This window comes from Salvelinus namaycush, chromosome 25 (genome assembly GCF_016432855.1).
Source record: "Salvelinus namaycush isolate Seneca chromosome 25, SaNama_1.0, whole genome shotgun sequence".
NCBI classification, from domain to species: Eukaryota; Metazoa; Chordata; class Actinopteri; order Salmoniformes; family Salmonidae; genus Salvelinus; species Salvelinus namaycush.
This window is the reverse complement of record NC_052331.1, coordinates 1,452,951-1,524,483: the sequence shown is the minus strand read 5'-3', so window position 1 is coordinate 1,524,483 and position 71,533 is coordinate 1,452,951. Positions and strand designations below refer to the sequence as shown.

At 43.6% G+C, this 71,533-nt stretch overlaps 4 protein-coding genes across 4 annotated transcripts; 2 read left to right on the top strand and 2 right to left on the bottom strand.

Moving 5' to 3' along the window:
* Nucleotides 1–20,369: 20,369 nt before the first annotated feature.
* LOC120020026 (eukaryotic translation initiation factor 3 subunit F-like) lies at nt 20,370–23,421 on the bottom strand. The gene is made up of 8 exons (XM_038963453.1): nt 23,297–23,421; nt 22,885–22,955; nt 22,702–22,781; nt 22,371–22,508; nt 21,473–21,564; nt 21,168–21,304; nt 20,809–20,922; nt 20,370–20,551 (listed from the first exon to the last, which is right to left on the bottom strand). The coding sequence occupies exons 1-8, from the start codon at nt 23,406–23,408 to the stop codon at nt 20,474–20,476; spliced, it is 822 nt and encodes a 273-aa protein (XP_038819381.1). The 5' UTR covers nt 23,409–23,421; the 3' UTR covers nt 20,370–20,473.
* A 2,641-nt stretch (nt 23,422–26,062) lies between these two features.
* Nucleotides 26,063–50,443, top strand: LOC120020509 (G protein-activated inward rectifier potassium channel 3-like). Its single transcript, XM_038964211.1, has 7 exons — nt 26,063–26,351; nt 26,769–26,979; nt 27,573–27,774; nt 33,573–33,765; nt 48,797–48,994; nt 49,573–49,703; nt 50,267–50,443. Exons 1-7 carry the CDS (start codon nt 26,063–26,065, stop codon nt 50,441–50,443), a joined length of 1,401 nt encoding a protein of 466 aa, XP_038820139.1.
* A 7,061-nt stretch (nt 50,444–57,504) lies between these two features.
* Nucleotides 57,505–63,219, bottom strand: LOC120020657 (type I phosphatidylinositol 4,5-bisphosphate 4-phosphatase-A-like). Its single transcript, XM_038964361.1, has 3 exons — nt 63,084–63,219; nt 58,285–58,478; nt 57,505–57,923 (listed from the first exon to the last, which is right to left on the bottom strand). Exons 2-3 carry the CDS (start codon nt 58,435–58,437, stop codon nt 57,813–57,815), a joined length of 264 nt encoding a protein of 87 aa, XP_038820289.1. The 5' UTR covers nt 58,438–58,478; nt 63,084–63,219; the 3' UTR covers nt 57,505–57,812.
* On the top strand, nt 62,457–70,569 carry LOC120020656 (type I phosphatidylinositol 4,5-bisphosphate 4-phosphatase-A). The gene is made up of 7 exons (XM_038964360.1): nt 62,457–62,634; nt 64,004–64,197; nt 64,572–64,678; nt 67,295–67,400; nt 68,870–68,922; nt 69,322–69,412; nt 69,648–70,569. The coding sequence occupies exons 1-7, from the start codon at nt 62,517–62,519 to the stop codon at nt 69,789–69,791; spliced, it is 813 nt and encodes a 270-aa protein (XP_038820288.1). The 5' UTR covers nt 62,457–62,516; the 3' UTR covers nt 69,792–70,569.
* The last annotated feature ends 964 nt before the right edge of the window (nt 70,570–71,533 follow it).

Genomic DNA, 71,533 nt, shown 5'->3' with positions numbered 1-71,533 from the left:
GGGATGCTGAGGCTTTCGGGCTTCTGGGCTCGTTTGGGTCTCCTGGTCCCGGTATTGGTTCCCAGGCCAGGCACCTGAGAGTTTGAGCTCCTTGTGATGGTTTATTTTGGGGGGTTTAATAGGGAGTTTTCTCACTATTTTGCTGCTTGATCTGCTGCTCGCTATGCTACCGGTTAGTGCTTGCAGCTCAGCCTCTGCTGAAGATGTGCTTTGGAAACTTTGGTTTGTTAAGTGGCCCGTTTTGTTCTCACTCGGACTGTCCACAGGGCTTGGTGGCCGGACTGGGCTTGGTGGCTTCTCGTCGTCGTTGTTGTTTTGATCACGGGACGTACCACCCGGAGTTAGAGGGATGGGAACAGACACCAAACAGAATATTGTCTCACTAAGTTGTTTTTTTACACTCTTTTTCTCATTTTTTTCTGGTTTCTCTGAGTCACTTTTTCTTGGTTTCTCTTTCTCTGTGGAGTCAGGCTCATTGACTGACATTTTCACTTGGGTTACAGTTTCTGACACACCTTGACCTTGGTCCACATGCCTGATCAGTTGCTGAGGAGGTCTAATGTGAAAAGCTGTTGGATAGTTACCACAGCTCTGATCAGGAGCTACACTGTCTTCACTTCCTTTGTTTATTAAACCCCTGTTGCACCATCTAGTACTACTACCACCATCGTTGTCATTGAGAGATGTCTTGCGGCAGGCGTTACTTAGAGAGACCCCCTGTGGGGGGGGAAAGGCACTATCATGTGTAGATTGTCCTAAAACCTTAGCGCAGGGAGTCTCTTTCTTCATGTTTCGGATAAACTTGTCAGTGTCAGTAAGAGAATTTCCGCCAGGCCCTCCTGAGACATGTCTCACTCGCGGATCATCAAAGGGTAAATAGTGAACATGACCCAGATGCTCCTCGGTGTATCCAGGGTTAAGGTTTGGGTTAGCGTTAACCTGTTTCCTGTAGGGTATACCTCGATCCCCGTAGTGTTCCAGCCACGACCCTCCTGTCTGTCCGGAAAACCACTTTCCCACCTCTGAGCTCATAGGCATGTGCATCTGTATCTTCATCTCCCCCCTCCACTTATAGTTTGCCACTTCGTTGCGGTTGATTGGTCCTCCCCTAATTGGGGGCAGGGCTCTCTTATAAGACGGGGGCGGGATATAACCGGGGGGCTCCATGCCAAAGATAGCAGAGTGTTGTGCGAAATAGTCTTGTCTTTGCAATTCTCCACCCCGTGGGTAATAGACAGGCCTGGTGTCTTTCGGTTGTTTGGACCCTCCCTGCTGATCTACTACAGCTACAGCGAGCATCTCTTGGCTACCCCTAGTCTGCTGGTGTATTTCGTATGATGGAGGCTTGACAGGCCTGCTGAACCTGGGCTTTGGTAAAAGTGCAACATGTCCGACGCTTTGCCAACTGTTCCTGGCCCACCGGTCCCTGCTGACTGCGGCACTGTGGTAATACCGACTATAAGGCCCGGAAAATACGGTGCTGTTCACTCTCTGTCTATCAACCTGGCCTGGTCGAAGCTGGACACTGACCAAACTGGACTGTGTGTTTGTGTGTTCAGTAGCTCCATCAGGTGACAGCACTCTGGGGAGGGACTGGGACATCCCTCTGGTTCTGGGGAGGATAGAACCAGTGCTCTCTGGAGTCCTTAGGCGGTGCTGCTGCTCCTGAGCCCACCTCTCGCCTTCCCCATCCGACAGCTGCCTCCCCAGCCCCACCGCAGGCTTCCACTCCTCTGTGCCCAGGCTCTGGCACTTCCGCTCCCCAGTCACCCCAGTCACTACCCTCAACTGTCTAGGAGCCGCATCGGCCTCTCTCAGCCAGGAGATGGAGGTGTCTTCCCATCGCTGCTTCTGCTGCTTCTGCAGCTTCTCCCTCTCTCCCCTATGGTCCTCTTCGATCAGGGCCTGTGGTCGCCATGCCGCCTCAGAGGCCTTCAGAAAGCCAGCGGATGCTCTCAGCTCCCGGCCGTCTGCGTAATCCAGGAGGACGCTGAAGTCCTGGCCTCTCCTCCTCCAGTAGGAGACATCCCTCTCATCCAACTGCTCTCTTCTCTCGATCTGCTCAAAATAGGTTACGCTGGGCGCGTCATAGAACCTGGAAAGAGAAGAATGCACAATTCAGCGGTAGGGTACTGAAGTTATTAGTTCATTAATAGAAAAAATGTAATATTCACAATAAATCAAAACATATTATAAACCGCAAACATGTTGTAACACTAACAACCTGGATGTATGATTATTTGGTTCTTGCACATGAACATAAATGGCAAAACTGTGGCTAGGTTGCAGTGGTAACACCAAAAAGAATGAAACTCTCAAAGTATTTTAGGTTGCAGAAGCTTGTTTAACTGTGATGATACAATGATGACCAGCATGCCATGATTTGATGCAGTATTGATAATTGTGACATTTAAAATGCTGGTATCTCTGGCTGGTATCTCTAAGCTGATGTTTTGGCTTTGGGGGTGAAGAGGTACTGCAACCCACATGGCCCCCGATTCGCCTATATGACTCTGGTCCTAAGTAGTGCACTGTATAGGGAATAGGATGTCATTTGGGACGAATCCCAGCTTTCTGAATTAAGGTCAGCGTGTGTTTTAATATGCAGATCATATTGCAGCCGCCGTACATTTTAATGGTATCTTCAAGGGAGTTGAGAGCCTCTGACTCAAACGCTTCCATCAGATACGTGTGCTGTCTGGCTCTCCCCTCTTGGGTCGGAGATGGACAGTCTGATTCCTACGGTAATGTCCAAAATGGCACCCTATTCCCTATATAGTGCACTACTTTTCACCAAGGCCCATAAGGCTCTCTCGTTAAAAGTAGTGCACTATGTAGGGAAAAGGCACTGCCTGCCTGCCCCTGCTGCCACTGCTAAGCGCGCTTCAAGTCTGAGCAAGAAATTATTGACTTGTTTATAAATGCCAGTTCCCCATCACGTGATGTGACCATATGCAGAGTGACAGACAACTCCATATTCCTATTTCTTATCCATTCAATCCAATTCAGGAGACTTGGCTACAGTGGGGCTTGGGGACAGTGGGGTGGGGAACCCTAATCCCTATAAGTAGTGTACTATATAGGGAACAGTGTGGCATTTGGAGCACAAACTTCATTGTATCGCAGCATCTGGCAAGACAAGGCAGTGGTGCAGCAGCCTCAGTGTTCGTTCTGCAGCTCTGGAAGGAAGGAAACGGGAAGGAAAAAAACATCCTCCTGCGCAATGTAGACTGAGTCGCTTGGCTTTGCATGCAATGCCGAAGGGCCCGGCAAAACAAAAAAAGGGAGGGAAGGTATGGTGGGGGATCTCAAAAGAGAGAGAAAAATAAAAAAAACTCACCCGCTATCCGTGGCGAGAGAATCGCCCAGGGGCTGTGCTAGGCTGTCACCTAGGTTACCGCTGACAGCTTCTTTTCTCCTTTGGTTCCTTTCCCCGCCGCTCTCATTGTCACAGCTGCCGGGGTAGCCCTTCGCCAGTAGTGCCTGCCTGCTGCTGCTGAAGACGCAGGCCCCCCTGTCTCCCGCCTGTTCATTCCCGTTCAGTGATCCACCACGACCAGATCTCTGGTTCTCTGCTGCTGGGATTTCGCGGTGGCAATCGGCGGCGGCGTGGCGCTGCTTCTCGTAAGGCGCGGTGGCGGAGGAAGTTGAAGAGGGGCAGGGGATGCTTGTCTTGGGCAGTTTGTATCCGTGAGAAATGAGGAGGTCGTCCACGCTGTACATGGTGGTGTGTGTCTGTCTTGGCAGCAGGAGGGCGAAGGTGTTTATGTTGTTCCTTATGCGCAGTGCTGGTGGTAGAAACCGGAGCACAACTGCTCAGCAGAGGCCATCCCTATGGGGAGAAGATAGGTAACATTTAGCTAGCTTCAATAGCATAACTACCAATGATTGATATTTACACTAGATGTCTGACAGGGGGCGCTGTTTTGAAGCCACCGCGCTTCAAAACACTCCCCCACCATTGTGAAGCTATAGAAATGTATTTATTAGTGTCTACATTCTTTTTTGCCATGTCTATTCTATTACAGACACCTTAATGCATATTTCTTTTAGAATATTATTGCGAGCTAAACATAAAAATGTAAATATATAAACATTCTTCTTTGAAAGTAATAATGTTACAGTCCCCACTACAACAAAAACATATTTAAATACCTGCTATTTTGTACTTGAAACATTTATTAATCCTATCGAGCAGGGTTTCCCAATCTCGGTCCCGGGGCCCCCCCTGGGTGCACGTTTTGATTGCTCTACACAGCTGATTCAAACAACCAACTCATCGTCAAGCTCTGATTATTTGAATCAGCTGTGTAGTGCTAGGGCAAAAATGTGCACCCAGGGAAGGCCCCAGGACAAAGTTTGGAAAACCCTGCTATGGAGGACTGCTCCTTCTGGGTAGTGCCAATATGGCCTTCTGGTAGCTTCAAAGCCTCTCATTGGCCAATACATAGCATCAGTAGAATAGGGTTTGTATACATCATTGATAGCTACTTGCTGATGGTATGGAACACTAATGTATGTACACTACAGTGTATTTGGAATGTATTCAGACCTCACAAATTTTTCCACACTTTGTTATGTTACAGCCTTATTCTGAAATTGATTAATTTGTTTTCCCCCCTCATCAATGTACACACAATACCCCATAATGACAAAGCAAAAACAGTTTTTTTGAAATTTTGCAAATGTATTAAAAATAAAGAAGTGAAATATCAGATTTACATAAGTATTCAGACCCTTTACTCAGTACTTTGTTGAAACACCTTTGGCAGCGATTACAGCCTTGAGTCTTCTTGAGTATGACGCTACAAGCTTGGCACACCTGTATTTGGGGAGTTTTTCCCATTCTTCTCTGCAGATCCTCTCAAGCTCTGTCGGGTTGGATAGGGAGCGTTGCTGCACAGCTATTTTCAGGTTTCTCCAGAGATGTTCGATAGGGTTCAAGTCCGGGCTCTGTCTGGGCCACTCAAGGACATTCTGAGACTTCTCCCGAACTGTTATTTTTTATTTAACTAGGCAAGTCAGTTAAGAACAAATTCTTATTTACAATGACGGCCTACCCCGGCCAAACCCGGACGACGCTGGGCCAATTGTGTGCCGCACTATGGGACTCCCAATCACGGCCGGATATGATACAGCCTGGATTCATACCAGGGACTGTAGTGATGCCTCTTGCACTGAGATACAGTGCCTTAGACCGCTGCGCCACTCCTGCGTTGTCTTGGCTGTGTGCTTAGGATTGTTGTCCTGTTGGAAGGTGAACCTTCGCCCCAGTCTGAAGTCCTGAGCGCTCTGGAGCAGGTTTTCATCAAGGATCTGTACTTTGTACTTTGTTCCGTTCATCTTTCCCTCGACCCTGATTAGTCTCCCAGTCCCTGCAGCTGAAAAAGATCCCCACAGCATGATGCTGCCACCACCAGGCTTCACCATAGGGATGGCATTGGCCAGGTGATGAGCAGTGCCTGGTTTCCTCCAGACATGATGCTTGGCATTCAGGTCAAAGAATTCAATCTTGGTTTCATCAGACCAGAGAATCTTGTTTCTCATGGTCTGAGAGTCCTTTAGGTGCCTTTCGGCAAACTCCAAGTGGGCTGTCATGTGCCTTTTACCATAAATGCCTGATTGGTAGAGTGCTACAGAGGTGGTTGTCTTCTGGAAGGTTCTCCCATCTCCACAGAGTGACTCTGGAGCTCTGTCATAGTGACCATCGGGTTCATGGTCACCTCCCTGACCAAGGCCCTTCTCGCCGGCCTGCTCAGCTTCTTCCATTTAAGAATGATGGAGGCCACTGTGTTCTTGGGGACCTTCAACGCTGCAGAAATGTCTTAGTACCCAGATCTGTGTCTTGACACAATCCCATCTCGGAGCTCTACGGACAATTCCTTCGACTTCATGACTTGGTTTTTGCTCTGACATGCACTGTGAACTGTGGGACCTGTATATAGACAGGTGTGTCTCTTTCCAAATCATGTCCAATCAATTGAATGTACCCCAGGTGGACTCCAATCAAGTTGTAGAAACATCTCAAGAATGATCAATGGAAACAGGATGCACCTGAGCTCAATTTCGAGTCTCATAGCAAAGGGTCTGAATACTGTAAGGTATTTCCGTTTTTAATATATTTGCAAACTTTTCTAAAAACCTGTTTTTGCTTCGCCATTATGGGGTATTGTGTGTAGATTGATGAAGAAAAACATGAATTTAATCCATTTTAGAATAAGGTTGTAACCTAACAAAATGTGGAAAAAGTGAAGGGGTCTGAATACTATCCAAATGCACTGTATATGTAGGGGAGAACAAACAGGGGAGAGAGACAGGAACCAGGTAACATTCTGTCAAGACTGTCCCAAACGGTCCAACCTTTCGGTTACTGGCCCAACACTTTAACCGCTAGGCTACCTGCCGCCCACTACTTAGAGAATAGGGTGCAATTTGGTTATGGCATAGGGTGTCATTTGGGACACACAGTTTCAGAGCTTATGTCTGATTAGGTCACTGGAGGGCGGACAGTAGACTATTTGTATTTTGTACATGTTCCTGTTACGGCCAAGTTACACCAGGCACTACCTCTAGCGATCAAACTACCGGAGGTCAGTAATTTTCTTGAACCTAAAAGTAATTTTCTTCTAAAAAATATAATTAGTATATTATGTGAAAATGTATTTCCTATAATAGATTGAGCACTGAATAGAATGAATAGTAGTTTAGTGTGTTTCCAGTGTGTTGTTTCCAAAATGGCACCCTATTCTCTACATACTGCACTACTTTAACCAGAGACTATGGGTTCTCATCAAAAGTAGTGCACTAAATAAGGAATAGGGCGCCATTTGAGACGCAAACCTGTAACACATTCCTTTCAGTATTTATTGAATGGCTGTGTATTTTTTCTCTGTCTCTGACTGACTCAGCCAAAATCAATCTGTTTCCAGATTAGCACAGCAGGGGTTGCTATAAACAGATGCCGTTCAAAAACAAAGTTTTAAAATATATTTTATGATTTGAATACTTGTTGCTCTTCTTTCTGACAATAATTGTAGTGCCAGTCATTTTAATAATATTAAATTGTCTTGCCAGATAAAAGAAATGCCTCAATGTTTGACATGAAAGAAATGTATCAACTGAAAAGTGGGTTTTGTACAGTAAGAAACCTTTTGAATTACATCCCAAAACATTGTGTTTGTCCTGGTTGAGTGACTTGCAACATTGCTCGGGAGCAGTGTTCGGGAAGCTACTCTGAAAATATAGTTGACCAATTAGAAGTGAAGCTACGCTAAAGCTCCCCTTAAGAAAAATATAGTTTAATTAACTAAAGTAACTTGAAAAAGTAGTTCACTACATCCAAACTATGATCATATCTAAATATCAAATGTCATAGCATACAAATTGCAAGAACAGATCACTTTGGAGTCTGATTTTAACAGAATGTGTAATATAGTCTAGTAAACACAAACTATTTATTTTATTTTTTGTTTTTTTACCCCCTTTTTCTCCCTAATTTCGAACTTGTCTCATCGCTCCATCTCCCCAACGGGCTCCAGTCACCAGACGACTGAGGTCAGCCTATTGGCGCCCGTCCTGCCACAAGGAGTCGCTAGCGCGCAATGAGCCAAGTAAAGCCCCCCAGGCCAAACCCTCCTCTAACCCAGACGACGCTGGGCCAATTGTGCACCGCCCCTATGGGACTCCCGATCACGGCCAGTTGTGATACAGCCCGGGATCAAACCCAGGTCTGTAGTGACGCCTCTAGCACTGCGATGCAGTGCCTTAGACCGCTGCGCCACTCGGGAGTCCCCAAAAACAATGTTTCAAGTGAGAATTAGGCAGGTCGTGCCTACCCATATTTTCTTTTTACAAAGTAGTGTGTGTGTGTGTGTGTGTGTGTGTGTGTGTGTGTGTGTGTGTGTGTGTGTGTGTGTGTGTGTGTGTGTGTGTGTGTGTGTGTGTGTGTGTGTGTGTGTGTGTGTGTCTCTATAAACAGTAGGGAGGGCAAACCCGTTTTGGTGATTACTGGTAGATCATCAAAATAAATCAATCCCGACACATTTCTGGACCGATTCGGCAGTTTTGACCTCATTAGGTACAATACCGTTGGAAATGTATGTTGAAAGTTACATTTATATTCCTGAAACAGAAGTTTAAAATGATACTGTCGCTGCTTCCTGTTGACAAAACATATTAATGAATAGTCCAATGTCGAGACAAAAGTCTTGAGTGTCCTAATCCATAACCAATACGCAGAAACAGTTTGTGATATATTGAGAACATAAAATGTACCATCTACACGTACATGTGCAAACAATAGTAATCATATTACTTTGTATTTTTTTAAACGAGCACCTTAGAAACTGTACATGCACCCAAAAGCCTGTTTTGTCAAGTGGCAATAAATCACTCATCGAAAATGATAGCTGCTCTCTAGTGCTGTGACCCCCAGCGCGATGACAAAATCAACAGTACAAAACCAATTGCTTTTAAAGCAGATATTGATCTGCTTGACGCAATCGATCTTGTGTCATCGTGTTGACTATAAACTTTTATACTAACACCCCCAATCTGAGGTAAAAAGGATGTGCAATTCTACCCCAATTTGATGTGGTCAAAATGTCAGCTTGTGTAATGTAGTAACACATACTGTCCACATCATGGAAAGTGGCGCAATAAACATTAATTAGATATGGCAAAATAATTCAACATCTTAATTTGGGATGATAGCAAATTAAGCAAACTCACAGCTTTTTTTAAGAATCACATATTTTCTAACTAGTTTACCCATTTAGACATAAAAAAAAACTGCTCATGAGCACAATTTCACCAGGCGCTCTAGACGAGAGCATCCACGGGGTCTGTGCAGCAGGTTGAATGTTTGACGTCCCTACAAACAGCCTCGTTTGTCTGATGAATTAATTAGTGCATGTCGCAGACTCAGCCAGCCTGGAGATGTCAGTGGCATGGCTTATAAAGCAAAAAATGCTGTGATCCGGTTTAGATGTAAATGGTGGCTTGCCATTCAGTTTTCATGAAAAAGTCAGTACTCAAGGGACAAATTTCAAGTCAAAAGCAATATGAGTGCTTGGACAGGCCAATAATTACAATCCACTTTGAATCTATCCCATAGGGCTCTGGATCAAAAGTAGTGCACTAAATAAAGTATAGGGTGCACTTTGGGATGCACACTAGGTAAACTCTTTGCCAGCGACTCTCCAGGCTGACAGAATAGTTTCTAGGTACCCAGAAGATTAAAAGAGTTGCACTGTTGCGCTGTGATTACTACTGACAACATTGATGCTAAATGTTGTTACTGGTGTAATTACATTATTGCTACACATGTATAAGTGCAACTTAAAGGGGTAGTTCACACAAATTACAAAATGGTTGCCTGGCAGGTAGGAGCGTTGGGCCAGTAACCGAAAGGTTGAAACCGAAAGGTTGCTGTATCGAATCCCCAAGCTGACAAGGTAAAAATATGTTGTTCTGCCCCTGAGCAAGGCAGTTTACCCACTGTTCCCTGGCGCCGATGACGTGGATGTCCCTTAAGGCAGACCCCCCCCCCCCCCCCCGCACCTCTCTGATTCAGAGGGGTTGGGTTAAATTCGGAAGACACATTTCAAATAATGAATGCATTCAGTTGACAACTGACTAGGTATCCCCCATTCACTTTAAGTTAGCCTTCGAAGACAGTCTCCAGGTAAACTAAACCAAATCATGGATTGCTGTCTTACCCTGTCCATAGACTGCTTACAGGAAAACATGTTCTTTTTTTAGTTTCGGTGACCAACATTTTGATAACTAAGTTGAACTGTCCCTTTAACAGGACTACACACCATTTTTCAATGACAGCAACATGAAAGGATATTTTAACCGGTCCTACATGGCAACAGGTAACTGAACCTTATTCTGTGTTCCTCAATACAGGGTAGCACATTTACTGACTAAGACACCTGATTCAACTAATACGGGTTCGGTGATTACCCCAATCAGGTGTGTTGGTTCAGGGCTGGAGCAGAAATGTGCACACCCTGTGGGCCCCACGGGAATGGATTGAGAAACACTTTTCTAACAAGATCAACACTGCAAAGCCATCAGGGATGCAAACAAAAAACAAAGTGCACACCCTGCCACTTTTTTGGTTGAAAGATAAGGGATGGCGCTGGAGAAATGTATCAACGTAGCGATTCCAGATTGCTCGTTTTAAACTGTGTGTTCGAAAACAGATGGAAGCTGCTTGTTCGAAACAGATGGCTTCGGCCATAAACAAATGCACACAATTTCAAACCCAAAGCAGTGGAGAAGTCAGCAACAGATGTCCGTGTAGCACTTTTGGTAGGGCATCAAAACAACTCAAAGCTTCCATCCCAAATGGCACCCTATTCCCTATACACTACACTACTTTGACCAGAGACCTATGGGTCCTTCCCCTGGTCAAAAGTAGTGCACTATATAAGGAAAAGGGTGCCAGTTGGGACACAAATAAAGTCTAGTTGCTCATTATAAACAAGACTCTAGTTAGGTGGCGTAGTTGGTGGGGGGAAAAGGTAGCCACGGTGTGGGTTTAGTGTTTCATAATATAGTCATAGAATGGAGAAACATTTAACCTTCAAACTGTGGTTAGCAGGGCTGATTCATATCTGCATTTTCCTGATACAAGTTATTACAATTATTTATTATGCAGGAATAAATCTGTGGATACATCCCTAATGGCACCTTATTCCCCATATAGCATACTACTTTTGACAAGACCGCTATAGGCCCTGGTCAAAAGTAGTGCACTATAAAGGGAATGGGATGCCATTTGGGATGCACCCTTTCACTTTATCTTCATCTTGAACCAGAGGGACCACTAAGGGTCATATCACTGTACATTTTATGTACATCCACATAATTTCTCACTTGCCATGCACTATTTACATTACGTTTTTTCAGTTTCAGTCTACTTATAATTCCGGCAAATGTTCATGACCTCGAATTGACCTTGGCACATTCATAATTTAAAAAACATTGTATATGTCCCAAATGGCACCTTATTCCCTACCCTTTACAGAAAAAAACACATGCATTCATGCGATCACATGTGAAGTTAATGTAACATGTAAAGCAACGTGTGATGACGTGAAACTACATGTGAAAGCGTGACGACGTGAGGTGTTCCAAAAACACCTGTTTTGCACATTTTCCACATGTGAAATCATGTATTTTTTCTGTAAAGCAGTGGTCACCAACCGGTCGTTTGCGATCGACTGTTCAATCATCTCGGCATTCCTAGTCAGTCACCAAACATTTATGCAGACAAGCCAACGATAAAGGCTTGCTCTTTTACCGGGAGGGAACACTTGATTCAGAAACCCTGCGCAACGGGTAGGCAAAGTGTTCGCATTCTGAACCATTTAATTTGTCTGAAGGGACAAAACTCCGCCTACCTGGCGGACCAGGAGAACTGTGGCTAGATCAAACTTTTAAAACCATGATCAGAGAGAAACTGTCAAAGAATACAGCAAAGAGCTGTATGTTCAAGTTCATGCAGCACTGTCAACACTGTTTTTATAAAACGCACTTCTCCAGACTCCCGCGCTGAAGCTGCACTGGATTGGTAGCCAAGTGTATCGATTGCCCTGAATTTTTTTATGAACACTTCCTCATGTTTATTTTAATGTCAAGGAATATTTCACTTTCTCTGGTTATATGAACAACATGAATTTGTGCACGAGGCAGAAATAATGAAGTGCGACTCGAGTTTAGCCATGTTGATGATTAACTACCAGAGAGAGACCAAATCTATATGTGCTTGATATAATGAGCTAGGTATATGAATATATGTATATATGACAGCCACCAGCGGGAGGACGGTATCCCCTCTGGTCAGTCTCACCGGAGGAAAAGAGAGCAGGGACCATGAGAGGCAGACCCTCTTCTGCTCTCTCCCTCCCTCCGCTAAGACTGACCAACAGATGGCAGCTACCGTACCATTAGTCCAGTAAAATAAAATAAAAAGCTAATTATTTCAATTTATTTTCAACTATGCCTCACAAGTGATACAACAAGTGATATATTTTGTTATCAAAGCTCGAGTTTTGAAATATAATATGGTCAGAGAAGAACAATATTGGCAGGCCTAGAATATAGCCAATATGCTGTGCTAATGTATTAGCACTACTGTACAAATTTCATTCCTACAGACTGTTTTTATTAATGTTGCATAGGCTTACATTTTCCATGTTGTTGTTTTTTTATCTGAGCGGTAGAGCTCGGCTTGCTTTTTGACTGCGAAAGTGATCTTGACTCAGAAAAGGTTGGTGACCACTGCTGTGACCACTGCATATAGTGCACATAGGGCTCTGGTCAAAAGTAGTGCACTATACAGGAAACAGGGTGCCATTTTGGGACTCACTTTATGAGTCTCTAGTAAGCACCCCAAAGGTGGCACTTGAGGTAGAACTTTGAGTAAATAAATAAATAACATCTCCAACATCTAAAATAGCCTACATGCCCTTTGATGACTCCAGGCCCCTTGTGTGTGGTGTCAAAACAGCTGAAGCACCTGCTGCCTGCTTCCTTCCTGACACCCACACACTGCTTCAGCCTGCTTCTCTACAATAACACACACAATATCTCAAGGGTTTCCATTGGAAACCAGCACACACACCAGGCACAATGTAGAAGAGTAAATATGGCAAGTCTAAATTGACACAATGGAAAGTAGATGCTCAATTACTCTCTCTCTCTCTCTCTCTCTCTCTGCTGCCATGGTCAAACAAGCCAACAGACCAAACAAAGTGTAGCCTACAGAGAGAAACTAGTTTTGAGGAGCTGAAGGAGAGATGTGGCTATATTGAAACCATTCAGTAACTGCATCCCGGATGGCACCCTATTCCTTATATAGTGCACTACTTTTAACCAGGCCCTAGGGCTCTGGTCAAAAATAGTGCACTGAAATAGTGCACTAAACAGTGCCTCGTTGAGCAAGGTCACTACTGAAAGAGGAACGCCATGCAAACTCCAGCAGAAAAGGCAATGGCATATGGTACAGACTGATACCCTGACTGATTCAATGCATGCAGGGTAAAATGGCAATGCTGAGGTTGCCAGAGTTACTGTCTGCTGTTGACCTGGCACACACCTCTTCCTCCCCTCCCCTCCCCTCAGCTCACCTGGCTATGTTGAGTGAGGCCCCACTGTTGCCAGGTTTGCATCCCAGAATGGCATGGGCGCTGGTCAAAAATAGTGCACAATCTAGGTAATAGGGTGCCATTGGGGACGCAGGCCTTGCAACACCATGCATCCTAACTCTTACCTTATGATGGAAATCTACCATGCCGTTTTATTGGAGACCTAAAAGTCAAACAGGCCTGTATACCGGACCTACGGCTTAGGCGGGTTTATGAACTTTGCCATCTAAGTTGAAACCCAGTATTTATGTTTGGACCTTTTCCTAGATATTTGACTCCACATGCCTCTATGGAGGCATTATCATTTGAAACAGATAAGGCCTACTATATCCCACCACTGCCAATCAATAACAGATCCTGCTACTATGTAGACTAGGTAGATACAGTAGACTACGGTATGACCTACTCTATAGAACCTTGCTATAATGCAGTGTTAACTGATACAGCCTATACATAAAATTGACCTGTTAAGAATGATTTCTCAAGTCTGCTTTGCACTCCACAGAAAACACATTGCTTTAGACTGTAGGCTATAGGTTACTGCAGGTAGGCTATATAGGCTACTAGCGCCTATGAGAAGAAAAAAAGATCGATACTTGCAAGTTGAAAATGTGAGCGGTCGTGCATTGACGAACAGTCGTTAGCCAAAATCATAACCCCATTGCAATTGTACATGCTCCCCGAAATACACCCATCATGTTATAAAATACACATTCAGATCTCGCCATCAACCGTTGTTAAATGTTAATTCACCAAAGGGTGAACATTTTCCGAGTGCAAATTTAAAGCGCCGTTAATTTTAAGGCTTTTGCAGATGCGTCTTAGCTGACTGTGTGTGTATTTACCAAGACTCAAACAGCCACCCTGCGCTACCTTGTACGTGAAGCAAAAATAGACAGCCCCTCCCCTGAAAAAAACAACATCTGCATGGTAAATAATACTCCTAGTATACAAAAAACGCATACATATTTGCGAGATCGTTATAAACGCTTAATGGCATAGATACGCATCCTACCTGGAAGATGTTTGGCGCGGCGGTTGCATTTCCCCTGCGCCCAGCTTCAGTCGCTGAGAGCACTTCACAGCCCTTCTGCTGAGCATGCCTATAACGATAGGGGAGGACGCGTTGCCAGGGTGGAGTGTGTTCTTCTCACGCGCTAAACCAGCCGCTACACTGTGCGTTCGTTGTTCGTTAAAAAGGGATTTCAAAATGGTTTCTTCCAAACTGTGTAATAACTTTTTTGATTCTTGCCAGAGGCAGCAATAAATGTTTCCCATATCATTGTGTGTTTATATTGAAATACATTCAGGTACTGTGTATACATGAGTATACATGATGGGTATACATGGGTATGCACATACACATACAGACAGGGAGCACACCGCATACTAGCCACAGCTAGGGCACCTTGCCCATGTAACGTGCATCCCAAATGTCTGTGTCCCAAATGACACCAATTCTTACTGTCCCAAATGACATCCATTCCCTATATAGTACACTACTTTTGAACAGGTCTGGTCAAAAGTAGTGCACTATACAGTATAAAGAATAAAGTGCCATTTATGAACTATACTGCCACTGAAAAACAATACAATGCAACTTCATCTTCCAATCAGCAGTGTAAATGTGTCCTTTTGCTCTCTGATGTTATTTCCGATCGCACACCGTAAAAGTGGGGAAAATAAAGCTTTTCTTTTCTGATGACTGGATTGGAAGTCCTCCATCCCCTCCCTCTGCTATTTACTGTAGGCCTACGTTGTCTTAGCTTGCATCACAAATACCACCATATGCTCTACACAGTGCACTACTTTCGACCTACAATTTTGACCTACTATTAACGAGAGCCCTGGACAAAAGTAGTGGACTATATAAGGACTAGGGTTCCATTTGGGATCCACACTGTTTCTATCTGCCTTCAGAGCTTTACAGTAACACTTGGTTGGTCTGTAATAAAAACACATCTTTCAGAGAGCGGTGAGGCTGTCATGGCACACACGGGTTCCCTCTAAGTGCAGTATGTCACAGTTGGCACAGGAAGGAAGGTCTGAACAGAGTGCATTTAATTAACCAAGCTGTCTTGGCATTGGACGGGAGGGGGGGACACTCACTGGCGAGTCATCACCATCCGCCATGCACCACCAAGGGCATGTTTCAGCTCTCTGACTGCCATACAGTTACAAATTAGCACTGAGGGAACATGCTGCTGTGCTGTCTGTGGAAAACTGGGCTCTGATAGTACATGGTTTTTTATGAATGTTGTCAGTGGTAGTACAGTGCCAGTCAGTAGTACAGTACCAGTACTGTTCTCAGATGAGAGGAATATAATGTACTGTAGAGAGGATATGTTAGTCTCTTCTCTTACTGTAGAGGGTCCAGTAGTCTTTGTTTTTACTTTAGAGAGGGTATATTAGTCTTTTCTCTTACTGTAGAAAGGGTCTAGTAGCCTCTTTTCTTACTGTAGCGAGTGCGTATTAGTCTTTCACTTGTATATTTGGACTCATTGACTCCATGATGATGGATGTATCTGAAATGGCACCCTATTCCCTATATCATGCACTAATTTAAACCCTATGGTCCCTGGTCAAAACTAGTGCACTACAAAGAGAATCGAGTGCCATTTGGCGGTTAGGCGATGACAAGCAGCCGTATCTCCCGCCACAGGAACCACCAGGCTCCGAGTGAGTGCTGCATCATCTCTTCCAGCACTTTCAAATACTTTGAGTTTTTGCTTTGCCCTGCCTGGAGTGCCAGATAAGGTAGGGTTTACAGATTTGAAACTATTCTATTGGTTATATTGTGCCAGTAAAGCTCAAACCAGCTCAAAGTATTTGAAATGTTTTGAAATAGTATTTGAACTCAGGTCTATACTGCTAGCTAGCAGTGTTTGACTCTGTAACAGGAGCATATCATTAAAGTACAGAGGGGAAATCGTTCAGCCTTACCCGTTTCCTGCCACATGGCACAATGTCTGGCGGTCCATGGGTGCTTTAACCCTAACTGAAGCCATGTTGGGCCTATTTTAGAACAGAGGGTTGATTTACAGGGTAATAAAATCCTTTCAATGCAAAATTACCACTTCTGATTAATGGGAAGTTTATATGTTGAAACGCAAAGCCAAAAGAGCACTTGGGTCTTATGGAAGTTGTATAAGACTGGAGACACAATATGTGACCCAAAAGGCAAAAACCCAAAACACCAGTCTCAACGTCAACAGTGAAGAGGCGACTCCGGGATGCTGGCCTTCTAGGCAGAGTTCCTCTATCCAGTGTCTGTCTGTGTTCTTTTGCCCATCTTAATCTTTTCTTTTTATTGGCCAGTCTGAGATATGGCTTTTTCTTTGCAACTCTGCCTAGAAGGCCAGCATCCCGGAGTCGCCTCTTCACTCTTGACGTTGAGACTGGTGTTTTGTGGCTACTATTTAATGAAGCTGCCAGTTGAGGACTTGTGGGGCGTCCATTTCTCAAACTAGACAGTTCAGTCAGTTTGAACGATAGTATAGATTTATGATTGGATTGTTTCTCAAACTAGACACTCTAATGTACCTGTCCTCTTGCTCAGTTGTGCACCGGGGCCTCCCACTCCTCTTTCTATTCTGGTTAGAGCCAGTTTGCGCTGTTCTGTAAAGTGAGTAGTCCACAGCGTTGTACAAGATCTTCAGTTTCTTGGCAAATTCTCGCATGGAATAGTCTTCATTTCTCAGAACAAGAAAAGACTGATGAGTTTCAGAAGAAAGTTCTTTGTTTCTGGCCATTTTGAACTTGGTTGTAATCGAACCCACAAATGTTGATGCTCCAGATACTCTAGTCTAAAGGCGGCCAGTTTTATTGCTTCTTCGATCAGAACAACGGTTTTCAGCTGTGCTAACATAATTGCAATAGGGTTTTCTAATGATCAATTAGCATTTTAAAATTATAAACTTGGATTAGCTAACACAACGTGCCAGGAGTGATGGTTGCTGATAATGGGCCTCTGTACGCCTATGTAGGTATTCCATTCAAATAAAATCAGCCGGTTCCAGCTACAATAGTAATTTACAACACTTACAATGTCTACACAGTATTTCTGATAAATGTTATGTTGTTTTAAAAATGGACAAAAAAATTGCTTTTCTTTCAATAACAAGGACATTTCTAAGTGACCCCAAACTTTTGAACGGTAGTGTATCTAGAAGTAAAGGAGACTATAGAAATAGAGCTGCCATTTTGTTTTTTGCTACAAATAGTTGGTAGAGCCGTGTGGTTTATCTAGTTGATAGACAGTTTTGGACCCCGGAAAGGCTAACATTAGAAACTATCATCACATAAGTACCACATAAGTACCCCCCCCCCCCCCCCCCCCCCTTAAAAGATTTAGATGCACTATTGTAAAGTGGCTGTTCCACTGGATATCATAAGGTGAATGCACCAATTTGTAAGTCGCTCTGGATAAGAGCGTCTGCTAAATGACTTAAATGTAAATGTAAATGTACCATATAATATGGAGACCATCGTTGTCTCTCAAATGGCACCCTATTCCCTATATCATTGTTTCCCAATCCTGGTCCAAGAGTACCCCCAACAGTACACACTTTTGTTGTAACCCTGGACAAGCACACCTTATTCAACTTGTCAACTAATCATCAAGCCCTCAAAGAGCTGAACGAGGTGTGTTTATCCAGGGCTACAACAAAAATGTGTACTGTCAGGGGTACTCAAGGACCAGGGTTGGGAAACAATGCCCTATATAGTGCACTACTTTTGACCAGAGCCCTATGGACCATGGGGTCAAATCCTTCTCAAATGAGTGCTCGTTGTTACAAATGGGGATAAATGTCCCGTGCAAAATAAAGTACACTCCAGTTGCCCAAATCATGGGGAAACTACCAAAGAACTAACTTGTACTATGAAGACATAACAAAAAGACAAGGGGTTTTATTCCTTGACGTGGTAAATACTTTTGAGGACACCCACTGTCTGGTACTGTATACACGGAAGTATAACACAGTAATATATGTCATGTATTCAAGACCTTTTAAATTGTCACGACATAGTTAATCAAAGAATGAGCACTCGGGTGAGAAATGTCCCACGCATACAAACGTAATTCCATCTAGAGTACTGTACAGATCGCCACCAACCAAACAGCACCAAAGTTCTGTTACCAGTTGGAATTCTGTGACTCACTGGCATTCCTTGGAGATAAGCCATGGGAGGGGGAGATAGCAGTAGCATCCCAAATGGAAGCCTATTCCCTACATAACGCACTACTTTTGACCACAGGCCCGATGGTCCCTGTTCAGAAGTATTGCAGTGCATAGGTGCCATTTGGGTCGGGACACAGCCAGTGAGAGGTTGAAGTGTCCCCAGAAGTGATGCATTTTTCTCTCACAACCGGCACAGCTAAAGCAAAGCAAAAATCTCCCAAAATCTCAGATTCAAACAGAGACTTTCCTTACTTCATTCCACAAACAGAAGCATACATTTCCATTGCTCTTATAGCTTTGGCCTGGCAGGGTTCACACACATTGGCCTCTCATTATGAAATGTAAGTAGTGCCTGTGAATGGAAAGTATGGGGTTGTGGAGCACACAGGGGACAAATAATAGAAACCAGACTACTGGCAGATGGGCAGTATTTTTTTTAATGGAATTGGGATTGAGAGCTCTTTTTGTGGCATTATCTAAAGAGCAGAAAGACTAAAAATCATTCATGGGTACATTATGAGTCCTCACTTGTGTGATGCTTCCACTACCCTAAAAGAGGGAAAATTGCAAAGACCCAGAGTTAGGGCCTACTGTCGGTAAGATTGACTTTAGAACTGCAATATGGTTTACCAAATAAGCTTTTTTGTGGGTTTCATGAGTCTGTGCTCAAGGCTTAATGAGACAGCGACTGAGGATCCAAAATGGCACCCTTTTCCCTTTATAGTGCACTGCTTTTTACAAAGGCCCATAGAGTGCCATTTTGGATGCATACAGTATGTATAAGGAGTTTAAAGCCTTATGAAGACACATGGCCCTGGTATTCTTGTGTTAGTCCAGTTTCCTTTCAAAGCTCCACAAAAGGACAATCTCCATGGATAAATGCAGAACTCTTAGCTGTTCTGTATGTTACTTAGTGACCATAACTACACAACTCTACTGCTGCCGACTACCCTGACCATCTATCCCCTTCAAGCTCTAACTAAGGATACATTCTAAATGGCACCCTATTTCCTAGAGCCATAGGGTTCTGGTCAACAGTAGTGCACAATACAGGGAATACGCTTGGCATTTTGGACACACTCAAACTTAGTGAAACCCACTTCCTCTCATCATAATACTGTAATAGTTTATTAGATAATGACAGCAGGGTTTGCATGCCAGCTATTATAATATATTTTATTTGGCGGATGGCCTTCCGGGTACTCAAGAACATTTAAGAGGCTCAAAGTAATTTGTTAAACAGTATATGATAATTATATTACTCTTTACAACACAGCTGCATTGATCCCACTAGGATGAGAATGTAAACACTTGTTAAATGTATCCCTGTTGCCCCTCGATACTAACTGTATTCATGGTAACGACGGGGAAAGGACTGAACTGTTTGTGTACTTGACTAAACTGTTTTAAAATCAAGATTCAAAGAAATGAATGCATGCATGCATGAACGAGGTTTCATTGTTGTTGATCTCAGTCAAAGGGAGAAATCTTACGTAAAAAGGGTGGGTCTGAGGCATAAATATGATGTACATAAAATCAGACAGATACTAAAGATGACCATTATATCAAAATGTGCATCCCAAATAGTTACTGGGAATTCTGCAGACCCCTCTTTGACCATCTAGTCCTCAGAATTCATTGATCCTCTCCTCTGCCATATTCTGTCCTCTCCCTGACCATGACCCCCTGTTGCCTAGGAAACAGCGGGGACCTCACCATGCAAGGCAACAGGCCTGAGCTCTTTAGTGCCACCTTGCGGACAAGATAGATTTCATCCCAGGGACCGGTGAAGTGGCAACTAAATCGGAATACAGTATTGAGCCCTATTTGTATCTCTTGTGACAACACCCATAGGGGGAAATAGAATTCACTCAAGCAAATGTATCTGACCTCACTTTTTCCAGAAGTTAAAATGATGCTACAACTACGGATGCATTGTCCTATTCAGGACATTGTGGAATTTGTAAATAAATTGTCTTAGTTAGAAGACATTACCTAAGTTATAAAAGCAACCATAGCAATTAGGTACTGTTATAACACCTTTATTAATTTGAGCTTAAGAATATACACACGAAATTAAATACAACTCCAAAAAAAGAAAAGTAGTAAACAACCGCAATCCCTCAATGCTTAGAGTACCACGATTTTTTCGTTCAAGGCGATCTGGGCTTGAGTCAGATTCGATAGATAGGTCACCATCAACAGGTCCTGCAAATAGTAAAAGGTATACATTTACACAAACGCCATGAGGACAAGGGACAAACACAGTATGTACTAGAGCTGTTCAACTGAATCAATTCTATGTGCCGAGTGTCTCAGAGTAGGAGTGCTGATTTCAGAACAGCTCCACGCAGTCCATGTAATCGTATTCATTCATTGAAAAAGCCTAAACTGATGCTAAATCAGCACTCCTACTCGGAGACACTTGATAAATACAGGCCCAAATCCAAAGGAGGCATACTCACGTTGATGTTGGAGTTGAGCATGGTCTCAAAGTCCTCTGCTGTGATCTTAGGAACTTTGTTGACCAGATCCATCAGGTAACGTCCAACACTGTTATCTGCTGTCTGTTTACCAGACTGAAACAGCCACAGAGAGAAAAGTGTTTCAGAAAACTAAGCTATGTAATCGTTGCTGTAAACACTACCCAGAGCCATCTATAACATATCATGCAACGGGCACACAGATCACTCCAATAGCAATGCAAACAGAGACTACTGACTGAGAACCCGAGCACTACGGGCCCTAGTCAAAAGTAGTGCAGTACATAGGGAATAGGGTGCCATGTGGCATCGCCATTTATAGGCTCTGTGTATGTACTCACCAACACATCCTCTATGTAGGTCAGTACCGTGGCCAGCATGTCCTGAACCCGGCCAGCAGCCCCGCCAACCTGGCAGAGGTCAGAGGTCAGCCCATTGGTGGTGTTAGGAGCATCTCTCGTCCTCTCGAGAAGGTCAACTGGAATATAAAGACCATTATTTACCATTTATCAAGGAGTGTTACATTTCCCCCCCCCCCCCAATTAAACATATGACATAACAAATAAACAATGTCCAATAAAGGCACAAATTGGGACATAGAAAAGTTAAATGGATAGAAAACATGGCAAAGAGAGAACATTCTTACCGCCTATCCTCTCGGTGTCGTAATACTTGTATTTCACACTCAGAGGGGTGAACATCACACCGACTGTTTTTCCCAGCACACCCATCTGGGCACTGTCAGAGGAAACAAAGCAACGGAATAATTATTATAAATTTTACGTATAAAGCAGGGATTCTCAAACTTTTTTGAGGCCAGGGACCCCCTTTGTGAAAGCAAATTCACCAGGAACCCCCTCAATCAGAACAATTTGAGTGATATAAAAATATATCATAAAGGAGTTTTACTATGACTTCGTGCAGCGCATTTTTCCCCAAACTCATTTCCTGCAATTCTACACATCTTGTCACGGGCAGCGATGTTTTGTTGTTGCAGCTTTTAAAACTAATATCCAGCAATTCTACACATCTTACCATGAGGACAAGAGAAAACATTACAGTTTTAAAGCTTAAAATGGGGGAATATATTAATTATTGAGTTGAAAAATATATAATTGGTGGAGTACTGTGGATACCAATATCCTTGTGAGCCTCCCAAGCCCATGTTGCCCAGGGTTAAGAGCATAAAGTATAACATACAGTATGTTAAGAACTTATTGGATTTTATTACACCCTCTAAATTTATTCCAGAGATCCTTGGCCAAAATTTGTTATATCTGTCGTGGACCTCCTGCGGACCTATGAGAACCCATGTTATAGAACCACTTTTAACTACGTAAGGAATCTCAAAGCGAGAGGAAAAAAAGCAAACTAACGAAACAGCAAATGCAAACGTAGCAAAAAACAAAAAAACAAAGACGAGGGCAGGAAGTCAAGAGTTTAAGAAATCCTTTGCGTCAGCAATAGCTTCTCGGTGGACAAACAAGTAATGAGACAGAAGTGCGACTGGTTGAAGTGAAAGGTTGCGAGGGGAAGTCACTGACCTGAGGTAGGCGCGGATGTTCATCTTGCCACTCTGCAGGGCGGTGTCCACGGTCAGGTGAATGGGGTTTGTGGCCTCTCGGCTGTAGTACTCATGGATCAACACAGAGTGCTCAGTGATCTCAAAGCCAGTGGCATACCTGACGAAGGAGAATGAATTCACTTTAGAGCAGAGTTTTATCTCCAGCATAGGCTTTTGGTCACAACACCACTTTTTTTTTTTTTAGGGAATGTACCTATCCCATTAGATTGAATATCGGGTCATTCGTTGTTAGTACTGGCATGAGACAAAAGCTTTACTGGATGGGAATAGGAAAACATTGGCCTACTCACCATCCAACGATGACCTCGCTGGGTGACACCCTCTTATGGAGCTCATACATGTTCTTGGCAAACTCCATGTCAACAGCAACCTGTCGCCGTCACAAAGACTAGTGTCACTTCTGGTTTCACATGTGCCAACTTCACTCATTTCTACGTTACAGAGGTCGATAGGTGGCATCAGTTTCTACTTACCTCATCTTCAGACTCATTGTGGGGGACAGAGAAACAGTTGGTGACCTCAACAGAGTGCTTGTCAATGGTACCTTAGGAACACAAGAATGCAACAAGTTGTCATACTATTGTGCTTATGGGGACAAATAAGTTCAACTTATTAAAAACCATTCGTAGCGTAGATAAGCTAAAACGTTAGAATACTTGGTAAAGTCGTAAGTTAAATCAGCGCTTTTGGTAGCTAGTTAAGTAGCTATGATTGTCAAGATGTGAGATTGACAAGCACCCAACGAAGTGATGCTAGCTAGCTAACTAGCAACTAGCTAGCGAGACATACCGCTGTAGCTAGCAATTAGCTAGCGAGACATGCCGGATTCACTGCGCTTCGAATACATTTTCTTTACAGCTACTTTTCGGAGTAAATTTAAAGTACCAAGCAAGGTTCCGATCACACGACTCGCTCCCTCATTTCTCCGTTCGTATGAGTCCCCGATGGAGGCGAGAACGACAGGGTGAATTTTCACCACAGGTCCGTACACTGACATCTTGAGAAATAAAATAAAATATTACGCTTACGGTAGTTTTATATTGCAAGTATTAAAAGGTGCGTCACCTGCTGCATTGGAGGTCGCATTGCACACAGAGGCGACGCTATATTAAAAAACACTTATAATTACAGTAGTAGACTATAATACATGTGATTAACAATTAAATGCATCGGAAGACCAAATCATTTAGAAAATATTATCGATTCGTTTATTTTAAATGATGTTAGGCAATGTGGCTGTCCAGGAGAAAAACATTGTTTGTTTCACATGAAATTGATATGAATTAATTCATTCCAAAACGTCATCCTCCACAACACGAATACCCGTATAGCCTACTGCAAGCCTAATGAAGAATAGTGACGGTGATGACGACAGCATCCCCTCGACCGTGACGTCCATGATCTAACACCTGCACAACTTAAGTGATTCATACAACTCTATCGGACGCGGATCGGTGGTGCTGCTTGCACTGTCTGTACCCAATGATCTGTACAGCTGAACTGCCACCATCTTAAACTCTTTGAAAACAAAGTAGGAAAATACAATAATATGCTATTTGTCAATACTAAAGGGCTTTTTTCTATAATTAGCCCGCTTCCCATTGAGGATAACGTCTAAAAAAACAACAACAGTCGTTTGGTTGGGGTTGCCTTTGTTTACTGGTGAGAGAGGAGAGACTGAACTGATGCTTCGTCGAACACTCACCCGATCATCAGAGCTGATGGTAAACATAAAAAATGGGTAGGATTGAACCTAAGCGGACGATCTCCGAGGCTCACTGTTGGACCATCGACTCATCTATCTGTAAGGTCCTTATAAATAAAGTGATGGGATAAAATATATTAGGATAACCTTAAAGGTAGCGCTTTAGGCATCCATTTTAACATGAAACACGATGATTATTCATATTAGAATGACATTTGCCTGATTGCTGTTTTGTGTTCTTATAGCTATGTATTACAGAATACATTAAAAGTGACATTGTACATTTTCTGAGTAAGAATAGCCTTCTTACTCCGTTAAAATATTCCTGTAATTCATTGTGTCCCATAACAGACAGACAGACAGACAGACAGACAGACATCTATGACACACACACACACACATACACACACACACACACACACACACTCCCCTCCCCCATTATATTATTAGCTATTCCATAAATATAGATTATTAGACTAAAAGTAATGGGATGGGTTGAGTAGATAACGTTCAGTCAAGGACAGACATCCCAGTATGCAAAATGACGTTGAAAATACATATTTTCCAGACATAGAAGTTACGGTCATTTTAGGTTCTGAATGGAAGGTGAAAAAACGTATTTTCTGGATGTTGAAATAAGGTTCATTTTTGGTTTAGAATGAAAGTTTAAAAGGCGTAATTTACAGACATTGAAAATACTTATTTTTTGATCATTGATTCTATGGCCAAATTTCAACAGCACACACATTCTCAATGAAGTAAACATTATAGCCCAATAAGAATGTTTAAATCCATGACGAAAGAGGAGCCAATTGAAGATTGTAACATAAAATATGAATTATTGCTCCCATTTGCCACATGCACTCACATGCACATATGTTAGCTTATTCAAAAGCTTTAAAACTTGCCACGATTGTGTTCAAAGGAGTCTGACTTAACGAATAAACCAACAGACCACGGACTAACAACATTCTGAGTAACGGTTAACAAAAAAATATTGCTATGACTGTGATATGTTGTTAGTTCAATGCACTGACTGTAAGTCGCTCTGGAGTGTCTGCTGAATGACGAATATCAATGTGAAAACAGAAAAAATCTGTCCTAATCATAAACATCTAGTGTTTCACAAGTTTGAACAGCACAGTACAGTACGGCACAGTTCAGTACAGTAGAGCACAGTGCGGTACAGGAAAGTAGAGTTGTATCCAGTATAGTAGAGTACAGTACAGCAGGACAGTAGAGTTTAATTCAGTACAGTACAGTAGAGTTTAATTCAGTAGAGTATAGTACAGTACAGTTTAGTTCAGAAGAGTACATTCGACTAAAGTAGTGTACAATACAGCACATTATACCGTACTATACTCTACTGTACTGAGCACAGTAGAGTAGACGTCTATGATTGGTTCATATTTTGTCCGGTGCGGATCAAAAAATCCACGTCCATGGACTTTGAACCGCACCAACAACAAAAAACATTTTTAAAAAGACGGCCGGTCTGGACAGGACCAGAAAAAGATGCCCAAAAGACATCGGCGTTGGTCAGTACTTATGGGTTGGGTATTGAGGACAATTTAGTGAGGGACATATTCTGTTCCCCAAACGGCACCCTGGTTACTATAGTGTGCACTACTTTTTACCCTGGCTCATAGGGAATAGGGTGCCATTTGGGATACAGTTCATCAGTATAGTGAAGGACATCAGTTCTGCTCAACACTAGCCCCACAGTCCCCTTAGAAAATATTTACTGAAAGCAGAGCACTTTAAATACCCCACTATTCTATGATCTCACAATAATAATTGGAATCAATTTCCCCATCCTTGTTTTGTTTCCCAGGACCTTGATGGACAGAACCCAATTAAACAGTCAATAACCATCGGACAGAGTCTGCCATAGGAATAAATCGAGGACCCAGGAACACGAACACACACACACACCATCATCCCTGATGGCGCTTGAGAACTCTGTTTTCACCTTGAGGCCAGAGTCCCTCTCTCTCCCCGTGGTGGAGAAAGGGAAGGTGCTGGTGGAAGAGGCTACCGAGGTGATGGTGTCCACCGGAGTGTTTCATGTGTCCGAGGAACTGGGCCATGTGGTTACGACAGATACCGCCCAGCCCTCCGCTAACAGATCGTGGAAGTCCAAGCTGGCAGAGAGGCAGGCAAATGCAGCATCTGATGAGTATGTTAAGAAGCTGCCTCGGGTGATGGAGAAGGAGAGGGGCAGATTTGGCTGGGGTGAGTAGTAGTGCTGTTAACTTTAAGTGTGTCCCAAATGGCACCCTATTGGCATCCCATAGGGCTCTGGTCAAAAGTAGTGCACTATATAGGGAATACGGTGCCACAGTAGTCTGCAGATAGGGGGTTATTGACTATGCACTCTACTATTTTCTCTCCCTCCCCCCTCCACACTCACGCATTGCTTATTGGCAAAACATGTGTACTTTCTCCCTCCCTCTTCTCCTTCCACAGTTTCACCTCCTCCTCCAGCATCTCTTCCTCCTACTCCTGTGTAAAATGGCTGTTCCGTTGGTTTCTCCCTCAGTGATTTGGATATTCTCACAACAACCCCTCTGTCTTCCTATTACTAAGTCCCTTTAGTTCTGCTGTCGATATGTCAATGTAGTCTCTCTCTCTCTCTCTCTCTCTCTCCAGCTAAGAGACGTAAGAGGCAGCGCTATGTGGAGAAGAATGGCAGATGTAACGTGTCGCATGGCAACATGAGGGAAACGTACCGTTATCTGACAGATATCTTCACCACCCTGGTGGACCTCAACTGGCGCTGCTCTCTCTTCGTCTTCGTTATGGCCTACGCCATCACCTGGCTCTTCTTTGGAGCCATCTGGTACCTGATAGCGTACCTCAGGTGAGAGAGACAGAAAGCAGGCCAGGACAGCACTCATACAGAGCATGACAGGGGACACTTGGTGTGCGTCCCAAATGACACCTTATTCCCTATTATCCGCTCAGTCCCGTGCACTTTTTAGGATGGGTCCCAAATGGCACCCTATTCTCTAAACACCCTATTCCCCTATGGGCCCTGATCAAAAGTAGGGCACTAGGGAGGAGGGTGCCATTTCAGACACATCCATGGTATCACTGTCTGAGAGAATCGCTCTAGATCAGGGGTCCCCAATTACATTCAGCTTGTGGGCTGAGGATTTCAAAACTTGATTACATTGGGATACAATCACATACTGTATGCATTTAGGCATACAGTCTTTTATGTCCAACAATGAAAATTATGAAAAATAATAAATACATTTTGCTCTGAAAACTTGGGGGCCAAATAAAATCACTGCCTATTGGGGAACCCTGCTCTAGATTATGTAATTTCTTCTCTGTAAAGCAAGTGGAAGTATATTAGTCAATGGATAGTTTTTTCACATCCTACATTTTTGTCGCCTCTTTGCTTCGCTCCCTCTTTCCCCTTCACTCTCCCTCCTGCCTCCCACCCAGAGGGGATCTAGATCATCTGGAGGATGAGACATGGACACCGTGCGTCAACAACGTGAACGGATTCATCTCGGCCTTCCTCTTCTCCATTGAGACAGAGACCACCATCGGTTACGGCTACCGTGTCATCACTGACCAGTGTCCAGTGGGCACCATGCTGCTCCTGCTCCAGGCCATACTGGGATCTATGGTCAACGCCTTCATGGTGAGACTCATGAACTGCATCTCAAATGGCACCCTATTCCCTATATTTTGACCAGAGCCCTATATAGTACAATAATTTTGACCAGAGCCCTATGTAGTGCACTACTTTTGACCAGATCCCTGTATAGCAGTGGCTATTCGTGGATGTCAATGGAAGCCAGGCTTCCCCTCAAAACATTTGAAGAAAAATAGAAACAATTATTTATGTATCGTTTCTCTTTGTTTCATGATTTTCCTTCAATTCACAAGAGGCTGAATGTATCTCATCGGATAAAGCATTTGAGCGAGCGAAACAGCGCCCTTCTGTCTCTGTATTTGTAGCCCATCTATTTGAAGCTGTCTGGTCAAAAAAAGTAGAACATTGTTGCTGCCCATTTTTTTATTTCACCTTTATTTAACCAGGAAGGCCAGTTGAGAACAAGTTCTCATATACAACTGCGACCTGGCCAAGATAAAGCAAAGCAGTGCAACAACACGGAGTTACACATAAACAAACATACAGTCAATAACACAATAGAAAAATCTATGTACAGTGTGTGCAAATGTAGAAGAGTAGGTAGGTAAGGCAATAAATAGGCCATAGAGGCGAAATAATTACAATTTAGCATTAACACTGGAGTGATAGATGTGCAGATGATGATGTGCAAGTAGAGATACTGGGGTGCAAAAGAGCAAGAGGGTAAATAACAATATGGGGATGAGGTAGTTGGGTGTGCTATTTACAGATTGGCTGTGTACAGGTACAGTGCTCGGTAAGCTGCTATGACAGTTGATGCTTGAAGTTAGAGAGGGAGATATAAGACTCCAGCTTCAGTGATTTTTGCAATTTGTTCCAGTCATTGGCAGCAGAGAACTGGAATGAAATGAGGCCAACGTAAGTGTTGGCTTTGGGGATGACCAGTGAAATATACCTGCTGGAGCGCGTGCTATGGGTGGGTGTTGCTATGGTGACCAGTGAGCTGAGGTAAGGCGGGGCTTTACCTAGCATAGACTTATAGATGACCTGGAGCCAGTGGGTTTGGCGACGAATATGTAGTGAGGGCCAGCCAACGAGAGCATACAGGTCGCAGTGGTGGGTAGTATATGGGGCTTTGGTGACAAAACGGATGGCACTGTGATAGACTACATCCAGTTTGCTGAGTAGAGTGTTGGAGGCTATTTTGTAAATTACATCGCCAATGTCAATGATTGGTTGAATAGTCAGTTTTACGAGGGTATGTTTGGCAGCATGAGTGAAGGAGGCTTTGTTGCAAAATAGGAAGCCAATTCTAGATTTAATTTTGGATTGGAGATGCTTAATGTGAGTCTGGAAGGAGAGTTTACACTAACCAAACACCTAGGTATTTGTAGTTGTCTACATATTCTAAGTCATAACCGTCCAGAGTAGTGATGCTAGTCGAGCGGGAGGGTACGGGCAGCAATTGGTTGAAGAGCATGCACTTAATTCTGCTTGCATTTAAAAGCAGTTGGAGACCACGGAAGGAGTGTTGTACGGCATTGAAGCTTGTTTGGAGGTTTGTTAGCATAGTGTCCAAAGAGGGGCCAGATGTATACAGAATGGTGTCGTCTGCGTAGCGGTGGATCAGAGAATCACCAGCAGCAAGAGCGACATCATTGATATATACAGAGAAAAGAGTCGGCCCGAGAATTGAACCCTGTGGCACCCCCATAGAGACTGCTAGAGGTCCGTACAACAGGCCCTCCGATTTGACACACTGAACTCTATCTGAGAAGTAGTTGGTGAACCAGATTGCATAGTGGAGAAGGTATGGTGGGATTCGAAATGGTCGGTGATCTGTCATTCGAAGAAATCAATCCCAATGATGATAACTAACAATTATTTTATGCTTTGACCAATCCCCAAGGTTTGTAAGACCCTGGGTTTAATACTAATTAGGCAAAGACTCAGTTTATGCAAAAGGTCCGTACAGTTTATTCAGAGAACTTTCTGAAGTCCATAATACAAAGACATCCATTTTATAGTTCACTCCCTACTTACGCACATACATACACACAAACAGTAGATATTCTACGCACATACATACACACGAACAGTAGGTGAGTTGTATCCACTGTTTATCACTACCAGTTCCATTCCCCCCGAGATTAGAGGAACATTGAAAGGACTCCCTGTCCTATCATAAGTTTCTCAGTGTTCTAGCCAGGTCGGGTCAAACACAGTTGAATTGTTCTCAGTATTTTCTTAGACACACACACACACACACACACACATTTCTCTCCCTCACATGTCTCTACTGAACCTTATTGGACTTACGCTTAGTACTTTAATTATTCATTATACATGCTACATAAACTAATAAATCACTAATAGTTAACGTTTCAGGGTGGAATTCTTTAATCATTACCTTTAAGCATATAAATTCCCTTATCATGATCTGTTTGTTAACTTGACTTTCGAAGATTTTAGAAAAGCAGGGCAGGATGGATATAGGTCTATAACAGTTTTGGTCTAGAGTGTTTCCCCCTTTGAAGAGGGGGATGTCCACGGCAGCTTCCCAATCTTTGGGGATCTCAGACGATACGAAAGAGAGGTTGAATCGGCTAGTAATAGGGGTTGCAACAATTTCGGTGGATAATTTTAGAAAGAGAGGGTCCAGATTGTCTAGCCCAGCTGATTTGTAGGGATCCAGATTTTGCAGCTCTTTCAGAACATCAGCTGTCTGGATTTGGGTGAAGGAGAAGCGGTGGGGCGGGCTTGGGCAAGTTTCTGCAGGGGGTGTTGAGATGTTGGCCGGGGTAGGGGTAGCCAGGTGGAAAGCATGACAGCATAACAAAAGCATGAAAGCATAACACTGTATGCAAGGGAAGCCAGCGAGCATTTGGCCTCCCTTGATAATTTCTTTTTTTAATTATAGCCAATCAGAGTTGAGCTAAACTGAGTGAGCTCAACTGTGAATGGTCCTGGCACAAAAAAAGTGTCAAGGGAAGCCAGTTTGGATTTGGCTTCACACCAGTCACATCAAAAGCAAAATGTCATTGACAGAAACACTTGAATTGTTGCATCTCGTTGTGTTGCTGTCCTCTGGTGGCTAGCTAGCTAGCTAACATTGTCCCTTTCCTAAATTAGCCATGTATGGAGATAGGGATTATGACTTGTGGAGTTTTACTTAATTCTCCATACTGGCCAATGATTATAACATTGGTTCTGATCCAACCATAAATTCATACATTCTACCCATGGGCTGAGAGGATGGAATTTCAGTATGTAGCTAGATGTAGCAGGCTAATGTTAGCTAGCTGGCTCATCGTTGCCCATGAAAGGAAGCTAGGCTAGCGAGCAAGCATGTAGCCTAGGACAACAAAAACTAAAACCGTGTACTGTATGACTGTCACGCCCTGACCGTAGAGATCCTTTTTATGTCTCTATTTTGGTTGGTCAGGGCGTGAGTTTGGGTGGGCATTCTGTCTGGTGTTCTATGTTGTCTATTTCTTTGTGTTTGGCCGTGTGTGGTTCTCAATCAGAGGCAGCTGTCTATCGTTGTCTCTGATTGAGAACCATATTTAGGTAGCCTGTTTTCCCACTTTGAGTTGTGGGTGATTATTTTCTGTTTAGTGTTTTTCGTCACCTTACAGAACTGTTCGTTTGTCGTGTTGTTGTTTTGTTAGAGTGTTCATATTTATTAAAATAACGTATTATGAATACTTACCACGCTGCACCTTGGTCCTCTTCTCCTTCTACCGACGACAATCGTTACAGAATCACCCACCACCAAAGGACCAAGCAGCGTGGGAAAATGGACTCCTAGACATGGGAGTAAATTTTGGACGGCAAGGGACCCTGGGCACAGCCGTGGGAGTATCGCCGTCCGAAAGAGGAGCTGGAGGCAGCTAGAGCGGAGCGGCGACGCTATGAGGAGTTGGCTCGAGGAAAAGTGCACGAGAGGCAGCCCTAGATTTTTTTGGGGGGGGGGCACACGGGGGGATTGGCGGACTCAGGTAGGAGACCTGAGCCAACTCCCCGTGCTTACCGTGGCGAGAGAGTGACTGGGCAGGCACCGTGTTATGCGGTGAAGCGCACGGTGTCCCCAGTGCGCACGCATAGCCCGGTGCGTTACATCGCAGCTCCTCGAATTGGCCGGGCTAGAGTGGGCATCGAGCCAGGAGGGATGATGCCGGCTCAGCGCATCTGGTCTCCAGTGCGTCTCCTCGGCCCGGGGTATACTGCACCAGCCCTACGCACGGTGTTCCCGGTTCGCCAGCACAGCCCAGTGCGGCCTGTTCCAACTCCCCGCACTTGCCGGGCTACAGAGGGGATCCAGCCAGGAAGAGTTGTGCTAGCTCTGCGCTCGAGACCGCCAGTACGCCTACACGGTCCAGTGCATCCGGTGCCTCGGCCAAGGACAAGGCCTCCTGCATGTCTCCCCAGCCTGGTGAGTTCTGTGCCTGTGCTAAGCCCGAACCCTCCTGCATGTCTCCCCAGCCTTGTGAGTCCTGTGCCTTCACCTAGAGCCAGGCCTCCTGTGTGTCTCTCCATTCCAGTGATGATCCATGGCAAGAAGCCTCCAGTGATGATCCATGGCAAGAAGCCTCCAGTGATGACCCATGGCAAGAAGCCTCCAGTGATGATTCATGGCACGAAGCCTCCAGTGATGATCCATGGCACGAAGCCTCCAGTGATGATCCATGGCACGAAGCCTCCAGTGATGAACCATGGCACGAAGCCTCCAGTGAGGGTCCATGGCACGAAGCCTCCAGTGAGGAGTTATGGCACGAGGCCTCCAACGAAGGACGCTAGTCCGGAGCCTCCAGCGTCGCCCTCTAGTCCGGAGCCTCCAGCGACGCCCTCTAGTCCGGAGCCTCCAGCGACGCCCTCTAGTCCGGAGCCTCCAGCGACGCCCTCTAGTCCGGAGCCTCCAGCGACGCCCTCTAGTCCGGAGCCTCCAGCGACGCCCTCTAGTCCGGAGCCTCCAGCGACGCCCTCTAGTCCGGAGTCTCCAGCGACGTCCTCTAGTCCGGAGCCTCCAGCGACGGGCTTCAGTCAGGAGCAGCCAGAGTCTCCCTCCTGTCCGGAGCAGCCAGAGTCTCCCTCCTGTACGGAGCAGCCAGAGTCGCCCTCCTGTCCGGGGCCCGCTGCGAGGGTCCCCGGTCCGGGGTCGGCGGTAAGGGTCCCCGCTCCAGAGGCGCCACCTAAGTGGGCCAAGACTAAGGTGGAGCGGGGTCCACGTCCCGCACCAGAGCCGCCACCGCGGTGAAATGCCCACCCAGACCCTCCCCTATAGGTTCTGGTTTTGCGGCCGGAGTCCGCACCTTTGGGGGGGGGGGGGGGGTACTGTCACGCCCTGACCGTAGAGATCCTTTTTATGTCTCTATGCGTGAGTTTGGGTGGGCATTCTATGTCTGGTGTTCTATGTTGTCTATTTCTTTGTGTTTGGCCGTGTGTGGTTCTCAATCAGAGGCAGCTATCTATCGTTGTCTCTGATTGAGAACCATATTTAGGTAGCCTGTTTTCCCACTTCAAAGTTTATCCCGTTCAAAGGCACTTAAATATTTTCTTGTCCATTCACCTTCTGAATGGCACACGATACAATCCATGTCTCAATTGTCTCGAGGCTTAAAAATCCTTCTTTAACCTGTCTCCTCCCCTTCATCTACACTGATTGAAGAGGATTTAACAGGTGACATCAATAAGCGATCATAGCTTTCACCTGGATTCACCTGGTCCGTCTATGTCATGGAAAGAGCAGGTGCTCCTAATGTTTTGTACACTCAGTATATAAAACACAGGAAATCACTTTTTGACTGCACTGGGCCTAATCTTTTTTTTCATCTTTTGATCAGGTGGGCTGTATGTTTGTGAAGATCTCTCAGCCCAATAAGCGTGCGGAGACCCTGGTTTTTTCTAAGAATGCAGTGATCTCTCTGAGAGATGACAAACTGTGTCTGATGTTCCGGGTGGGGGACCTGCGCAGCTCCCACATTGTAGGGGCCAACATGAGGGCCAAACTCATCAAGTCTAAACAGACTCAGGAAGGTGAGGCTAAAATACCATCCATCGCCATACAAGGTCTGCATCCCAAATGGCACCATATTCCCTATATAGTGCACTAGTTTTGGTCAAAAAGGGAATAGGGTACCATTTGGGATGCAGATATAACTTTTCACATAATCTATTTCTGTATATTATGGAAGCATTCGGAAAGTATTCAGACCCCTTTACTTTTTCCATTTTGTTACGTTACAGCCTTCATCTAAAATGTATTAAATTATATGTTTTTCTCATCATTCTACACACTATACCCCATAATGACAAAGCAAAAACAGGTGTTTAGAAATGTTTGAACATTTATTGAAATTAAAAAACTGAAATACCTTATTTAAGTGAGTATTCAAACCCTTTGCTATAAGACTCAAAATTGAGCTCAGGTGGATCCTGCTTCCTTTGATCATCCTTGAGATGTTTCTACAACTTGATTGGAGTCCACCTGTGGTCAATTCAATTGATTGGACATGATTTGGAAAGGCACCCACCTGTCTATATAAGCTCCCACAGTTGACAATGCATGTCAGAGCAAAAACCAAGCCATGAGGTCAAAGGAATTGTCTGATAGAGCTCAGAGACAGGATTGTGTCGAGGCACAGATCTGGGGAAGGGTACCAAAACATTTCTACAGCATTGAAGGTCCCCAAGAACACAGTGGCCTCCATCATTCTTAAATGGATGAATGAAGTATGGAACCACAAAGACTCTTCCTAGAGCTGGCCGCCTGGCCAAACTGAGCAATCTGGGGTGAAGGGACTTTGTCAAGGAGGTGACCAAGAACCAGATGGTCACTCTGACAGAGCTCCAGAGTTTCTCTGTGGAGATGGGAGAACCTTCCAGAAGGACAACCATCACTGCAGCACTCCACCAATCAGGCCTTTATGGTAGAGTGGCCAGGCGGAAGCCACTCCTCATTACAAGTCACATGACAGCCCACTTGGAGTTTGCCAAAAGGCACCTAAAGGACTCACAGACCATGAGAAACAAGATTCTCTGGTCTGATGAAACCAAGATTGAACTCTTTGCCAAGCGTCACATCTGCCAAGCGTCACATCTGGAGGAAACCTGGCACCATGAAGCATGGTGGTGGCAGCATCATTCTGTGGGGATGTTTTTCAGCGCCAGGGACTTGGAGACTAGTCAGGATCGAGAGAAAAATGAAACGGAGAAAAGTAAAGAGAGATCCTTGATGAAAATCTGCTCCAGAGCGCTCAGGACCTCAGACTGGGGCGAAGGTTAACCTTCCAACAGGACATCGACCCTAAGCACACAGCCAAGACAACGCAGGAATGGCTTCGGGACAAGACAGAGAAAATCTGCTGAGAAGAATGGGAGAAACTCCCCAAATACAGGTGTGCCAAGCTTGTAGCGTCATACTCAAGAAGACTCGAGGCTTTAATCGCTGCCAAAGGTGCTTCAACAAATTATTGAGTAAAGGGTTTGAATACTTATGTAAATGTGATATTTACATAAGTATTAGCAAAATTAGCAAAATGTTATAAAGTCTTTACAATCCTGTCTCGGAGCTCCACTGGGAATTCATTCGACCTCATGGTTTGGTTTTTGCTTTGACATGCACTGTCAACTTTGGGACCTTATGCAGTGTTTTCTTTGTTTTCAACCTCGTGTTGCATTTCGGGGCGTTCCCAGACACGCTCTCTGGGTTCCCTGGGGCGTAGCTAGTTACGAGGCAAGGTATTATAAATTGCTATGGTCTCGTTTAGACAACTAAAATCCCAGTCTTATCGTCACCAAAACATTCTCTTTCATCTGGATATTTTCTACACAACATAAAGTATGTAAACATCACATACACATTATGAAAACCTTTCAAGTTACAATGTTTTCATTATAAGGTCTTCATTTAACTTTTAATAACATAACAACATCGACTTTCATTTTCATATTCCATTTTCCACCATTTTGGCTGATGAAATATAATGGCCCAAAGTCCATTTATTGCATGTTACAGTTCTGAGGTAGATTCTCCATAAGGACCAAACAGACATTCCAGTCCCAAACACTAAAGGTCAAAGGATTCGTCTGGTGCTTTAAGATTTACAATGGGCGTGAGGTATCATAACCCCCCATCAATCCCTCTATACCTCTCCCCTCTGCAGGAGGGAGAGATATCTCTGTAGAACCGTGATCCACTGTAACCCGATCCTCACAGGCCAGTCATGACAGTCCCCCTCTGGTGGGTTCAACTTGGAAGGATCCTGCATTTTGCAACCCACCATAAGAATGACCATTGGATGTCCTGGTTTGTGGATCATTGTAGCAGTCCCCCCGGGTGGTTTAACCTGGTAGGATTTCTGCAATTTCCCCTCCACAGCCTCCACCGATTTTGTAGGCTAATAGCGGCCTACTATTGAAATAGAGGCTGTCAACTGAGTCAGATGTTCACAGAATGGACAGGGGAGGTCCGGCTGTGGCTCTGCATTCCGCCCCGTCGTTCGGTTGTCCCGGCTAGTGGATCTAGGCAGTAACTTAGGCAGACGTTAATAACGCACAACACTCAGGCAATACATCATTACATCTCTGACCCAAATGTGTGGCGTTGTGGCAGTAACTGGTGGTTGTATGGGGAACTTGTTTATGGCTCTATCACTTCCTAAGTGTCAAAGGAAATTAAACAAATGAATGACAAATCTTACATTGGGGACATTACGGTGCTGTCCTAGCAAATTCGGGAGAGGAGGCTGGGGATGCTGTGGATGGACGCCCTGATGGGGTTTCAGGATCTATTGACAACTTTCGAAAATTGGGATCGCTTCAGTCCCACGGGTGATCCTTGTATAAGACCTCATTAGGTCTTCCATTGCACATGTGCGCCTGTGTACGTAGTAGGTGCACACGCCAAGGGAAATAAGACCAAGGATCATGGTAACAGTCAGGATACTGTCCGGCACCGTCCAAGAGCGGGTGACAGACCAATCTTTTGGCTTGTAGTCAGTCGGGTCAACTAATAGTGCCTCATTCAGTATGCTAAGACCAACAGTCATTGGTCCCTCATACTGGATTTGGTTTTGAATGGCTCGTGGTAACTCAAAGGAACACTTAGCATCAGGCATTTCAATATCTGTGTCTATCCTGTCGTCGGGAAGTTGGTATAGAGCGAGGTCGGCTATGTAGATAATCGCCCCCCTCTGGTACCTTAACAAAAACAGTCTGGTTGGGGAGGTTCAGTTGGGTGGTTGAGTCATGGCATCTGTAAGTCATAGTGGCGTACGCAAAAGGAGTGTTAACCAACCATCGATTCCCTACAACCGCCACTTGTGTGGTAGTGACCCCATCACTTGCTGTTAGTTTGGCTCTACAGCATTCTTCACTCAGTGTTATCACTGATGAACGGTTTGCTATGACAGAGGTAGTGGACGTCTTTGGTTAGAGTACACATTAACAGGTTAGGGGTGAGATAGAGATGGCAATTTTCACATGGGTACTGTCGCGCCAAAATCCTACATTTAGAACGGTTCTAAATCTAGATTTTCTCCAGTTCAACGACCGGCAGCGTCAGTAAAAATCCCACATCATTACGATCAACATCAACGTGCATTGTGATCGCCGACCCCAGATTATAGGCCAAATGTGACTGTAATGGCCTTATCGTGGTTGTGGTAGCTGAGGTCAATATGTCGTGCACCATTGAGTGGGGCAGTAGATATGAGGGGATTCTATACATGGCCAAGTGGTCCATAGAAGAGCTAACTTCACGGAGAAAATCCTCCAATAACAATCAAACCAATTGAACATGGGCATAGTCATGGTTCATGACCTCTACTAGCTTCCCTACCGACAGGAGGGTTTTGTTCAGGAGAGTGGTGTGTGTGTTTACCACCAGAATAGTGTCCTGGAGAGACTTCCCCACATGTTGCAATGCTTTCATCTGTTGCAGCATAAGTGGCATCTCCCTAACATTTCTCTTGACTGTGGCTAGACTGACTGTGTTGACAGCAGTGGTACCTAGAGCAAATAGTGACCCTACGGCTGCAGCTATCATGAGTAGTGCCCAGACAAATCGTTTTTCTCGTCTGGGCTCTGCTAGTTCTGACTGGGTGACTGTAACATTTAGGAGTTGGGCCAACATATGGGCAGTGTCTAGCTGGGCATGCTTATCTGCCTGCGTGGTCCAGTCATCCCAGGGCCAACTCAAATGCGCTGCAGGTGGAATGTGTTGGCGGTACACGTTCTTTGCATCTAGGTGGACGTGTGTGTACTCTGCAGTTGGTTATAAAAAGTCCTGGATCATCACGGAGAACGATTCCCATAGGGGGTCCGCTCGTGATTACATCTGCTGGGTTGGTTTTGACCAGGGCGCAGAGTTGTCAGGATCAGCCAAAGGAACTCCATCCTACAGAGACGCAAAATCAGAGACATTGTTTGATTATTTCAGTTATTTGCTTTTGTAAAGAAATGTTTTGACATAACAAATTTTGCTGATTTTCCTATTTTGAACAGCACAGCGCAGGACAATATCAACAGTGACAACGAACGTATATCTTGTAGCCCGAGAAGAGTAGAAAATATGTTAGGTGCAGCGTACTGATCTCCTGGAAGGGATCAGCTGAGGATACTTGAGAATTTTCTTAGTATCTCTGACTTGCTAGGTTTCTGTCTATTCGGTGCGGTCTATTCGATGTTTTGATGTTGTGGACTGCTTGGATTCTGTTAGACTGTGGCAGGATGCCCTCAGCCCTCAGCACCCACCAGAACGTAGTTTACCTTGGTCCTGCACCATTGTCCTTTCATGATGGCCAACTTAGCCCCTGCCGCCCCGAGTTGGGTAAGAATGTGGTCCATCTCGTTGAGGTGATGTGACCAAGTCCCACTTCTCATGAGAACGTCGTCCGCATAGATTATCATCCCCCTGGAGGCTGCGTCTGGCATAGCCTTGTGCAGGAAGATGTTGAACTCTGAGGGGGAGTTCGCATACGGGCAACGGGCAACGATTGAACGTGAAGAGCTTGTTCGAGAAAGACAAAGCCAACTTGTGTTGGTCACGAGGGTCGACTTGTCATGGTCCAGAAACCATTCGCAACATCAACGGTGGAGAAGTACTTGGCGTTTGCCACCTTTGGCAACTCTTGGTCGAGCTGTATCATTGGCCAACAAGACAATGGAACCAGCTTGTTGAGTTGTCTGTAGTCAATGGTAAGACGCCATTTACTTGTTGGTTTCAAAACGGGCCACACGGGAGCGCTGTTGCATTCCTTGATTATGCATTTAGCTAATAGGGAGTCGATAATCTCTTGTACCGCTGCGTACGCTGCAAAGAGAATTTTGTATTGTTTCACAAACGTAGGAGCACCACATGAATAGCCGTAACACCGCAGTCCAGTGAGTCGGTCGACCAGATCTCATTGTGTTTGTTAAACAATTCCCTCAACTGATGTCGTTCAGTGTCATTGACAAGTGCGTTAGCCTCCGACAGTAGCTGTAGTACCTGTGCATGGAAACCAGGATATGGTTTGGCGACCTCGTACAGGTCTCTATCAGGTGTTGACGGCATGTAAATGGTGAGGGAATCATCGGCTGTTACCTCACATGCAGGAGGAGATGCGGTATCGTCCTCCGTGATGATGGAGTATATCAACAGCTCGTTATCAGAATCGACATCCAGCCTAAACGTCGATGTGTCATCAAGTGGCAATATGGAAGTTCTTGCGATTGCTTTTGACGGACAAGTAAAAAGCGTTCCTCCCTCGCCACATAGGTCTAGGGAGGACAGAAGAGTCCCAATCACGGGAACAAGTTCAAAATCATGGAAGAAGTAATCAATCAATGTTCCTAGCTGATTGTGCTGAGGAATGGAAATATCCATTTGAGTTAGATTCTGTACCAAGTGGATCTAGTGTTTAGTTCTAACAGCGGGTTACCATTGATAGCTTCCATCCGGTAGCTGGGCGCCAGGTTCAATCTTACAGAAACCTCTGTGGTTATTGCAGTTATCACCAATGGCGGACTCATTATCACCTTGCAAGCTTCAGGAATAGTCGGCCCGGATGCCATTCACACCGGGTCGAAAGACAAAGACCAAATTACTTCGACCAGGTTGTCAGTATGGCATCCCAACCATAGTGCCGTTTGGGCACACGCCACCAATCAGAGGAGGGCGGTATGTGTCGGCTGGTGAATCACCCAAGCCACACAAGAAAATCTCATGTTCGGTTAATTTCCGAGTTGAACTTGTCACCTTGTCATTTGCCACCAATGGCGAACTCATGACCAAGTTCAGCTGATGACGTCGAACTCACGTCGTTGCACAACAATGTAGCCTTTGAAGAATGCGGTTTAGTCAACAGAGTTGGCATACTTATTTGTGACCAGACTTGTTGGTTTTCCAATCCATTAGTGGTACCAAACGGTCAATTAAATCTATCCCAATCAGCATCCATTCGGTGTCAATGCTAGTCACATACACAGGGTGGATCAGTGACACACTGTTGAATTCAGTTTAAGTAGGAGCCGATCGGTTAGAGGCGAGGTAGCTTGAGTGAAACCTCAGTTTCGTGTCACAACGTTCCGTTTTCAACCAACATTTTTCTGGGTCCACTGCCCTTTTGAGTTCATCCAGTAAAGTTTCAGATATGAGAGAAATAGTTGAACCCGATTTTATCAGAGCCTCACAGGTCAAACAGTTCTCTAAGTCTGTTTTAAGGTATGGCCTGTTCGAGTTGGTTTTTCTCATCATATCCCCAACAAAGTGGAGTGGGTTAGAAGAACAGGGCGGTTGGTTATCTTTGTTGATTTTCAAGACAGATAACCAACCTTTGTGACCCAGTGGGTCCTCTATCGGAATGGGAGAGGAATCATCTATTTGCAACGCTGCTTACCTTGTGCGTCTCCACATCTGTATCAAAGTCTGTAGACAAAACCTGCCGGCTTGTGTTTAGATTGAGCGGTCCCTGGACAGGGATTTGAGTGAGGGCGGGGGTAATGGGAACGTTAACGTCCTCGTGAATGGTGTGAATTTCGGCAGACTCGTTCTCCGGCAATTTTACGCCTAGTCATGGTGACTTATCCTTGTCCTCTCTCTCAAATTTCTTCCTCTGCAGTAAATTTCTTATCAGAGCTTCTATATTGTTTCGGTTAACGTTTAGATCGTTGTTGAACACTTTGTTGCCCTTGTTCTGCTTGTTACCATTGTGTCCTGACCCTATGTGAGGGTTAGGTGCAGGGACGTAGCGGCCAGGTCGATCTCTACGGGACTGTTTGGTTTGGGACGTTCTTCATAGCTATTGTTACTGTGGTGGTTATCGTTGTGGTGGTTACTTGGTAGCCACCCCCCTTGTGCATCATCTTTTAACGCACCTGTCCCTGATGCCGAACCTTCCAATTGGAGTGATTGTTCCCACCCAAGCTCGAAAACCGAGTTGTCCGAGCTCTTAGCCCAGCTTGCTTTCAAGACTTCAAAAGCTGTGCTCGCAAGCTCTCGAAGTGCAGAGATTGGCAAACCAACGTGGGCAGTAGGGCCCAAGTAGTTAAGGAAGTTGGGATACATGTTCGACAGAAACATTTGTTTGAATGGCAACAGCTCTTCCATTCCTGTTTCAGTGAGCATGCCAAAGTAAGCTGAACGAAGCCTATGATATTAGGCTTCTGGGTGTTCATTCTAAGCTTGTTTGGCATTGTTAGCCAACGAGCTGTCGTGTTTGCGAGTCGCAGAACCAGTGAATTATATTTTCAAAGCCGTGGCAAGTTTAACGTAGTTGTTTTGAACGTGTTTTTGTTGTAGACGGATTAACGTTGTTACGTGTCTGTTGAACGTTCACTTCAACAGGTAAAGCCTGTCGGTATTTGTAGCGTTAGGGTAGCCATCCAAGGCGTCCTCTATGTCTGCTAAGAACGTCTCAGTGTCAGCTTTTCTGGAACGATGCAGAACTTTCTGATGATTTTGCCAAGGTGATCCCCGCCAAGTGCGCAGGGAGCATCTGCACCCCCCTGTGGGGAATTGTGGGTCAAAAGGCCAAGAGGAACAGCCAAGCATTGGTTTTGTAGGCAAGGACGCGCCATGTTACTCTGGGCCGAATGGCCAAGAGGAAAAGACTGAGGGACCCCTAAGAGACGTGAAGTCTGAAATCTCCTGTCGTCTACATTCCTTTGTTCCCTGAGATCTGGATGCGAGCTAGGTTGCTCGGTTGGGTAGACCCACGATAGCGTGTGACTGTTCTAGAGTTCCTCCAGATGGCACCTAAGTGTGTTATTCTGCTGCATCGCAGAGTCCACCTGGGAGCCTAGGGTATTTATTTTCGACACCTGAGTGTCGCACTTGCTCAAGGACGGCCTCATACTTACAGTTGAAGTCGAAAGTTTACATACACCTTAGCCAAATACATTTAAACTCAGTTTTTCACAATTCCTGACATTTAATCCGAGTAGAAATTCCCTGTCTTAGGTCAGTTAGGATCCCCACTTTATTTTAAGAATGTGAAGTGTCAGAACAATAGTAGAGACAATGATTTGTTTCCGCTTTTATTTATTTCATCACATTCCCAGTGGCTCAGAAGTTTACATACACTCAATTAGTATTTCGTAGCATTGCTTTTAAATTGTTTATCCTGGGTCAAACGTTTTGGGTAGCTTCCACAAGCTTCCCACAATAAGTTGGGTGAATTTTGGCCCATTCCTCCTGACAGAGCTGGTGTAACTGAGTCAGGTTTGTAGGCCTCCTTGCTCGCACACGCTTTTTCACTTCTGCCCACAAATCTTCCATAGGATTGCGGTCAGGGCTTTGTGATGGCCACTTCAATACCTTGACTTTGTTGTCCTTAAGCCATTTTGCCACAACTTTGGAAGTATGCTTGGGATCATTGTCTATTTGGAAGACCCATTTGCGACCAAGCTTTAACTTCCTGACTGATGTCTTGAGGTGTTGCTTCAATATATCAACATAATTTTCCTACTTCATGATGCCATCTATTTTGTGAAGTGCACCAGTCCCTCCTGCAGCAAAGCAACCCCACAACATGATGCTGCCACCCCCGTGCTTTACGGTTGGGATGGTGTTTTTGGCTTGCAAGCCTCCCCCTTTTTCCTCCAAACATAACGATGGTCATTATGGCCAGACAGTTGTATTTTTGTTTCATCAGACCAGAGGACATTTCTCCAAAAAGTACAATCTTTGTCCCCATGTGCAGTTGCAACCGTGGTCTGGCTCTTTTATGGCGGTTTTGGAGCAGTGGCTTCTTCCTTGCTGAGCGGCCTTTAGGGTTATGTCAATATAGGACTCGTTTTACTGTGGATATAGATACGTTTGTACCTGTTTCCTCCAGCATCTTCACAAGGTCCTTTGCTGTTGTTCTGGGATTGATTTGCACTTTTCGCACCAAAGTACGTTAATCTCTAGGAGACAGAACGTGTTTCCTTCCTGAGCGGTATGATGACTGCGTGGTCCCATGGTGTTTATACTTGTGTACTATTGTCTGTACAGATGAATGTGGTACCTTCAGGCGTTTGGAAATTGCTCACAAGGATGAACCAGACTTGTGGAGGGCTACAATTTTTTTTTCTGAGGTCTTGGCTGATTTCTTTAGATTTTCCCATGATGTCAAGCAAAGATGCACTGAGTTTGAAGGTAGGCCTTGAAATACATCCACAGGTACACCTCCAATTGACTCAAATTATGTCAATTAGCCTATCAGAAGCTTCTAAAGCCATGACATCATTTTCTGGAACTTTCCAAGCTGTTTAAAGGGACAGTCAACTTGGTGTATGTAAACTTCTGACCCACTGGAATTGTGATACAGTGAATTATAAGTGAAATAATCTGTCTGTAAACAATTGTTGGAAAAATAACTTGTGTCATGCACAAAGTAGATGTCCCAACCGACTTGCCAAAACTATAGTTCGTTAACAAGAAATTTGTGGAGTGGTTGAAAAACAAGTTTTAATGACTCCAACCTAAGTGTATGAAAACTTCCAACTTCAACTGTATCTCTCATGGTATGCATGGAAAGGTCTCGAGTGCGGAGCGAGAGATTAAGTGATGCGATGTCCTCCTTTTGCTTAGAGGTCACTTTTTCCAACTTTCTCACCTGGGCTTTCTCATCATTCATTAAATCAGAGACTTCAAGGAGTTCCGCTGTTCTGTCATCCAACTTGGTCATTGTGTTCATTAACTGATCGTCTTTTATCTGCAGCTTTTGGAATTTAACATTATTGCTTTGAGTGGTTCCATTCAAACTGTTTGCAGGGCATCAAGTTGCTCGCCCCCGTTTTTAGCTAGCTCGTCAGATTAATCTAGTTTTGCGTGGACTTCATCGTATTTATTTTTGTCTAAAACAAGTTGTTCCTATAGAATACGGACTTGGTCAAGAGTTTGTTCACGTTCTTTGTCATAAGTGTTAGCCAGATCTTTCAATTGATCTGTTCTCAGATCTAGTTTCTCGGCTAGCAGCAGCTTGTCTTTGTCGGCTTTTATCGTCAACTTCCTGGTTCTCTTCACCTGTCCCTTCTCTAGGCGCCAGGGTAGCCTAGTGGTTAGAGCATTGGGCTAGTAACTGAAAGGTTGCAAGTTCAAATCCCCGAGCTGACAAGGTACAAATCTGTCGTTCTGCCCCTGAACAGGCAGTTAACCCACTGTTCCTAGGCTGTCATTGAAAATAATAATTTGTTCTTAATTAACTGACTTGCCTAGTTAAATAAAGTAAAAAAATTCCTGCTCATACCTCTTCTGGGCACTGAGGTATTGGACCACTGTTTATCTCTGCTGGTGGGCATAGTTTAGGGCTAAACTGGAGAGAACCTTCACAAGGCATGTGCCTGATGGTCTATTTTGGAGAGTGTCTGTTGCAATTTCTGCAGTTTTTCCGCTTATGGCTTCGAAATCTAACATTTTCAGCCCCTCGGCATAGTTAGGATTTGTATCGCTGCTGAGGTCAGCGATCAATCTTTCCATGGCTGAGGGTTCACTTATTAGCGGGGGAATGGGGGGCAACCCATCTGATAGCTTGCTCATTGTTATGATTATCAGTTATTTCAATGTATGTAAAGTTTGGGTTTTGAGTTGGAAGCTGCAAACACGATTTAAATCAGTTTATAAACGTTCATCAATACTGGATCAGTAATGTGGGAGTTGGGCTATTAATGAACTTGCAAAAGCAAATTTGATTGATTAATCAATTTTAATGATAAATCAAACTTGTCTAGGCTCTTTGGGAATTCAACTTTAATTAACCTGAAAGCGTTGCTTTATCTAAGTTAATGTAGAAAGTGTAAAATGATATCATACCTGAATTATTTAAACAATTACTGGGGTCACTGATAGCACAAGCTGATTTGTAATGCATGTATTTATGTGTTGAAGGTCTCCGTTGGGTATATCTGATGGTCTGGTCTTTCGTCTTCAGGTGTAAGTCTCTGATTGTCCACAAGATGTCACAATGTCCTTTCTCTTATTCGTCTGTTTCCTTGTACTCGTTCTGTGAGAGTGGGCTTCTTAGGACGCTAATCAGCCGTGCCGACACTCCCAGCTTGGGTAGGAGGGCTTTGTAGACAACTGATGATGTGAAGAGAATAACCGGTTGGTCCTTCTTGAATTCACCTTCTTAGATACAGTAGCTACTCCAGCAGAAACTTGATTGTTCAGAAAAATAAATTGTCTTCAACCTCGTGTTGCATTTCGGGGTCACGACTAGTTGTAAACCTCAGCAGCATCGCGTGGTGAACTTAGCCTGATATGTAAATTCTTAACTCACATGTTTTATACCCCAGGGTAGGAAGGGCGTTCCCAGACACGCTCTCTGGGTTCCCTGGGGCGTAGCTAGTTACGAGGCAAGGTATTATAAATTACTATGATCTCGTTTAGACAACTAAAATCACAGTCTTATCGTCACCAAAACATTATCTTTCATCTGGATATTTTCTACACAACATAAAGTATGTAAACATCACATACACATTATGAAAACTCTTCAAGTTAGAATGTTTTTGTTATAACGTCTTCATTTAACTTTTAATAACATAACAAAATCGACATTCATTTTCATATTCCATCTATCATTTTTACCACTATTTTGGCTAATGAAATATAACGTCCCGAAGTCCATTTATTGCATGTTACAGTTCTGAGGTAGATTCTCCATAAGGCCCAAACAGACATTCCAGTCCCAAACACTAAAGGACAAAGGATTCGTCTGCTGCTTTAAGATTTACAATGGGCGTGAGGTATCATAACCCCCCCCCCCCCCCCCCCCAATCAATCCCTCTATACCTCTCCCCTCTGCAGGAGGGAGAGATATCTCTGTAGAACCGTGATCCGCTTTGTCATTATGGGGTATTTTGTGTAGATTGCTGAGTTTTTTTTAATTTATTTAATCCATTTTAGAATAAGGCTGTAACCTAACAAAATGTGAAAAAAGTCAAGGGGTATGAATACTTTCTGAAGGCACTGATATATACTACCGGTCAAAAGTTTTAGAACACCTACTCATTCAAGGGTTTTTCTTTATTTTTACTATTTTCTACATTGTAGAATAATAATGATGCTAGGTTTGGATTTATGAACTTTAAATCCTTTTTAATCATTAGTTGTAATAGAGAAATGAGGGGTGCTAAAACCATTAACCTCTGGTGTAGCCCCTCGGCTATCTGTAGGAGGAAGGTATATGGTGAGGGCTATTAAGCTTGGAATGTATTGAGCGTAGGGAAAGCGATCACATGTGGCAGGCATTGATAAGGGGAGTGAGCCATGGATTAGTGAGATCAGGTCGAGATCAGGTCAGTTCACGTTAAGGGAGAAATAAAAGTTTATGGCCCGTATCACTTCGTGTCCTGCCGAGCAGTAAAGATAAAATGTTTGTTCAGATGTGTAGGAGGAGACAGCCTAGGAGAAAGGGTTAAATATCACTGCTTGTGTGAAAAGGTTTTTGTCTAATGCAGCTGTATTGATCCTCTGGGAAGAATAAACTTGGTTTAAGCTTTCATAGTGTCCGTCGAGTTTTTACTCTGAGAATTAGAACCTAACAGTGAAGACATCAAAACTATGAAATAGCACATATGGAATCATATAGTAACCAAAAAAGTGTTAAACAAATCAAAATGCATTTTGAGATTCTTCAAATAGCCACCTTTTCCCTTGATGACAGCTTCGCAAACTCTTGGCATTCTCTCAACCAGCTTCATGAGGAATGCTTTTCCAACAGTCTTGAAGGAGTTCCCACATACGCTGAGCACTTGTTGGCTGCTTTTCCTTCACTCTGCGGTCCAACTCATCCCAAACTCATCCCAAACGATCTCAATTTGGTGATTGTGGAGGCCAGGTCATCTGATGCAGCACTCCATCACTTTCCTTCTTGGTAAAAGCCTGGAGGTGTGTTTTGGGTCATTGTCCTGTTGAAAAACAAATTATAGTCCCACTAAGCGCAAACCAGATGGTATGGCTTATCGCTGCAGAATTCTGTGGTAGCCATGCTGTTTAAGTGTGCCTTGAAATTCTAAATAAATCACTGACAGTGTCACCAGCAAAGCACACCCACACCATCACATATCCTCCTTGTAAAGGCTTCTAGGAGTAGTGGGTGGAGGAGTCAGGCGCAGAGAGCAAGGTAGTTCAAAACGTGGATCTTTATTCCAAGAACAGAGTAACGGTCACGCCAAACACAAGGGCGCATAAAATACCCAGTCCAACAAATAGGACGAAACTGTCCAGGAAAACGGAATCCACAATAATCCACACACCATGAACAGAAAAACAAGCCCGCACAAAAGCCGGCGGGCATACCGGGTTTAAATAGCCCAAAACAAAACCAAAACAAGAAACAGGTGATACTAATCAGACAAAACTAACTGAAACAGAAAAGGGGATCGGTGGCAGCTAGTAGGCCGGCGACGGCGGCCAGCGACGGCGACCGCCGAGCGCCACCCGAGCAGGAAGAGGCACCATCTTCGGCGGGATTCGTGACACTCCTCTATGCGTCACGATGGGAACCACACATGCGGAGATCATTTGTTAACCTACTCTGCGTCTCACAATGACATGGTGGTTGGAACCAAAAATCTCAAATTTGGACTCATCAGACCAAAGGACAGATTTCCACCGGTCTAATGTCCTTTGCTCGTGTTTCTTGGCCCAAGCAAGTCTCTTCTTCTTATTGGTATCCTTTAGTAGTGGTTTCTTTGCAGAAAATCAACCATGAAGGCCAGATTCACGCAGTCTCCTCTGAACAGTTGATGTTGAGATGTGTCTGTTACTTGAACTCTGTGAAGCATTTATTTGGGCTGCAATCTGAGGTGCAGTTAACTCTAATGAACTTATCCTCTGCAGCAGAAGTAACTCTTGGTCTTCCTTTCCTGTGTCGGTCCTCATGAGAGCCAGTTTCATCATAGCGGTTGATGGTTTTTGCGACTGCACTTAAAGAAACTTTCAAAGTTCTTGACATTTTCCGCATTGACTGACCTCCATGTCTTAAGGTAATGATGGACTGTCATTTCTCTCTGCTTATTTGAGCTGTTCTTGCCATAATATGGACTTGGTATTTTACCAAATAGGGCTATCTTCTGTATACCACCCCTACCTTGTCACAACACAACTGATTGGCTCAAACGCATCAACAAGGAAAGAAATTCCACAAACTATCTTTTAACAAGGCACACCTGTTAATTGAAATGCATTCCAGGTGACTACCTCATGATTGAGCTGGTTGAGAGAATGCCAAGTGTGTGCAAAGCTATCATCAAGGCAAAGGGTGGCTACATTTGTGTTATTTCATAGTTTTGATGTCTTCACTATTTTTCTACAATGTAGAAAATAGTCAAATTGAATAAAAACCTTTGAATGAGTAGTTGTGTTCAAACTTTTTACTGGTACAGTATATGCTCACTAAGGGCATATTTCCTGTGCACAGATAAATCCTAGTCCTGGACTGAAAACCTAGTCCCGAAGGTCTTATAACTCACTTCTCACCTGCTCTCTCGTGCTCCCCCTCTCCTCATCTCGCCCTGCCTCTCCATCTCTCCCCCTCCCCTTCATCCCTCTCCATCTCACCCCCTCTCGCCCTCTTCCTCCTCTCCCCCTCTCTAGGTGAGTTTATCCCTCTGGACCAGACAGACATCAGTGTCGGTTTTGAGACAGGGGACGACCGCCTGTTCCTGGTGTCTCCACTGGTCATCTCCCATGAGATTGACCACCGCTCGCCCTTCTGGGACATGTCTCAAGGCCAGCTGGAGAAAGACGACTTCGAAGTGGTCGTCATCCTGGAGGGAATGGTGGAGGCCACAGGTTAGTCCATGGCTGCGTCTCAAATGTCACCCTATTCTATATAGTGCACAACTTTTGACCAGGGCCCAAAGGCAGTAGGGCCGTCATCCTGGAAAGAATGGTGGAGGCCCTTGGTTAGTCAATATCCTGAATCCCAAATGGCAAACTATTAAAAAAACAAGTGTAAAAACCGCACACTAGAAAAGACAGGCAACCGACTTCACTTCATTTGTTTTTCATTTGCAGTGAATCAACGGACCACACATTTCGTGTACAGCTTCTTCAAATTCACATACGCACACCATATTTATTCACAGTTTGTATACTATTTGAACTATGCCTCTGCCTGTTCTCATGATCTGTTATGAGACTGTTGTATAGTGTGGTGCACACACAGAGATCCTGCACACACACACACACAGTGAATTATATGATACCTATGAGGTGCACCATGCTTTGAAAGTGGAAGTGACTTCACCGCCCACTGAGAAAAGATTTGCTTAGTCATCATAGTAGCTGAAGGTGAGCTGCCAAGGAAGGTTAATACAGTATGTGTTTTCACTATATGTGTGTGTGTGTGTGTGTGTTGGCACCCCCAGGTATGACGTGCCAGGCCCGGAGCTCTTACCTGGCAGATGAGGTCCAGTGGGGTCACAGGTTCAGCCCTATGATGTCACTGGCCGAAGGGTTCTTTGACATCGACTATGGCGCCTTCCATCAAACCTTTGAGGTAAGAACACACAACACTCCAGAAAGAGGAAAGGCTGAAAGCAGCCAGGGCCGCGGTGTGTTGGGGCTCCCGAGTGGTGCAGCGGTCTAAGGCACTGCATCTCAGTGCACGAGGCGTCACTACAGTCCCTGATTCGTATCCAGGCTGAATCACATATGGCCGTGATTGGGAGTTCCATAGGGCGGCGCACAATTGGCCCAGCGTTGTCCAAGATTGGCCGGGATAGGCCATCATTGTTAATAAGAATTTGTTCTTAACTGACTTGCCTAGTTAAATAAAGGTTAGATAAATAAATACAAATAAATAAAAGTGTTAGCAATCACATGCTGGATGTCGCCGAGCGGTGGCGATTCAACATGTGGATATGAACAGCTGCTTTTAATCATGTACCTGGCTATGTGCATCACTACCACTAGAACAAAACAACACAGTTGAACCGTTTCCCCCTACTGGTGTGTTTCCTCTTTTACTCTTGTCGTGTCACAAATGATTTTACCCTGATTTTGAAAGTCTTCTTTCAAGTTGTGTCTGATAACTGCAGCTCATACCTATTTTTCCCTTAGGTGGGCACTCCCTCCTGCTCAGCGCACGAACTCTCATTGACGGCGGCCCGATTGGAGGCTCATCTGTATTGGTCAATCTCCAGTAAACTGGATGAAGAGAAATGGGAGGGATCTTCTCTGACCAACCAATCAGGAAAGCAGCTAGACAATGGGAAAGGAGGGGTCGTTGATCACTAGAATACAAGAGCAGTCAGGACCAGGAGAGTTGAATGGTTGTGTCACCACCGACCAGTCAGAATCAGAGGTCTAAAGTAGATCTGATAGAGTTCCAAAATGGCATCCTATCCCCTATACAGTGCACTACTTTTGACCAAAGCCCTGTACTATATAGGGAATAGGCTGCCATTTGGGACATACTTTCAATCAATGTCATGACAGGAGGACCCACAACTACAGTACTGTAAATTACTTTTAGCTAATGTATTGTATACAGCCATAGAACATTTGTTCCCAAGGGAGAGATGGGTGGTTTAAAAAGGCTCATTGCTACTTCATTACTTTATTTAATAACACTGACTAGAAATGACAAATTATATCAATTACATTTTGTCTTTATGATATTTCATTCTTACCATGAGCGTCTGTGCTATACTAGAATTATATTCTATCTTCTATTGTTATTGCTCTAATCACCTCTGGCAACATACATGATATTAATTAATACACTGTTATTTCAAAGAATGAAGTATTGACAATTCTTAGTCAGGAAAGAGGATGTTCAGCCAGGTAAGATACTGAAATGTTCAGAGACATAGAAAGAGCAGCTTGTTTTGGAACACTCTGGAACGTTCAGAGACAGAAAGAGAAGCATGTCGTGTTGGCTGAATGGGAGAGTCAATGTTTAAAAAGGAAATCTCTATTACAGATAATGGGATAGAGTGTGATAGAAGAGACCATGTATGTTTTTCACTTTAACGTGTATAGAGGATATAAAGGAATAGATTGAAATGGTATCTCTAAATCTGTATCTAAAAACCAAAACAAGGATTGTTTTAAAAGATATATAGAAGTGTACATTAAGAATGGATGACCTTAAAACAACCTCTGTTTTGTGACTCATTTAGATGTAAAATCATTTCTGTGTTCACTTAAAATGTTCACATCACAAGTACTGTAGCTTATCACTGACCCCATCCCAATAGGGTGAGTAGTGGAAGTATTCATCCTACAAGCTTTGAGATAAAACCAAGCATTTGCTCTCTTGGGAATGTTTCAGTGCGCTTTCACATAGAATATAAGTAGCACAATGAAATATCTTCTTTCGATAGCCTCATAGGATTTAAACACACCAATGTCCTGCTCAGCTTAGCCCAACCTCCTGCTTCTGCTGCTGTGTACATATGTGAGCGTTTTTAATATTGAATTCTATAAGAATTAATAAACTGTATTCCACACAAACTTTATTCATCTTTGCCCCTCACTTTTATCAATGTGGTCTTTATTGTACTTTTTCACTGTTAATCCTTTGGGGTATACCGTTTCACTGAACAATTTCACTTCGGTCAATCCATTTGTCCAACAATTTGTTTTGTGTGAGACAATCTGGGTTAGAGTCTATTGGCAATACTTGACAAATCAGAAGTTGCCAGTTCACTCAATGTGGCACAGCATCTGTGAGAAGAGACTAGTGTACCAGTTCACCAATCCCTAGGATGAAATCCCTATCTTGTCCTCACGATGGAACTGAAGAGCTCAGGCCTGTTGGCTGGCACATTGAGGGGTCCCCGCTGTTTCCTAGGCAACAGGGTCATGCTCAGGGAGAAGGTCATCACTAGTTACCACAGCTTTATGGCAAAACCCCACCTATTTGTTACAATTTCTATTCTTAAAATATGATTTGAAAACTAACCCTAACTACACTGCTAACCTTATGACTAACCTTAAATTAAGTCCAAAAAGTTCATTTTTGTTTTCATCCATTTTTATGATATAGCCAATTTTGACATTGTGGCTGTAGTAGCAAGTGACAACCCAGTGAGAGAGAAGAACATGGGAGAGGAGCGGATGAATTCTGAGGACCAGAGTCAAATGAATTCTGAGGACCAGAGGGTCAAAGAGAGGTGTGCTGAATTCCCAAGAATTCCTAAGCACTCCTGTATATCTGAAAATAATAAGTTTAAAAAATATGGTATTTGCTTCACCTCGTGGATTTCACCTATCCTGTCATTTCAGATCTGAGTACGAGTGCCAGTCTGACATGTTCTGTTGTTGTTTTACTCATATAATTAGAACGTAATAGTATCGTTCTATGGTTCTCGCCATTCCCACTCGTCTGAAAGGAGATGACGTCGTCACGGTCTCCATGGCATCGAAAAAAGCCGCGCAACTGTCTCCCAGGAAACAGCAGTACGACCAACACATTCCCTGTTTTTGGGACTGGCACATCATGCTGTCGCTGTGAACGTATTTTGTTAAGACAAAGTTGATTCGCCTATTTTAGGTACACTGAAATATATTAGCCATTAAGTTTAGCTCGATAATGTAAGTATCCAGCGATATTGTTTGTTGCAACATGCTAGCAGTAACTGACTTTGCCAGGGAGCCTTTGCTCGAGCACGTGAATTATTTCACAAATGGGGGGGGGTCATTATTCCAGAATCTACAAGACCTCTCTGCCCTCTTATCCACGCAGGACGAGGATTATGAAGATGATTGTAAGGTAAGGCATTGCTAACGTTCATCATTGAGATAAGCTGCTAAAACCATAGAGATCCTATTCAATTACTAGAGGGGCTATGTCATAAACCATAAAAGTTCCAGAATGCGGGAAAATAGAAGCCACCTGGGAGAAATCCAAAACCAGTCTAATTTTGGAATTAATGGCAGTAGAGGCATAGGTGATGCATTTCCTGATTTTACTTATGCAGGAAAATAAAAGTAAGGCATGTGTTATATCAGCAATTGTGTAATAGAAATATTGTCAATATAATAACAAAAAAAAAACATAATATTGTCATATCCTTATACAGTTAAATAGGTTTTATGCCAGTTTTCTGTATAAATAGCATCTAAAATCTATGTAAATAGACCATACATTTCTCAATGATTGTTTTATTGGAGAGCTGTGAGTGTTATTAGGCTGCATGATACAATATCAGTACTTGTTGCATTTACAATTTAAGTCAAATCAAAATGTATTTGTCACATACACATGGTTAGCAGATGTTAATGCGAGTGTTGCAACATGCTTGTGCTTCTAGTTCCGACAGTGCAGTAATATCTAACAAGTAATCTAACAATTCCCTAACCACTACCTAATACACACAAATCTGAAGGGGTGAATGAGAATATGTATATGTAAGTATATGGATGAGCGATGGCCGAGCGGCACAGGCAAGGTGCAATAGATGCTATAAAATACAGAATATACATGTGATATGAGTAATGTAAGATATGTAAACATTATTAAAGTGGCATTATTTAGAGTGCATTGTATAAGTGACTAGTGATCCATTTATTAAAGTGGCCAGTGATTGGTTCTCAATGTAGGCAGCAGCCTCTCTGAGTTAGTGATTGCTGTTTAGCAGTCTGATGGCCTATCACTGATTTCAGCCATTGTTTGAATGAAACAGCATTCAAACAGCATTGTTTGAATGAAATGTTGGCATATTGGCACATCTACGGAATGGCTGGCTAGCTAGCTAACAAACATACAGTGCAGATTCATTCTTCAAATTCATTGTTTTACACAGTATTTTATCACAGCACTTACAAACAATGGTTGACCAACTTACCAAAATGGCTTATATCAGGGCAATAACAACCTCTTAAGTGACAAAAAGGCACCCCATTCCTTATGGGCACTACTTTTGACTGGGACCCATAGGGCTCTGGTCAAAAGTAGTCCACTACATAGAGACTAGGGTGCCATTTTGGAGGTATAACAGACTATGCAAAGAAGGACAGTAATGCCATCTGGAATGAGGAGGTGACAGAGGGATGACAGATTGATGACCTCACAGAACAGCCGGCCACAGCCTAAGTATGTACATCCCAAATGGCATCCTATTCCCTACATAATGCATTGCTTTTGATTAGAGCCCTATAGGCCCTGGTCAAAAGTAGTGCACTATATAGAGAATAAGGTGCCATTTGAGACAGAGACAAGTTTGCAGTCGTCAAGAAAAATAAAACAACATTCAAGACAAGACAGTTACCACGTCTCACTGATCATTGTGTTTGTTGTTGGCTTGCTTGTGTACACTTTCTGTGTGTGTGTGGCAAAGGGTGGCTACTTTGAAAAATCTCAAAAATAATTTAATTTGTTTAAAACTTTTTGGGTTACTACATGATTCCATATGTGTTATTTCATAGTTTTGATGTCTTTAATGCAGGGAAACTTACATCCGTTTTACCTCATTTCTACCAGCATGTTAAATGTGCAACCAGAGGGAAAAAAACTTTAGACCACCTCTATTCCACACACAGAGAAATGTACAAAGCTCTCCCTCGCCCACAATTTGGCAAATCTGACCATAATTCTATCCTCCTGATTCCTGCTTACAAGCAAAAACTAAAGCAGGAAGCCCCAGTGACTTGGTCAATAAAAAAGTGTTCAGATGAAGCAGATCTTAAACTACAGGACTGTTTTGCTAGCACAGACTGGAATATGTTCCGGGATTCTTTGGATGGCATTGAGGAGTACACCACATCAGTCACTGGCTTCATAAATAACACATCAGTCACTGGCTTCATCAATAAGAGCATCGTTGACGTCGTCCCCACAGTAACCATACGCACAGTTGAAGTCGGAAGTTTACATACACTTAAGTTGGAGTCATTAAAACTCGTTTTTCAACCACTCCATAAATTTCTTGTTAACAAACTATAGTTTTGGCAAGTCGGTTGGGACATCTACTTTGTGCATGACACAAGTAATTTTTCCAACAATTGTTTACGGACAGATTATTTCACTTATAATTCACAGTATCACAATTCAAGTGGGTCAGAAGTTTACATACACTAAGTTGACTGTGCCTTTAAACAGTTTGGAAAATTCCAGAAAATGACGTCATGGCTTTAGAAGCTTCTGATAGGCTAATTGACATAATTTGAGTCAATTTGAGTCAATTGGAGGTGTACCTGTGGATGTATTTCAAGGCCTACCTTCAAACTCAGTGCATCTTTGCTTGACATCATGGGAAAATCAAAAGAAATCAGCCCCAAAAATTGTAGACCTCCACAAGTCTGGTTCATCCTTGTGAGCAATTTCCAAACGCCTGAAGGTACCACGTTCATCTGTATAAACAATAGTACGCAAGTATAAACACCATGGGACCACGCAGCCATCATACCGGTCAGGAAAGAGACGCGTTCTGTCTCCTAGAGATGAACGCACTTTGGTGCGAAAAGTGCAACTCAATCCCAGAACAACAGCAAAGGACCTTGTGAAGATGCTGGAGGAAACAGGTACAAAAGTATCTATATCCACACCAAAACGAGTCCTATATGGACAACCTGAAAGGCCGCACAGCAAGGAAGAAGCCACTGCTCCAAAACCGCTATAAAAAAGCCAGACTACGGTTTGCAACTGCACATGGGGACAAAGATCGTACTTTTTGGAGAAATGTCCTCTGGTCTGATGAAACAAAAACAGAACTGTTTGGCCATAATGACCATTGTTGTGTTTAGAGGAAAAAGTGGGAGGCTTGGAAGCCGAAGAACACCATCCCAACCGTGAAGCACGGGGGTGGCAGCATCATGTTGTGGGGGTGCTTTGCTGCAGGAGGGACTGGTGCACTTCACAAAATAGATGGCATCATAAGGATGGAAAATTATGTGGATATATTGAAGCAACATCTCAAGACATCAGTCAGGAAGTTAGCTTGGTCGTAAATGGGTATTCCAAATGGACAATGACCCCAAGCATACTTCAAAGTTGTGGCAAAATGCCTTAAGGACAACAAAGTCAAGGTATTGGAGTGACCATCACAAGCCCTGCCCTCAATCCCATAGAAAATTTGTGGGCAGAAGTGAAAAAGCGTGTGCGAGCAAGGAGGCCTAAAAACCTGACTCAGTTACACCAGCTCTGTCAGGAGGAATGGGCCACAATTCACCCAGCTTATTGTGGGAAGCTTGTGGAAGGCTACCCGAAACGTTTGACCCAGGATAAACAATTTAAAGGCAATGCTACCAAATACTAATTGAGTGTATGTAAACTTCTGACCCACTGGGAATGTGATGAAATAAAATCACTCTTTACCATTATTCTGACATTTCACATTTTAAAAATAAAGTGGTGATCCTAACTGACCTAAGAAAGGGAATTTTTACTAGGATTAAATCTCAGGAATTGTGAAACTGAGTGTAAATGTATTTGGTTAAGGTGTATGTAAACTTCCGACTTCAACTGTATGTATGTATGTATGTATGTATGTATGTATGTATGTATGTATGTATGTATGTATGTATGTATGTATGTATGTATGTATGTATGTATGTATGTATGTATGTATGTATGTATGTATGTATGTATGTATGTATGTATGTATGTATGTATGTATGTATGTATGTATGTATGTATGTATGTATGTATGTATGTATGTATGTATGTATGTATGTATGTATGTATGTATGTATGTATGTATGTATGTATGTATGTATGTATGTATGTATGTATGTATGTATGTATGTATGTATGTATGTATGTATGTATGTATGTATGTATGTATGTATGTATGTATGTATGTATGTATGTATGTATGTATGTATGTATGTATGTATGTATGTATGTATGTATGTATGTATGTATGTATGTATGTATGTATGTATGTATGTATGTATGTATGTATGTATGTATGTATGTATGTATGTATGTATGTATGTATGTATGTATGTATGTATGTATGTATGTATGTATGTATGTATGTATGTATGTATGTATGTATGTATGTATGTATGTATGTATGTATGTATGTATGTATGTATGTATGTATGTATGTATGTATGTATGTATGTATGTATGTATGTATGTATGTATGTATGTATGTATGTATGTATGTATGTATGTATGTATGTATGTATGTATGTATGTATGTATGTATGTATGTATGTATGTATGTATGTATGTATGTATGTATGTATGTATGTATGTATGTATGTATGTATGTATGTATGTATGTATGTATGTATGTATGTATGTATGTATGTATGTATGTATGTATGTATGTATGTATGTATGTATGTATGTATGTATGTATGTATGTATGTATGTATGTATGTATGTATGTATATATATATATGCCCTGAGACACTGTTGCCTTGACTGAAGTAGCATCTGCTGCTGCCATGTAATGTTTTATGAAGGGAGGGAATCATTTTTCATATAACCGTTTTTGTCCGTCTCCCTCCGTCTTTGATTATGTGGCTACATCCCAAATGGCAGCCTATTTCCCTATAGTCTATTACTTAATTCCCTATATAGTGCACTATAACCAGGGCCCATCTGGTCAAAAGTAGTGCACTAAATAGTAAATATGGTGCCAATTGGGATGCATCCAGTCTCTCTTTCACACACTCCTTCTCACTCAACCCTCTTCCCTCCCCCTTACCAGTAGGGCCGGGGACAGGCGATCCTTTGGGAGGTAACTTTGCAGATGAGCAGACAGTTACAGGGGCAGCGGACATACTTCTTCCCTGCTGGCGCATTCTTGATGGGCTACAGAGGGAGAGAGACAAAAGGAGGAGGGACACAGAAAGGTGAACAAGTTCAATTCCATTTCAAATAAATCCGTTAGCAACGGTGCTGGTCCCATGAATCTGTTTATTTTCAAAAAGCTTCCACATGGAATTATAACTTAAACCTAGGGTCAATTCAGGAAGTCAACTGAATTTCCACATCCAAGTTCTCATAGAGAAGCAATGAGGGAAATTCAAATGTCAGATTACTTCCGGAATTGAAATGGAATTAACCCTGACATGCAGGTTTATGTGGTAGGTCACCCACCCAGCCTGCCCACTGTATACAACTTGTATGACTATAGATGTGATGACACTACAGATAGATATGTGTCACCCACCGTAGCCTCGTTGCAGACCCCACACTTGACCACATGCTGGTGGATCTTCCCCTCCACGCTGATGAGGCTCTGACACACTCTACAGCTGATGCCTGGTGCGCTGCCACTCTCTGGGGAGGTGAGGGGGGAGTACGGAGGAGGGTCCTCCCCCATAAGTACTGAGGGCTGGGTGGGGCTGGGGAAGGGAGGAAAGCCTGAAATGCAGGGGGGGGGGGGTGAACATGACCGTTTGTCATTTAGCAGACGATCTTTTCAGAGTGATTTACAATCAGTGCATTCAACTAAGGTAGGAAAAACAACCACATATTAGTCATCGCAAGTGAAACATTCTTCAATAAAGCTCTGATTTTGCTGACAGTTGCCATTAGTTGCCATGGCACCCTAGTAGCAGCCTAAGCACAGAGCTCCTCTATACATTTGTACATATTTAGTTATTTTTAATTGCTTTTTTTTTTATCAGTCCTTTTGTTTTTGATAACATTGAATTTTTATTGCATATATCTGCCGTTTTAGCGCCACCGATTTGCAGATTGACTGACATAATAATACAGATGGAGTAAGTAGTGCACTAAACCACGAAAGGGTTATACGGAAAGTACTATTCCGTTTTTGTACCTTGTAAATGGGTATTCCAAATGGACAATGACCCCAAGCATACTTCAAAGTTGTGGCAAAATGCCTTAAGGACAACAAAGTCAAGGTATTGGAGTGACCATCACAAGCCCTGCCCTCAATCCCATAGAAAATTTGTGGGCAGAAGTGAAAAAGCGTGTGCGAGCAAGGAGGCCTAAAAACCTGACCCAGTTACACCAGCTCTGTCAGGAGGAATGGGCCACAATTCACCCAGCTTATTGTGGGAAGCTGGTGGAAGGCTACCCGAAACGTTTGACCCAAGTTAAACAATTTGAAGGCAATGCTACCAAATACTAATTGAGTGTATGTAAACTTCTGACCCACTGGGGATATGATGAAAGAAATAAAAGCTGAAATAAATAATTCTCTCTACTATTATTCTGACATTTCACATTCTTAAAATAAAGTGGTGATCCTAACTGACCCAAGACAGGGAATTTTTAATTGGATTAAATGTCAGGAATTGTGAAAAACTGAGTTTAAATCTATTTGGCTAAGGTGTATGTACATACCCAAACCAGAAGCCATGGATTACAGGCAACACCCGCACTAAGCTAAAGGGTAGAGTTGTCGCTTTCAAGGAGCGGAACTCTAACCCGGAAGCTTATAAGAAATCCCGCTATGCCTTCCGACGAAACATCAAACAGACAAAGCGTCAAAACAGGACTAAGACTGAATCGTACTACACCGGCTCCGATGCTCGTTGGATGTGGCAGGGCTTGCAAACTATTACAGACTACAAAGGGAAGCACAGTCGCGAGCTGCCCAGTGACACGAGCCTACCAGATGAGCTAAATTACTTCTATGCTCGCTTCGAGGAAAGTAACACTGAAACATGCATGAGAGCATCAGCTGTTACGGACGACTGTGTGATCACGCTCTCTGTTGCCGATGTGAGTAACACCTTTAAACAGGTCAACATTCTCAAGGCTGCAGGGTCAGACGGATTACCAGGACATGTATTCCGAGCATGCGCTGACCAACTGGCAAGTGTCTTCACTGGCATTTTCAACCTATCCCTGACTGAGTCTGTAATACCAACATGTTTCAAGTAGACCACCATAGTCAAAAGGTTGTACAGCTGCACCATCGAGAGCATCCTGACTTGTTGCATCACTGCCTGGTATGGCAACTGCTCGGCCTCCGAACGCAAGGTACTACAGAGGGTAGTACGTACGGCCCAGTACATCACTGGGGCCAAGCGTCCTGCCATCCAGGACCTCTATACCAGGCGGTGTCAGAGGAAGGCCCTAAAAATTGTCAAAGACTCTAGCCACCCTAGTCATAGACTCTTCTCTCTGCTACCGAACGGCAAGCGGTACCGGAGTGCCAAGTCTAGGTCCAAGAGGCTTCTAAATAGCTTCTACTCCCAAGCCATAAGACTCCTGAACAGCTAATCAAAGGGCTACCCAGACCCCTCTTTTATGCTTCTGCTACTTTCTGTTTATTATCTATGCATAGTCACTTTAACTCTACCTAAGTGTACATATTACCTCAATTACCTCGACTAATCGGTGCACCGCACATTGATTCTGTAACGGTACCCCCTGTATATAGCCTCTCTATTGTTATTTTACTGCTGCTGTTTAATTATTTGTTACTTTTATTTTCTATTTTTTTACTTATCTTTTTTTTTTTTACTTAACACATATTTTTCTTAAAACTGCATTGTTGGTTAAGGGCTTGTAAGTAAGCATTTCACTGTAAGGTCCACACATGTTGTATTCAGAGCATGTGACAAATAACATTTGATTTGATTCACTATTATTCTACAATGTAGAAAATAGTAAAAAATAAAGAAAAACCCTTGAATGAGTAGATGTGTCCAAACTTTTGACTAGTACTGTATATTAACTTTTTCCCCATCCTCAGGTGAAAATCCAACTGCCAGACACCAAAGCAACAGATATAGTCCTGGATGGATGTGAAGGAGAAAGTCCTTGTTCTGCGAACACCATACTTCTAAGTTGCTTGCCTGTCATCGTTCTGCGAACACCATACTTCTAAGTTGCTTGCCTGTCATCGTTCTGCGAACACCATACTTCTAAGTTGCTTGCCTGTCATCGTTCTGCAAAGAGTTCCAGGATATCAATCCACAGCCAGAAAACTCTTTGCCACGATTTGCTGACCTCCTCTCATGCTCCTTTTTTCTTCATAAGGAGAGAAGTGTTTTATATCTATCTAAAACATCTGTCATCTCAGCCATGACTGAAAATCCCCTCTCTTCCTCTCCTTTTGTCCAGATGAGCAGATCCGAGGTGTTGGCTTCAAACCGGTGGCTGCTTAGCGGCAGAGTGGTTCAATTCCACCCTTCGGACGTAAATTCTAAGCGCTCAAATGTATAGACTTTGAATCCCTTATAATATGCATAGGAATTCGCTCATAGATGTCCTACGCTAAAACAACAAAAACATTTGTAATAGTGCTCTTGGAAATAAATAGCTACTCTTATTGAAACTACACGTCTGCTCTTGTTGTTTCGTTTGAAAGTTTTGGGCTCCCGAGTGGCGCAGCAGTCTAAAGCACTGTATCTCAGTGCTAGAGGTATCACTACAGACCCTGGTTCGATTCCAGGCAGTATCACAACTAGCCGTTATTGGGAGTCCCATTGGGCGGCGCACAATTGGCCCAGCGTGGTCCGGGTTATGGTTTGGCAGGGTTAGCCGTCGTTGTAAATAACAATTTGTTATTTACCAACTTGCCTGGTTCAATAAAAATACAAAATGTTCTGTCTGACTGTCTGTTTGACACAAACAAACAATTTCTCTGTCTCACTCTCTTTTCCCCTCCCAACTCATTAAATCCTTTCTTCACCCTTCGACAGTAAACTGGGCCTACAACTTCCGCACCCAGTACACAGGCAGGAGGGAAAAGCCCTGTTCTACAGTGAAAGACAGGGGCTGGAGGTCACTCTACCCATGAACCGCTTCATGGATCAAAGCAACCTGCAATGAATGACCGAGCAAGTTATGGTGAAATACCCAATATTATACAAACTGCACTACCACACGTGTTCTGCATTTCCAACAAAGGACTTTGCGCCTGTGCTTGGCCTAAATATGCAGGCGTTTGTTACCAATGCATGTAACAGGCTTGAGTTGAGAGGAGTAGGTAGGAATGTGACCAGGTGAGTGCAGCGCTTCCATCTTCTGTTATGAAGCAGAAAAGATGAGTATTGTCATTACTGCCACTATGGATTAGAGTTCCATGGTTTTCATTATAAAGTCTCGACTCTGTTCATGGAATACATTTGGTCTGTTACATGGAATATTGTTTGCATTTCAAGAAATACAATTATTCAACCTGTGTTACACTCGCGTATTTGTGGTTTGTTCTCATTGTGCTACATTTACCAACACCCTCTTTGCTATAGCTTACAATTATTGTTTGTTATTATTCAATATTGTTTTATTATAAGGTAGTTGTGGCCGTGGGCTGTGTTGATCAATTATTGTGAGGGAGTACTTGGTCCGACAGAGTCGCAGTAGCGAACTCATGATCATGTGACGCATACGTTACTTTCCCGGCACAATCCCAGACGCAACGGCTCCATATCATCGCTTTGCACAGTCCCACTACTCCCACGCCTTGCTTTCGGTATGGCGGACGGCGAGAGGTCCCCGCTACTGGCAGATCTCGGAGATGGTGGTCTTGGGGGTGGTAACAGCGGAGTGTCACCTGGCTCGGCTCCTTATGGTTTACCAAATAAGCCACAAAGTGAGTATACATGCCATGGATGTTCTCCAACCTAGCCAAGGCAGTCGACTGGTTAGCTAGCTGACAACTCATCGGTTCTTATGATTTCCAGATAGCCAAGAGCACAAGTTGCTGTCTAGCTAGGAACATGAACAGCGCGTATTTGGTAAAACATAGTAACGACGATGTTGTGTCTGCACTGATTATTTTGGGAATATATTGTGGTTGCTAGCCAGCTGGCGGTTGATGCAAGCATGCCGGTTAGTTAACTTAGTTGGCTGGCAATATTTCTCTATAACCTTATGGCATTTTATGCATTTATCGTTTAGGCATCATAGTTAAACGGATGTAACTAACAAACATAAACACTGTTGAGTTGTGTGCATGGAGCTAGCTAGCTAGTTGCAGCAAGATTTCTAACTAGCTAGCGTCGCTATAATCTAGTTCTCAATACAGAATATGCAATTTACCATATCCTGATGATCCACGTGTTATGATATTGCAAGTTATGTTATAGTGGCCTACAGAAGAAGAAAAAATGTCAGTGTAATATTTGTATCACCATTTGAAGATATACCGCCAGTATGTTCACGCTAACTAGCTAGTGTGCTAATCTCGTTTGAGGCGTGTACCGAAGCACCTGATTTGATTGGCACCGCTTCGGGCCATTCAATAAGCTTATAATTACTGCAAGATAAGACGTCGACCAATTACTGTTTTCTGGGGAGGGGCTACTGTACGGAAATATCAGAACAGTGGCATGAGTTGCTGTAACACAGGTGTTTGTTCACATCATAATACCTTAAATTCTTGTGTTTTAGAAATATTACAGTGGTAATTGCATATTTCCGCGATAATAGTACTACACACACACAGATAAGCCCCTGCAGCCCTTTTATTAAGCTCCTTTTTTGTTGGAACTCAAGACTCAAATCTCATTCTTGTTAATCCTCATTTAAAAGGTACAAAAACAGAATAGTACTTTCCGTGTAACCCTTTCATGGTTTAGTGCACTACTTACTCCATCTGTATTATTATGTCAGTCAATCTGCAAATCGGTGGCGCTAAAACGCCAGATATATGCAATAAAAACTCAAATGTTATCAAAAACAAAAGGGCTGATGAAAAAAAAGCTATTAAAAATAACTAAATATGTACAAATGTATAGAGGAGCTCTGTGCTTAGGCTGCTACTAGGGTGCCATGGCAACTAATGGCAACTGTCAGCAAAATCAGGGCTTTATTGAAGAATGTTTTACTTGCGATGACTAATATGTGGTTGTTTTTCCTACCTTAGTTGAATGCACTGATTGTAAATCACTCTGAAAAGATTGTCTGCTAAATGACAAACGGTCATGTTCACCCCCCCAAACCCCCTCTCCGCATTTCAGGCTTTCCTCCCTTCCCCAGCCCCACCCAGCCCTCAGTACTTATGGGGGAGGACCCTCCTCCGTACTCCCCCCTCACCTCCCCAGAGAGTGGCAGCGCACCAGGCATCAGCTGTAGAGTGTGTCAGAGCCTCATCAGCGTGGAGGGGAAGATCCACCAGCATGTGGTCAAGTGTGGGGTCTGCAACGAGGCTACGGTGGGTGACACATATCTATCTGTAGTGTCATTACATCTATAGTCATACAAGTTGTATACAGTGGGCAGGCTGGGTGGGTGACCTACCACATAAACCTGCATGTCAGGGTTAATTTCAATTCCGGAAGTAATCTGACATTTAAATTTCCCTCATTGCTTCTCTATGAGAACTTGGATGTGGAAATTCAGTTGACTTCCTGAATTGACCCTAGGTTTAAGATAAAAGGTTAGGACAAGTTATAATTCCATGTGGAAGCTTTTTGAAAATAAACAGATTCATGGGACCAGCGCCGTTGCTAACGGATTTATTTGAAATGGAATTGAACTTGTTCACCTTTCTGTGTCCCTCCTCCTTTTGTCTCTCTCCCTCTGTAGCCCATCAAGAATGCGCCAGCAGGGAAGAAGTATGTCCGCTGCCCCTGTAACTGTCTGCTCATCTGCAAAGTTACCTCCCAGAGGATCGCCTGTCCCCGGCCCTACTGGTAAGGGGGAGGGAAGTGGGTTGAGTGAGAAGGAGTGTGTGAAAGAGAGACTGGATGCATCCCAATTGGCACCATATTTACTATTTAGTGCACTACTTTTGACCAGATGGGCCCTGGTTATAGTTGCACTATATAGGGAATTAAGTAATACACTATAGGGAAATAGGCTGCCATTTGGGATGTAGCCACATAATCAAAGACGGAGGGAGACGGACAACAACGGTTATATGAAAAATGATTCCCTCCCTTCATAAAACATTACATGGCAGCAGCAGATGCTACTTCAGTCAAGACAGTGTCTCAGGGCATATATATATATATATATATATATATATATATATATACATACATACATACATACATACATACAGTTGAAGTCGGAAGTTTACATACACCTTAACCAAATACATTTACACTCAGTTTCACAATTCCTGACATTTAATCCTAGTAAAAATTCCCTGTCTTAGGTCAGTTAGGATCACCACTTTATTTTTAAAATGTGAAATGTCAGAATAATGGTAAAGAGTGATTTATTTCATCACATTCCCAGTGGGTCAGAAGTTTACATATGCTCAATTAGTATTTTGTAGCATTGCCTTTAAATTGTTTAACTTGGGTCAAACGTTTCGGGTAGCCTTCCACAAGCTTCCCACAATAAGCTGGGTGAATTGTGGCCCATTCCTCCTGACAGAGCTGGTGTAACTGAGTCAGGTTTTTAGGCCTCCTTGCTCGCACACGCTTTTTCACTTCTGCCCACAAATGTTCTATGGGATTGAGGTCAGGGCTTGTGATGGCCACTCCAATACCTTGACTTTGTTGTCCTTAAGGCATTTTGCCACAACTTTGAAGTATGCTTGGGGTCATTGTCCATTTGGAAGACCCACATGCGACCAAGCTAACTTCCTGACTGATGTCTTGATGTTGCTTCAATATATCCACATAATTTTCCATCCTTATGATGCCATCTATTTTGTGAAGTGCACCAGTCCCTCCTGCAGCAAAGCACCCCCACAGCATGATGCTGCCACCCCCGTGCTTCACGGTTGGGATGGTGTTCTTCGGCTTGCAAGCCTCCCCCTTTTTCCTCCAAACATAATGATGATCATTATGGCCAAACAGTTGTATTTTTGTTTCATCAGACCAGAGGACATTTCTCCAAAAAGTACGATCTTTGTCCCCATGTGCAGTTGCAAACCATAGTCTGTGTTTTTTATGGCGGTTTTGGAGCAGTGGCTTCTTCCTTGCTGAGCGGCCTTTCAGGTTATGTCGATATAGGACTCGTTTTACTGTGGATATAGATACTTTTGTACTTGTTTCCTCCAGCATCTTCACAAGGTCCTTTGCTGTTGTTCTGGGATTGATTTGCACTTTTAACACCAAAGTACGTTCATCTCTAGTAGACAGAACGTGTCTCCTTCCTGAGCGGTATGACGGCTGCGTGGTCCCATGGTGTTTATACTTGCATACTATTGTTTGTACAGATGAACGTGGTACCTTCAGGCGTTTGGAAATTGCTCACAAGGATGAACCATACTTCTGGAGGTCTACAATTTTTTTCCCTGAGGTCTTGGCTGATTTCTTTTGATTTTCCCATGATGTCAAGCAAAGAGGCACTGAGTTGGAAGGTAGGCCTTGAAATACATCCACATGTACACCTCCAATTGACGTCAATTAGCCTATCAGAAGCTTCTAAAGCCATGACATAATTTTCTGGAATTTTCCAAGCTGTTTAAAGGCACAGTCAACTTAGTGTATGTAAACTTCTGATCCACTGGAATTGTGATAGTGAAATAATCTGTCTGTAAACAATTGTTGTGTCATGCACAAAGTGGATGTCCTAACCGATTTGCCAAAACAATAGTTTAACAAGAAATTTGTGGAGTTGTTGAAAAACGAGTCTATGACTCCAACCTACGTGTATGTAAACTTCGACTTCAACTGTACAAGTAACGATTACTGTAAACTAGGACTATGATGGACATTAATTACAACAGGTGTATTCCTGTGTAACTAAGTTGTGAAGATATATAACTTTCAAACTACAGAAATTCTGCCTGTATGATGCATTTTTTAATGCTGCGTTTTGCATCATATGAGGCTCGTACCGGCTGTATTTCTGTATTTTGAAAGTTATATATCTTGTAAACTTGATTGCCGACATGCAAAACATTTTGGGACTATATCAATAATGGACTTTTATGAAACAAATACCAAAAGATAGTTTCTGGGTAGAGTTTTCCTTTAAGGGCTGTATTCGGCTAACCCGGTGCATGGATAAGTTAGGTGACTTGTATGGAACTTACGCTCTGTAGCATTTAAACCTAGCTAAGAATACTGACTTGTAGACTGAACAGTGAGTTATGTGGTTGCTGTTTTGCCATCCTGGCACTGATTCTGCTGTTAGCAGCTATTTCGAATAAGGGTCTACTTGTGATGCAAGGTTGTTTTCCCTCCTAAACATGAATGCACGAACTGTGACTCTGGAAAAGAGCATCTGCTAAAATGACTTCAAAGTAAACATTTTAGTTGACAGGTATAGTGACGCTCTGTTGCATTTAAGTCTAGGAATACTGACTTGTAGACTGATCAGTGAGCTATGTGGTCGTGTTCCCCCAGTAAGAGGATAATAAACCTGGGTCCGGTCCACCCTGGTCCAGCCAGCCCTGACCCCCAGCCGGCCGGAGCTCGGGTCTCCTGTGGACACTGCAGCAACACTTTCTTGGTACGACCCTTCCCTCACAGCTATCATATACAGTAGGCTGCATCCCAAATATAACCTTATTCCTGCCAAAAGGGCACCAGGGCCCAAATGTTTGATTGTGTCTATAGGTAAAAGTGTGTGTGGTTAAGATTTGGAAACATTGTCCAGTGTCCAAAGGCTTATTGGGTTATTAGGTAATCAAATAAGTGTAAAATCTTTCCAGATTCCAGTTAAAATAAGAAAGAGTTGCAAATATAACCCTATTAAATCAACAAAACAATAATACAAGTTCTCCAAGAATCAATCATTTAAGTGTTATGCACACGAGTGCAACAATCTGATTAGTATTATTGACTCTTACATGAACAACAAATACACCGGCCAGTTTATTTGCCTCCAGGACAGCCTGAATTCTTTGGGCATGGATTCTACAAGTCGGAAACACTCCACAGGGATGTTGGTCCAAGCTGCCGCGATGGCATTGCGCAGTTGCTGCAGATTGGACAGCGGTACACCACCGGCCACCAGCCTGTACCTTTGACACCAGGCAGGATGGTACCATGGACTGCTGTTGCTTACACCAAATCCTGACTCTGCCATCAGCATGACGCAACAGGAACCGTGATTTGCCGGACCATTCAATGTTTTTCCACTCCTCAATTGTCCAGTGTTGGTGATTGCGTGCCCACTGGAGCCACGTCTTGTTTTTAGCTGATGGGAGTGGAACCCGGTGTGGTCGTCTGCTGCAATAGCCCATCCGTGACAAGGGTCAACGAGTTGTGCATTCCGAGATGCTGTTCTGCACACCACTGTTGTAATGCGTCATTATTTGTTTATGGCCCGCCTGTTGGCTTACGCGATTCTTGCCGTTCTCCTTCGACCTCATCAACGAGCTGCTTTCGCCCACGGTACTGCCGCTGACTGGAATGTTTGTTTGTCGCACAATTCTCGGGAACCCATAGACACTGTCGTGAGTGAAAAAGCCCAGGCGGGCGGCAGTTTCTGTGATGCTGGATTCGGCGTGCCTGACACCGACGATCGTATCACGCTCAAAGTTTTGCCCATTCTAACATTCAATTGAATGTCTCTCTGCCTGCTTTATATGGCAAGCCACGGCCATGTGACTCACTGTCTGTGGGAGCGATTCATTTTCGTGAACGGGTGGTGTACCTAATAAACTGGCCAGTGAGTGTCTGTACAATTAATTAAAACAAACTATTACCACATTTAAAACCACAGACAAGTAAATGTTATATGGTTAGATTGAGTGTGTTTGAATATGCAGGTAGTGTGTATGTATTCTCTTCACTGACTGTTTCCTCTCACCCTGACAGCATCCAAAATGGTACCCTACTCCCTATTTAGTGCACTACTTTTGAGTAGAACCCATACGGCTCTGGTCAAAAGTAGTGCACTGTTTAGGCAATAAGGTGCCAATTGGGATGTATACTCTTATCATATTGACATGAGTGTCTTGTAATGTGTTTCAGTGGACAGAGTTTACTGACAGGACACTCGCCAGGTGCCCACATTGCAAGAAAGTGTGAGTTTCTATCTGTCCACACAGTACCCAGTCAATACAGAGGAGTCCATTTAAACGGGATTATACAATATGCTAAAAAATTATGTTCTCCAGTGGTGGCTGGTGGCACGTTATATCGGAGGACATGCTCCTAGTTGTGGCTGGATGACTGTACCATTAGCCTGTAGCATTAGGCATCAGGATAAGCTCCTTACTGACTTGTGTGCAACTTCTCAAGTCTGAGCTGTTACTCTTACACAACCTGTTATTAGTATGCAACTTCAGCAACTGTTTAAACCTATGAAGTTATTTTGGACAGCCGAAGCAAGTCGGACAATTTTTCTCCAGGAAAATTACCCTTTCTATTTAATGTTTACGGTCCATTTTTCCCTCTCTTTTACCACACCCTTCGACATGCAGCTCCTCTATTGGTCAGAGGTACCCTCGAAGGCGGAGCTTGTGGTGTTTTCTACTATGCTTGCTTTTCAGCATCTCCACTGCTGGGCTGGTGGTGAGTACACCCTCCACACTGTTCACTCTACATTACATTACATTACTTGACAAACCCATATCGTAGCTGTGTCAAACACTGCCATGTCCCCACCGCCTAAGCCCCTTCATGAGGCAGGAAAAACCCTTGTTAAGTGTTCTCTCTCCCTCTGTTCTGTGTCTGTAGGACCCATCTCACCACTAAACACAAAAATACAAATGTTACATGCTCTCTTTCTTTCTTTCTCTCTCTGTAGGCTGGTACGTGGGTGAAGGCCCAAGACTATGGGGGTATCTATGCTTCCTGGGCTGTGCTGATCCTGCTGGTACTCCTTACCCTGGGCCGGGCTCTGTACTGGGCCTGCATGCGTGTTAGTGAGCCCCTACAGAACTTCACATAGACACACACACATGTAGGTTGAAGTTGCCCCTAGATGCTGATATTGGGTCAGTTTTGCATTTCCCCCTCTAAATGGTTAAGATTGGGGGAAGGGAAACTGATCTCCTAGATGTGTACCTAGGGGGGAACTTGACCCCAAAGCCACACAAAAACAGGGGAGAGGAGACCCGCAGGAGTGGGGGGGGGAGCTTTTTAAAATATTATTTATTTAAACCGGAAATTAAAACAAAGTTTTCCACCTCCTTCCCTTTAGTCTGTTCAATGTGTTTCCGAACTGGATAATGAAAAACATTTACCTACTCTCGAAGGAGCAGTAGCGTGACTGCTGCATTACTAGTTCAATTAATTTTAACATGTTCGACTACTGTCCCTTCCCTGTTTTTAATCATCACTCGGGCCCTATCATGGCTTGGCTCTGTGGAAGAAAGTCTTAAATTATGACACGACCCTCGGAAAAGACGGCTACTTCGCAACACTGATTTCATGTTCTGTTTTTTGGGCATTTTACATCATTTATTTGTTTTGGTAAACCCTTGAAGCATTTTAGAAAGGCAAATGAAGCTAAAATGAGGCCAGTGCAAGGTGAACGTCACCCAAGTTACCATCCCTTGCCCGTCATGGTGCATAATCTGTGGGACTGTCAGTCTTTGATCCAAAGTAGCTTGGAAGCCTTAAAAGCAGTTTTATTTATTTTGTATTTAACTAGGCAAGTCAGTTAAGAACAAAATCTTATTTCCAATGACCGCCTACCCCGGCCAAACCCGGATGACACTGGGCCAATTGTGCGCCGCCCTATGGGACTACCAATCGCTGACGGCTGTGATACAGCCTGGATTTGAACCAAGGACTGTAGTGGCGCCTCTTGCACTGAGATGCAGTGCCTTAGACTTAGCTGCGCCACTTGGGAGCCCAGTTAGAGAGAGAGCTTGAGATGAAGTTGTTCAATCTGACTGGACACACACAGCCCTTCTCTCTTACACACACAGCTAATAGCTTAGATGAAAGCTGTCAGTGTAACCCATAGATGTACACTGTACTATAGAGCCTCAAAATGATGAATGACCTCAGTGGTGCTGCCCATGTTAAACAGGCTTTGGGCCAAGTGTGCCCACTACCCAGCTATGGTCGAACTACAGTACATCTTTTCCTGGCTACCCATCTAACGTTTCTTCTCCACAATGAGTCGGGATTTGCTTTCCTCCCTGACCCTTTGAAAATGTGTCAACATTGACTGTTCTGATTGGTCCCAGAAACCGATGAGTCGGGCCTGATATGAATCGCGTCATTTTGACACCTGCACAAATGACTAGGATGGCAGGTTCAGACTGATGTATAGATCCATAGAGCAGCGGAATTAAATTGGGGTTGAGTCGTCAGGCAAAATCTACCCTCCCATGGTCAAAATGAGTCCTTGATGACAGAGGCAGGCCGCGGATGTTGTAGACCCTGTGCCTCGGAGTGGCTGTCGTTCAGGTTGGGGGTGCGTCCCAAATGGCCCGTATATGGCTCTGGGCAAAAGTAGTGCACTAAATAGGGAGTAGGGTACCATTTTGGGATGCTGTCAGGGTGAGAGGAAACGGTCAGTGAAGGGAATACACTTCCTGCATATTCAAACAGTCAAACTAACACGATAACACTAACTTGTCTGTGGTTCTGAATATGGTAGTTAATATGTTTTTTAAATTACAGATATGTTCGTTTCTGTTTTAATGAATTGTACATATGTTGTTCATGTGAGTAATT

Excerpts from the sequence above, each read along its gene's own strand:
- LOC120020026 (XM_038963453.1), bottom strand. The coding sequence starts at position 23,408 with ATGTCAGTGTACGGACCTGTGGTGAAAATTCACCCTGTCGTTCTCGCC. Across the intron at positions 22,956-23,296 it reads TGTGATCGGAACCTTGCTTG|GTACCATTGACAAGCACTCT; the intron begins GTACTTTAAATT and ends TGTGTTCCTAAG. Across the intron at positions 22,509-22,701 it reads AGCGAGGTCATCGTTGGATG|GTATGCCACTGGCTTTGAGA; the intron begins GTGAGTAGGCCA and ends CTCCTTCGTCAG.
- LOC120020509 (XM_038964211.1), top strand. The coding sequence starts at position 26,063 with ATGGCGCTTGAGAACTCTGTTTTCACCTTGAGGCCAGAGTCCCTCTCT. Across the intron at positions 27,775-33,572 it reads CTATGGTCAACGCCTTCATG|GTGGGCTGTATGTTTGTGAA; the intron begins GTGAGACTCATG and ends TCTTTTGATCAG. Across the intron at positions 33,766-48,796 it reads GTCTAAACAGACTCAGGAAG|GTGAGTTTATCCCTCTGGAC; the intron begins GTGAGGCTAAAA and ends CCCCCTCTCTAG.
- LOC120020657 (XM_038964361.1), bottom strand. The coding sequence starts at position 58,437 with ATGGGGGAGGACCCTCCTCCGTACTCCCCCCTCACCTCCCCAGAGAGT. Across the intron at positions 57,924-58,284 it reads GGGTCTGCAACGAGGCTACG|CCCATCAAGAATGCGCCAGC; the intron begins GTGGGTGACACA and ends CTCCCTCTGTAG.
- LOC120020656 (XM_038964360.1), top strand. The coding sequence starts at position 62,517 with ATGGCGGACGGCGAGAGGTCCCCGCTACTGGCAGATCTCGGAGATGGT. Across the intron at positions 62,635-64,003 it reads TTTACCAAATAAGCCACAAA|GCTTTCCTCCCTTCCCCAGC; the intron begins GTGAGTATACAT and ends TCCGCATTTCAG. Across the intron at positions 68,923-69,321 it reads TGCCCACATTGCAAGAAAGT|CTCCTCTATTGGTCAGAGGT; the intron begins GTGAGTTTCTAT and ends TTCGACATGCAG.